Genomic DNA, 70,457 nt, shown 5'->3' on the forward strand with positions numbered 1-70,457 from the left:
GTATAGACTGAACAGGCTGTATCCCACTATGGGACTATAGTGTAATAATTGTACTGTGAAATATTGTCCATAACCATATTGTATTTTTAGCTGTTTGAAGCTGGTGTACAAAAGTAAAAGACACAAAAATCAAATTCAAGACCGGGTAGCATAGAAAATAACAGATCTATAACTTATAATTCTATGTGTATTTGGTCAGGTCGCCCAAAAAGTTACATATTGCAGCTTAAAGCACTCAATGGATGATGTAGTGCACAAGAAGCAGAATGGATGACGTAGTGCACCAAAAAAACAGAATGGATGACGTAGTGCACAAAAAAAAACAGAATGGATGACGTAGTGCACCAAAAAACAGAATGGATGACGTAGTGCACAAAAAACAGAATGGATGACGTGAGTGCACAAAAAAACAGAATGGATGACGTAGTGCACAAAAAAACAGAATGGATGACGTAGTGCACCAAAAAACAGAATGGATGACGTAGTGCACCAAAAAAACAGAATGGATGACGTAGTGCACCAAAAAAACAGAATGGATGACGTAGTGCACAAAAAACAGAATGGATGACGTAGTGCACAAAAAACAGAATGGATGACGTAGTGCACAAAAAACAGAATGGATGACGTAGTGCACAAAAAACAGAATGGATGACGTAGTGCACAAAAAAACAGAATGGATGACGTAGTGCACAAAAAACAGAATGGATGACGTAGTGCACAAAAAAACAGAATGGATGACGTAGTGCACCAAAAAACAGAATGGATGACGTAGTGCACCAAAAAAACAGAATGGATGACGTAGTGCACCAAAAAAACAGAATGGATGACGTAGTGCACAAAAAAACAGAATGGATGACGTAGTGCACAAAAAAACAGAATGGATGACGTAGTGCACAAAAAAACAGAATGGATGACGTAGTGCACAAAAAACAAAATGGATGACATGGTGCACAAGAAACAGAATGGATGACGTAGTGCACAGAAACAGGGACCTGTTTCAGCCTTTTCAAAACTTCAGGCTAAAATGTTACAAATGTTTGCGAGGGCATCTTTTAAACGACTGAACTAGTTGTATTATGTCATTCTACGCTGCAGCGGCGACCACTAGAGTTATCCAGGCAGCACCAACAGGTTCGGGACCAGGCTTTTAAAGTCTATCCGGTCATTTTTAAAGTCCGTGGTTTAGCTGAAATGAAAACAGAAGTGGCTGTGTAAAAATTCCCCCGCACATTTACACTGTCTCATTGGTTCCCATCTTCTGGTCCCCAGCCAACTATATGGACAACTGGAAGTGTACAGGCATCCTGAAGGGAGACGGAAGTCCGGTTAACGGGTCGTCAGGACAACCCGGTGCCATGAATAACATGGTGGGGTCGACTGTCCAGACCTCCCAGAATGCACTGAACGGCTCTGCCGCAGGAAGGTAGGAGGCCGCGCTCGCTGTCGGCCCGGGCCAGAGCTGGCGACTGACTGCTTTGCTCTCTCTGGGCCTGACTGACCCTGCAACGCTGACCCACCCCTCCCCCCTTCCCTCCCTGGGTCAACTGATCACATCTGGCCCCTGTGTGTTGCACTCATGCAAAGAGCTTGGCTTGTGGCCCAGACCCGGCAGGCCAGACCCGGCAGGCCAGACCCGGCAGGCCAGACCCCAGCAGGCCAGACCCCAGCACGTAGGCCTGTTGCTCCCTGTGGTAGACCTGTGTGCTTCGTCATAAAAGGAGTGTTTGGGAGGAGGGTTTTTTTTTGCTACCGTTTTTTAATGTTAGTTCAACAGCAGACTGATGGTTTGGTTTGTACGATAATTGTTAGTGATTTTATTTGTTGACACAATTTTATGTTGATGGAACATTGAATGTTATTTTGAAGAATATAGTTTTTTTTTTTTACATTTTAGATGAGTTTAAAATTACAGATGAATCTGTCGTCCTCACATAATGCCACAGAATATGTCATATTTTCAATACATTTACACACCAGGGCCAAACCTACAGGCTTACTAAATTGAATAATTTACTCTTTTGATTTCATTTTATAATAGCATGTATAGAATGTGTGGAGGACATATTGATAAATAATAAATTTCATCTTTTCAATAGGTTTTTATTTATTTTTTATTTTAGCAAAAAAGTTGCCAAAATCTTTGCATGGTGGAGGAATGTCTGGAATATAATCTGGTAATAATCCCTATTAACCTGCTGGTAATCTGCAATTAATCTGAATGAAATAATGACTGAAGGCTGGTATACATGCTACAGCTTTATTAACACACACGGTTAATATTACTGAGTTTATATTCAATATTCCACCTGGTACTGTACACCAATATTCAGTTACATTATACTCTCCTGGTACTGTACACCAATATTCAGTTACATTATACTCTCCTAGTACTGTACATCAATATTCAGTTACATTATACTCTCTCTCCTAGTACTGTACTTCAATATTCAGTTATATTATACTCTCTCCTAGTACTGTACTTCAATATTCAGTTACATTATACTCTCTCTCCTAGTACTGTACTTCAATATTCAGTTACATTATACTCTCCTGGTACTGTACACCAATATTCAGTTACATTATACTCTCTCTCCTAGTACTGTACTTCAATATTCAGTTACATTATACTCTCCTGGTACTGTACACCAATATTCAGTTATATTATACTCTCTCTCCTAGTACTGTACATCAATATTCAGTTATATTATACTCTCCTGGTACTGTACACCAAATATTCAGTTACATTATACTCTCTCTCCTAGTACTGTACACCAAATATTCAGTTACATTATACTCTCCTGGTACTGTACACCAATATTCAGTTACATTATACTCTCTCACCTAGTACTGTACATCAATATTCAGTTACATTATACTCTCTCTCCTAGTACTGTACATCAATATTCAGTTACATTATACTCTCTCACCTAGTACTGTACATCAATATTCAGTTACATTATACTCTCTCTCCTAGTACTGTACTTCAATATTCAGTTACATTATACTCTCCTGGTACTGTACACCAAATATTCAGTTACATTATACTCTCTCTCCTAGTACTGTACACCAAATATTCAGTTACATTATACTCTCCTGGTACTGTACACCAAATATTCAGTTACATTATACTCTCCTGGTACTGTACACCAAATATTCAGTTACATTATACTCTCCTGGTACTGTACACCAATATTCAGTTACATTATACTCTCCTGGTTCTGTACACCAATATTCAGTTACATTATACTCTCCTGGTACTGTACACCAATATTCAGTTACATTATACTCTCCTGGTACTGTACACCAAATATTCAGTTATATTATACTCTCTCTCCTAGTACTGTACACCAAATATTCAGTTATATTATACTCTCTCTCCTAGTACTGTACACCAATATTCAGTTATATTATACTCTCTCTCCTAGTACTGTACTTCAATATTCAGTTACATTATACTCTCTCTCCTAGTACTGTACACCAAATATTCAGTTACATTATACTCTCCTAGTACTGTACTTCAATATTCAGTTACATTATACTCTCTCTCCTAGTACTGTACATCAATATTCAGTTACATTATACTCTCCTGGTACTGTACATCAATATTCAGTTATATTATACTCTCTCTCCTAGTACTGTACTTCAATATTCAGTTACATTATACTCTCCTAGTACTGTACACCAATATTCAGTTACATTATACTCTCCCACCTAGTACTGTACTTCAATATTCAGTTACATTATACTCTCTCTCCTAGTACTGTACTTCAATATTCAGTTACATTATACTCTCCTGGTACTGTACACCAATATTCAGTTACATTATACTCTCTCTCCTAGTACTGTACACCAATATTCAGTTACATTATACTCTCCTGGTACTGTACACCAATATTCAGTTACATTATACTCTCTCTCCTAGTACTGTACATCAATATTCAGTTACATTATACTCTCCTAGTACTGTACACCAATATTCAGTTACATTATACTCTCTCTCCTAGTACTGTACATCAATATTCAGTTACATTATACTCTCTCTCCTAGTACTGTACACCAATATTCAGTTACATTATACTCTCTCTCCTAGTACTGTACACCAATATTCAGTTACATTATACTCTCTCTCCTAGTACTGTATATTGGTTCATAAGAAAAGCCAAATGATCCCTCCCTTGAGGTGACTATTCTGCGTTAATTAAAATCCCCTCCGTTCTGAAAAGCCTCTGCTAACCTGTTGCATTGTATGGCGTTATGTTTCTCTGGTTTTTAATGGCAAACGTTTTTTCTGTACTCTTGTCAATCTTGATAAAATGCATCGGAATTGTGATTTTGTTCATGACTGTGTGTATGTACAATTTCATTCAGAAAATCTAATTTTTTAAATTAAATAGTTTGCTTGCATATTATTATTGTCCCATTTCAATAAGGACTCATCCCTGTGTGGTCTATTGGACGTGAAGGATGCTGCTTGTTGCACACAGGAACGGCCAGAGGATCCCCTTTAGCCCTCGCCTGCGGAGTCCGACTGGCCCCAGAAGACACTCCACCAGCCTGCATGCTGTTAATCTAGAGCCCGTTTGACTGGCGAGCAGCCTGGTGACCCTGAACGGACCAGGAGGCCACTGCTTCAGAAATACTGGCTTTATTTTTTAGATCAAATTTAAATTGTATTAGTCTTCTGTCTGTTCTGCTGAATACAGCAGGTGTAGTAGACCTTCAGTTGAGAACAAGTCCTTTATTTAACCAGGTAGGCTAGTTGAGAACAAGTTCTCATTTACAACTGCGACCTGGCCAAGATAAAGCAAAGCAGTTCGACACATACAACAACACAGAGTTACACATGGAATAAAACAAACATACAGTCAATAATACAGTAGAAAAATAAGTCTATATACAATGTGAGCAAATGGCATCATGAGGAGGTAAGGCAATAAATAGGCCATAGTAGCAATGTGATTACAATTTAGCAGATTAACACTGGAGTGATAGATGAGCAGATGATGATGTGCAAGTAGAGATACCGGGGTGCAACGGAGCAGAAATAAAAACAATATGGGGATGAGGTAGTTGGATGGGCTGTTTACAGATGGACTATGTACAGCTGCAGCGATCGGTTAGCTGCTCAGATAGCTGATGTTTAAAGTTAGTGAGGGAAATGTAACGTGTCTGTTAGTTCTGCTGAATACAGTGTCTTCTGCACTTCCTCTTTCCCTTCCCGTTTCCTGTTCACGTCCCCCCCTCTTCCTGTTCTTTACAGCTGCCGTAGCCTGTTCACGTCCCCCCTCTTCCTGTTCTTTACAGCTGCCGTAGCCTGTTCACGTCCCCCCCTCTTCCTGTTCTTTACAGCTGCCGTAGCCTGTTCACGTCCCCCCTCTTCCTGTTCTTTACAGCTGCCGTTTCCTGTTCACGTCCCCCCTCTTCCTGTTCTTTACAGCTGCCGTAGCCTGTTCACGTCCCCCCTCTTCCTGTTCTTTACAGCTGCCGTAGCCTGTTCACGTCCCCCCTCTTCCTGTTCTTTACAGCTGCCGTAGCCTGTTCACGTCCCCCCCTCTTCCTGTTCTTGCTACAGCTGCCGTAGCCTGTTCACGTCCCCCCCTCTTCCTGTTCTTTACAGCTGCCGTAGCCTGTTTCGTCCCCCCTCTTCCTGTTCTTTACAGCTGCGTAGCCTGTTCACGTCCCCCCCCTCTTCCTGTTCTTTACAGCTGCCGTAGCCTGTTCACGTCCCCCCCTCTTCCTGTTTCTTTTACAGCTGCCGTAGCCTGTTCACGTCCCCCCTCTTCCTGTTCTTTACAGCTGCCGTAGCCTGTTCACGTCCCCCCCTCTTCCTGTTCTTTACAGCTGCCGTAGCCTGTTCACGTCCCCCCCTCTTCCTGTTCTTTACAGCTGCCGTAGCCTGTTCACGTCCCCCCTCTTCCTGTTCTTTACAGCTGCCGTAGCCTGTTCACGTCCCCCCCTCTTCCTATTTTAATTCACTTCTCATTTCTCTGTTTTTGTTTGTTTCTTTGTATCCCATTGTTGTCTTGTTTCCTGTCTGTTTCTGTTCCTGTCTGTGATTTCAGGTATTTCTTCCCCCCCTCTGGATGCCCCCAGGGCAGGGTCCAGTACGCCACCTGCTGCCCCCTCCTTCTCTGATAGAGCACTCTGATGCCCAGTCCAGCGCCCCTGGTTCCCCCACAGCCAGCTGCCCCAGTCCCCCTGGCCATCCATGGCCAGCCCCCCAATCCCCTCTGTCCCTGCACAGACTGTACTCACACTCTAGAGCCCTCAACACCCTGCCTGAACACGACTGACCCTCTAGAGCCCTCAACACCCTGCCTGAACACCCTGCCTGAACACTGCTGATCCTCCAGAGCCCTCAACACCCTGCCTGAACACGGCTGACCCTCTAAAGCCCTCAACACCCTGCCTGAACACGGCTGACCCTCTAAAGCCCTCAACACCCCTGCCTGAACACGGCTGATCCTCTAGAGCCCTCAACACCCCTGCCTGAACACGGCTGATCCTCTAGAGCCCTCAACACCCTGCCTGAACACCCTGCCTGAACACTGCTGATCCTCTAAAGCCCTCAACACCCTGCCTGAACACGGCTGACCCTCTAGAGCCCTCAACACCCCTGCCTGAACATGGCTGATCCTCTAGAGCCCTCAACACCCTGCCTCAACGCCCTGCCTGAACACGGCTGACCCTCCAGAGCCCTCAACACCCTGCCTGAACACGGCTGATCCTCCAGAGCCCTCAACACCCCTGCCTGAACACGGCTGACCCTCTAGAGCCCCTCAACACTGACCTGCCTGAACACCCTGCCTGAACACGGCTGACCCTCCAGAGCCCTCAACACCCTGCCTGAACACGGCTGATCCTCCAGAGCCCTCAACACCCCTGCCTCAACGCCCTGCCTGAACACCGGCTGACCCTCTAGAGCCCTCAACACTGACCCTGCCTGAACACGGCTGATCCTCAGAGCCCTCAACACCCTGCCTGAACACCCCTGCCTGAACACGGCTGACCCTCCAGAGCCCTCAACACCCTGCCTGAACACGGCTGACCCTCTAGAGCCCTCAACACCCTGCCTCAACACCCTGCCTGAACACGGCTGACTGGGATGGTACTCTGCTTCTTAGTGACTAATCAAAAGAAGACCATCCCCTCTCCCAGAACAGTTTGGTTGGTGCATAAAACCAGGTGAATCTTGATAAGCAAAAATGTAATGATTTCTTAGACATTTTGTTTACGATAGTGCCTCCATAATATAAACAGCCCTAGTGCTGACTGACAATTCTCCTCCCCGGCAGTCTGCCTCCCCGGCAGTCTGCCCCCCCTGGCAGTCTATCTCCCTGGCAGTCTACCCCCTGGCAGTCTGCCCCCCGGCAGTCTACCCCCTGGCAGTCTACCCCCTGGCAGTCTGCTCCCCCTGGCAGTCTGCTCCCCCTGGCAGTCTACCCCCTGGCAGTCTATCTCCCTGGCAGTCTACCCCCTGGCAGTCTGCCCCCCGGCAGTCTACCCCCTGGCAGTCTGCCCCCGGCAGTCTGCCCCCCGGCAGTCTACCCCCCTGGCAGTCTGCTCCCCCCGGCAGTCTGCCCCCCCTGGCAGTCTACCCCCTGGCAGTCTACCCCCCTGGCAGTCTACCCCCCTGGCAGTCTGCCCACCCTGGCAGTCTGCCCCCTGGCAGTCTGCCCCCCCGGCAGTCTGCCCCCTGGCAGTCTATCTCCCTGGCAGTCTGCCCCCTGGCAGTCTGCCTCCCTGGCAGTCTGCCCCCCTGGCAGTCTATCTCCCTGGCAGTCTGCCCCCCCGGCAGTCTGCCCCCTGGCAGTCTATCTCCCTGGCAGTCTGCCCCCCGGCAGTCTGCCCCCTGGCAGTCTGCCCCCTGGCAGATCTGCCCCCTGGCAGTCTGCCCCCTGGCAGTCTGCCCCCCTGGCAGTCTGCCCCCCCTGGCAGTCTGCCCCCCCGGCAGTCTGCCCCCCTGGCAGTCTGCCCCCCCTGGCAGTCTGCCCCCCTGGCAGTCTGCCCCCCTGGCAGTCTGCCCAGATGTAGTCACCCAGAGTTGTGAGTGATGATTCCCCAGATATATTTGATCTTTTTAATTCAGTTATTCCTGAGTGAGTTATTCCTGTGTGAGTTATTCTGTGTGAGTTATTCCTGTGTGTGTGTGTGTTATTCCTGTGTGTGTGTGTGTTATTCTGTGTGTGTGTGTGTGTTATTCTGTGTGTGTGTGTGTGTGTGTGTGTTATTCTGTGTGTGTGTGTGTGTTATTCTGTGTGTGTGTGTTATTCTGTGTGTGTGTGTTATTCTGTGTGTGTGTGTTATTCTGTGTGTGTGTGTTATTCTGTGTGTGTGTGTGTGTGTGTGTGTTATTCTGTGTGTGTGTGTTATTCTGTGTGTGTGTGTTATTCTGTGTGTGTGTGTGTGTTATTCTGTGTGTGTGTGTGTGTGTGTGTGTGTTATTCTGTGTGTGTGTGTGTGTTATTCTGTGTGTGTGTGTTATTCTGTGTGTGTGTGTGTGTGTGTGTGTTATTCCTGTGTGTGTTATTCCTGTGTGAGTGTTTAATTTCAAGCCTGATGTTGTTGCATTAATCAAATGGGGGCTAGTCGATGCATATGAGATGGGTTTTAAAGAATAAACGCTCATTTAAATGTCTGTACTGACTACAGCATCACCACAGTAACATTAAAACCCAACGCTGTTATACAATGTAGCTGTGTATCCTATGCATGTGTGCACTCACTATGTACCATCCATAACTGACTACCGTGTGAATCAGCCTTTACGCTCACTATGTACCATCCATAACTGACTACCATGTGAATCAGCCTTTACACTCACTACGTACCATCCATGACTACCGTGTGAATCAGCCTTTACACTCACTATGTACCATCCATGACTGACTACCATGTGAATCAGCCTTTACACTCACTATGTACCATCCATGACTACCATGTGAATCAGCCTTTACACTCACTACGTGCCATCCATGACTACCATGTGAATCAGCCTTTACACTCACTATGTACCATCCATGACTGACTACCATGTGAATCAGCCTTTACACTCACTACGTACCATCCATGACTGACTACCGTGTGAATCAGCCTTTACACTCACTACGTGCCATCCATGACTGACTACCATGTGAATCAGCCTTTACACTCACTATGTGCCATCCATAACTGACTACCATGTGAATCAGCCTGTACACTCACTATGTACCATCCATAACTGACTACCATGTGAATCAGCCTTTACACTCACTATGTACCAATCATGACTACCATGTGAATCAGCCTTTACACTCACTACGTGCCATCCATGACTGACTACCATGTGAATCAGCCTTTACACTCACTACGTGCCATCCATGACTGACTACCATGTGAATCAGCCTTTACACTCACTACGTGCCATCCATGACTGACTACCATGTGATCAGCCTTTACACTCACTATGTACCATCCATAACTGACTACCATGTGAATCAGCCTTTACACTCACTATGTACCATCCATAACTGACTACCATGTGAATCAGCCTTTACACTCACTATGTGCCATCCAAGACTGACTACCATGTGAATCAGCCTTTACACTCACTATGTACCATCCATGACTGACTACCATGTGATTCAGCCTTTACACTCACTATGTACCATCCATAACTGACTACCATGTGAATCAGCCTTTACACTCACTATAGTGCCATCCATGACTGACTACCATGTGAGTCAGCCGTGAATCAGCCGACTGAGGGCCCTGAGCACTTTACATTCTACTACTGGGTTTCTCTCATGAAACTACCAGACTGAGGGGCCCTGAGCACTTTACATTCTACCACTGGGTTTCTCTCATGAAACTACCAGACTGAGGGGCCCTGAGCACTTTACATTCTACCACTGGGTTTCTCTCATGAAACTACCAGACTGAGGGGCCCTGAGCACTTTACATTCTACCACTGGGTTTCTCTCATGAAACTACCAGACTGAGGGGCCCTGAGCTCTTTACATTCTACCACTGGGTTTCTCTCATGAAACTACCAGACTGAGGGGCCCTGAGCACTTTACATTCTACCACTGGGTTTCTCTCATGAAACTACCTGTCGTTCTCATACTGTACACAAATCACAGCGAGTATCTCTGAAGTCTATAGAAAGATGTCAGTCAGTCAGATATGGCGTGTTGTATTTACTGTGCAGCTGTCAGCTAGCCAAGTGATGGTTGCAGCTGCTGTGGGGAACATATGATACTCCTGCAAGTTCCCTGACCACTCCTTAGACTTAGGATTTATGATATGATATGGATGCTATTGAATCTGCAACAAGTGCTACACATTTTGAATATATGTATCACATACATTTCATGAGCAAAAAAAATTAAATACAATTTAACTATATATCACAACAATTAGTTGATGAGAAGCACTTCAATCCAATGCTATACTTTCAAAATGTAAGGACCATATCTGGTAAGGACATTGATCTGATATATATATATATACCTCTACAATTGAACTAATTCAAGTAAAATGACAGGATAACAATCCAATGGTGATACACCATTTCACATGGTCATAGAGGTTAGTCCAATCAAAACGTCTCTTTCTATCTACGTCCCGCCCATAGTGATGGTTGCTTAGCGCGGGCTTCCGGTGATTGATCCAACCGAATACCGTGTTTCTCCGAGGCTACTGGTCCGGTTTGTTACCACTTCTAACTTTAATAATACTTTATTGTGTGTTTTTTTTTAAAAAACTTTTCGTTAATTGTGTAGCGTAATAATTACTTAAACGTGTTGCTACTTTAGAAACAGTAACATTACTGTGAGGACTTCATGTCTTGCGGCCCCGTCTCGGTAAATTTATTGCGAGTCGGTTTTCACTCGGGAGACAAACTTCTTCATTTGTTGTGAAATTTGTAGCTCTGTTTACTTTCGGTATTTTTTTTTTGGGGGAAGTACTGGCCTTAAACTATTCAGTAAGTTAGGAAACGGTTTATTTGTGTGCTCATCCACTTTGGTTAAAGTGTTTGTAGCTAGCTAGCTAACTAACTAGCTTTGACAAACTTTCCTCTGTGTCAATACAAGTTTGTTTTGCCAGGCCACAACGACAAACTGACTGGCTGCATTGATGTATCTAGATATCATATCTGTCCCTCTGATATTCACCTGATATCCACCTAATATCCCTCTAATATCCCTCTAATATCCCTCTAATATTTAGCTAATATCCCTCTAATATCCCTCTGATACCCACCTAATATCCACCTAATATCCCTCTAGTTGGAACAATGTGTCAGTGTTTTGTTTTAGTTTTGGTTACCTTGTAGCTTTGAGTTTGGACTGGAGTCAACTGACTGGGTACTTTTTGGCATTGCCGTCATGTGAACATCACGAGGAGGAATTCTACATGACACTTTTAACTACAACACACTTTCCACTATGAACTTGAATTATTGCTCGTCTAACTGACATGTTTATCATGAATTGTGCTGAATGTTTTTTTCTCCACTCAGTTGATGGTCTGCAGTAGAACCTGAGGTAGCTGGGTCCTAACCGTAGCCCAGCATCATGACAGAGAGTTTCAGCAACATCGAGGATGAGGCGTTCCCCAGTTTCCTGTCTACCTCTGTGGGCAGCAGCCGTGCACCCTGGGAAACGTCACCCTGGCCTCCACCCTGGGGCTGCCCGTAGCTGCCTCCACCGTGGCTAAAATTAGAGCTGGGTCCGACAACAGGTGGGTCAGCAGCACCACTTACCCCCACCACCCGTCACGCCAACATCAATGTTACTGGAACACAAGGCCCTGCAGAACTATATGGGTTTTGGTTCTGGCTCGGTAACCTTCTAATACAGCGTTACCGTTATGTAGCTCTGATCAGTGTTCATAACTATCTGACTACTGCTAAAAAATGAATCTCAGTCCTTTTCTCTCCAGAGTAAATGCCGTCCAGGCGTCATATCTGGAGGACGGTCGGTTCTCTCTGGCTGACTCTCAGTCCAACAACAAGGAACAGGGGAAATTTGCCCTCAGCTTCAAAGATGAGCTGTGAGTATCAAAGAGTTTTTTTTTATATTAGCAGCAGTGAAAGTCATGTCATGCAGGGCTCTATGCTGACTTGTTTTCCAAGGAGCACATGTGCTCCGAAGTTGAAAAGCAGATAATGATATTCAGGAACACCGCAAATGCAGGGTTAAGGAGCCCCGTGGGGAAATGCAGGGTTAAGGAGCCCGTGGGGGAAATGCAGGTTAAGGAGCCCCGTGGGGGAAATGCAGGGTTAAGGAGCCCGTGGGGGAAATGCAGGGTTAAGGAGCCCGTGGGGGAAATGCAGGGTTAAGGGGAGCCCCGTGGGGGGGAAATGCAGGGTTAAGGAGCCCCCGTGGGGAAATGCAGGTTAAGGAGCCCCCGTGGGGGAAATGCAGGGTTAAGGAGCCCCGTGGGGGAAATGCAGGGTTAAGGAGCCCCGTGGGGAAATGCAGGGTTAAGGAGCCCGTGGGGGGAATGCAGGGTTAAGGAGCCCCGTGGGGGAAATGCAGGGTTAAGGAGCCCCGTGGGGGAAATGCAGGGTTAAGGAGCCCCGTGGGGGAAATGCAGGTTAAGGAGCCCCGTGGGGAAATGCAGGGTTAAGGAGCCCCGTGGGGAAATACAGGGTTAAGGAGCCCCGTGGGGGAAATGCAGGGTTAAGGAGCCCGTGGGGGAAATGCAGGGTTAAGGAGCCCGTGGGGGAAATGCAGGGTTAAGGAGCCCCGTGGGGGAAATGCAGGGTTAAGGAGCCCCGTGGGGGAAATGCAGGGTTAAGGAGCCCCAGTGCTCCTTCACCCTGCATGCGGTTAGGGATGTGAATATCCCCCATGTTTGCTTCAGTGAACGATGTTGCTCACATGGATCCCCTCTGTCTCTCTCTCTCCATCCTCTCAGAGATGCTGCAGATGACTTCATAGCAGCCCACCGGTTCTCAGACATGCTGGGTGAAGGTGAATCTGGACCAGACAGAGCCCAGGACTAGAGCCTCCTCCCTCGGCCCCAACACACAGACTGGACCTCTCCCTGGAAGACACTCTGAACATGGAGATGGTAAACACTGTACCAGTTACCTTGGTTTGTGGTTCCAGTGTGGCTCTGTAGAGCATGGTGGGTCCAACACCAGGGTCCAGTGTGGTTCTGTAGGCATGGTGCGTCCAACACCCAGGGTCCAGTGTGGTTCTGTAGAGCATGGTGCGTCCAACACCAGGGTCCTGGGGTCCAGTGTGGCTCTGTAGAGCATGGCGAGTCCAACACCAGGGTCCTGGGGTCCAGTGTGGTCTCTGTAGAGCATGGTGGGTCCAACACCAGGGTCCAGTGTGGTTCTGTAGAGCATGGTGCGTCCAACACCAGGGTTCTGGGGTCCAGTGTGGTTCTGTAGGGCATGGTGGGTCCTAACACCAGGGTCCTGGGGTCCAATGTGGTTCTGTAGAGCATGGTGCGTCCAACACCCAGGGTCCTGGGGTCCAGTGTGGTTCTGTAGAGCATGGTGCGTCCAACACCCAGGGTCCTGGGGTCCAGTGTGGTTCTGTAGAGCATGGTGCGTCCAACACCAGGGTCCTGGGGTCCAGTGTGGTTCTGTAGAGCATGGTGCGTCCAACACCAGGGTCCTGGGGTCCAGTGTGGTTCTGTAGAGCATGGTGGGTCCAACACCCAGGGTCCTGGGGTCCAGTGTGGTTCTGTAGAGCATGGTGGGTCCAACACCAGGGTCCTGAGGTCCAGTGTGGTTCTGTAGAGCATGGTGCGTCCAACACCAGGGTCCTGGGGTCCAGTGTGGTTCTGTAGAGCATGGTGGGTCCAACACCAGGGTCCTGGGGTTCAGTGTGGTTCTGTAGAGCATGGTGCGTCCAACACCAGGGTCCTGGGGTCCAGTGTGGTTCTGTAGAGCATGGTGCGTCCAACACCAGGGTCCAGTGTGGTTCTGTAGAGCATGGTGCGTCCAACACCAGGGTCCTGGGGTCCAGTGTGGTTCTGTAGAGCATGGTGGGTCCAACACCAGGGTCCTGGGGTCCATTCCACCCATAAGTCAAATGGTTTCCATGCGTCACAAAGAGGCTTTGGATAAAAGCATCTGCAAAATGGCATTTAGTAGTAGTAATATTATTAGTAGTAATATTATTATTAGTATTTATTATTAGTAGTATTTATTATTAGTAGTATTTATTATTAGTAGTAATATTATTAGTAGATCAGTGATGTCCATCAGGCTGGGCTCCTGTCCTTCACTAGTTGATAGATCAGGCTGGTCTCCTGTCCTTCACTAGTTGATAGATCAGGCTGGGCTCCTGTCCTTCACTAGTTGATAGATCAGTGATGTCCATCAGGCTGGTCTCCTGTCCTTCACTAGTTGATAGATCAGTGATGTCCATCAGGCTGGGCTCCTGTCCTTCACTAGTTGATAGATCAGTGATGTCCATCAGGCTGGGCTCCTGTCCTTCACTAGTTGATAGATCAGTGATGTCCATCAGGCTGGTCTCCTGTCCTTCACTAGTTGATAGATCAGTGATGTCCATCAGGCTGGTGTCCTGTCCTTCACTAGTTGATAGATCAGGCTGGGCTCCTGTCCTTCACTAGTTGATAGATCAGTGATGTCCATCAGGCTGGTCTCCTGTCCTTCACTAGTTGATAGATCAGTGATGTCCATCAGGCTGGTCTCCTGTCCTTCACTAGTTGATAGATCAGTGATGTCCATCAGGCTGGTGTGCTGTGTTAGCTAACAAACCAACTAACTGAGTTTCTCGTCTCCCTGTCAGATCTCTCTACGGGGCGGCTGGCCTTCACCAACCTGGTTAATATGGACTTTATGGATCTAAAGGTATCACACACTCTCAATGTCGTCTCATTAGCTTTTAGAGTGGTCTCCTTTCCCCCCGTCCAGTATGGGTGGTAGCCTCCCCCCTGTCCTTTAGGGTCCAGTATGGGTGGTAGCCTCCCCCCTGTCCTTTAGGGTCCAGTATGGGTGGTAGCCTCCCCCTTGTCCTTTAGGGTCCAGTATGGGTGGTAGCCTCCCCCTGTCCTTTAGGGTCCAGTATGGGTGGTAGCCTCCCCCTGTCCTTTAGGGTCCAGTATGGGTGGTAGCCTCCCCTGTCCTTTAGGGTCCAGTATGGGTGGTAGCCTCCCCCCTGTCCTTTAGGGTCCAGTATGGGTGGTAGCCTCCCCCTGTCCTTTAGGGTCCAGTATGGGTGGTAGCCTCCCCTGTCCTTTAGGGTCCAGTATGGGTGGTAGCCTCCCCCTGTCCTTTAGGGTCCAGTATGGGTGGTAGCCTCCCCCCTGTCCTTTAGGGTCCAGTATGGGTGGTAGCCTCCCCCTGTCCTTTAGGGTCCAGTATGGGTGGTAGCCTCCCCCTGTCCTTTAGGGTCCAGTATGGGTGGTAGCCTCCCCCCTGTCCTTTAGGGTCCAGTATGGGTGGTAGCCTCCCCCCTGTCCTTTAGGGTCCAGTATGGGTGGTAGCCTGTCCTTTAGGGTCCAGTATGGGTGGTAGCCTCCCCCTGTCCTTTAGGGTCCAGTATGGGTGGTAGCCTCCCCCCTGTCCTTTAGGGTCCAGTATGGGTGGTAGCCTCCCCCCTGTCCTTTAGGGTCCAGTATGGGTGGTAGCCTCCCCCTGTCCTTTAGGGTCCAGTATGGGTGGTAGCCTGTCCTTTAGGGTCCAGTATGGGTGGTAGCCTCCCCCCTGTCCTTTAGGGTCCAGTATGGGTGGTAGCCTCCCCCTGTCCTTTAGGGTCCAGTATGGGTGGTAGCCTCCCCCCTGTCCTTTAGGGTCCAGTATGGGTGGTAGCCTCCCCCTGTCCTTTAGGGTCCAGTATGGGTGGTAGCCTCCCCCTGTCCTTTAGGGTCCAGTATGGGTGGTAGCCTCCCCCTGTCCTTTAGGGTCCAGTATGGGTGGTAGCCTCCCCCTGTCCTTTAGGGTCCAGTATGGGTGGTAGCCTCCCCCTGTCCTTTAGGGTCCAGTATGGGTGGTAGCCTCCCCCTGTCCTTTAGGGTCCAGTATGGGTGGTAGCCTCCCCCTGTCCTTTAGGGTCCAGTATGGGTGGTAGCCTCCCCCTGTCCTTTAGGGTCCAGTATGGGTGGTAGCCTCCCCCTGTCCTTTAGGGTCCAGTATGGGTGGTAGCCTCCCCCTGTCCTTTAGGGTCCAGTATGGGTGGTAGCCTCCCCCTGTCCTTTAGGGTCCAGTATGGGTGGTAGCCTCCCCTGTCCTTTAGGGTCCAGTATGGGTGGTAGCCTCCCCCTGTCCTTTAGGGTCCAGTATGGGTGGTAGCCTCCCCCTGTCCTTTAGGGTCCAGTATGGGTGGTAGCCTCCCCTGTCCTTTAGGGTCCAGTATGGGTGGTAGCCTCCCCCTGTCCTTTAGGGTCCAGTATGGGTGGTAGCCTCCCCTGTCCTTTAGGGTCCAGTATGGGTGGTAGCCTCCCCCTGTCCTTTAGGGTCCAGTATGGGTGGTAGCCTCCCCCTGTCCTTTAGGGTCCAGTATGGGTGGTAGCCTCCCCCTGTCCTTTAGGGTCCAGTATGGGTGGTAGCCTCCCCCTGTCCTTTAGGGTCCAGTATGGGTGGTAGCCTCCCCCCTGTCCTTTAGGGTCCAGTATGGGTGGTAGCCTCCCCCTGTCCTTTAGGGTCCAGTATGGGTGGTAGCCTCCCCCTGTCCTTTAGGGTCCAGTATGGGTGGTAGCCTCCCCCCTGTCCTTTAGGGTCCAGTATGGGTGGTAGCCTCCCCTGTCCTTTAGGGTCCAGTATGGGTGGTAGCCTCCCCCTGTCCTTTAGGGTCCAGTATGGGTGGTAGCCTCCCCCTGTCCTTTAGGGTCCAGTATGGGTGGTAGCCTCCCCCTGTCCTTTAGGGTCCAGTATGGGTGGTAGCCTCCCCCTGTCCTTTAGGGTCCAGTATGGGTGGTAGCCTCCCCCTGTCCTTTAGGGTCCAGTATGGGTGGTAGCCTCCCCCTGTCCTTTAGGGTCCAGTATGGGTGGTAGCCTCCCCCTGTCCTTTAGGGTCCAGTATGGGTGGTAGCCTCCCCCTGTCCTTTAGGGTCCAGTATGGGTGGTAGCCTCCCCCTGTCCTTTAGGGTCCAGTATGGGTGGTAGCCTCCCCCTGTCCTTTAGGGTCCAGTATGGGTGGTAGCCTCCCCCTGTCCTTTAGGGTCCAGTATGGGTGGTAGCCTCCCCCTGTCCTTTAGGGTCCAGTATGGGTGGTAGCCTCCCCCCTGTCCTTTAGGGTCCAGTATGGGTGGTAGCCTCCCCCTGTCCTTTAGGGTCCAGTATGGGTGGTAGCCTCCCCCTGTCCTTTAGGGTCCAGTATGGGTGGTAGCCTCCCCCTGTCCTTTAGGGTCCAGTATGGGTGGTAGCCTCCCCCTGTCCTTTAGGGTCCAGTATGGGTGGTAGCCTCCCCCTGTCCTTTAGGGTCCAGTATGGGTGGTAGCCTCCCCTGTCCTTTAGGGTCCAGTATGGGTGGTAGCCTCCCCCTGTCCTTTAGGGTCCAGTATGGGTGGTAGCCTCCCCCTGTCCTTTAGGGTCCAGTATGGGTGGTAGCCTCCCCCTGTCCTTTAGGGTCCAGTATGGGTGGTAGCCTCCCCCTGTCCTTTAGGGTCCAGTATGGGTGGTAGCCTCCCCCTGTCCTTTAGGGTCCAGTATGGGTGGTAGCCTCCCCCCTGTCCTTTAGGGTCCAGTATGGGTGGTAGCCTCCCCCTGTCCTTTAGGGTCCAGTATGGGTGGTAGCCTCCCCCTGTCCTTTAGGGTCCAGTATGGGTGGTAGCCTCCCCCTGTCCTTTAGGGTCCAGTATGGGTGGTAGCCTCCCCCTGTCCTTTAGGGTCCAGTATGGGTGGTAGCCTCCCCCCTGTCCTTTAGGGTCCAGTATGGGTGGTAGCCTCCCCCTGTCCTTTAGGGTCCAGTATGGGTGGTAGCCTCCCCTGTCCTTTAGGGTCCAGTATGGGTGGTAGCCTCCCCCCTGTCCTTTAGGGTCCAGTATGGGTGGTAGCCTCCCCCTGTCCTTTAGGGTCCAGTATGGGTGGTAGCCTCCCCCTGTCCTTTAGGGTCCAGTATGGGTGGTAGCCTCCCCCTGTCCTTTAGGGTCCAGTATGGGTGGTAGCCTCCCCCTGTCCTTTAGGGTCCAGTATGGGTGGTAGCCTCCCCCTGTCCTTTAGGGTCCAGTATGGGTGGTAGCCTCCCCCTGTCCTTTAGGGTCCAGTATGGGTGGTAGCCTCCCCCCTGTCCTTTAGGGTCCAGTATGGGTGGTAGCCTCCCCCTGTCCTTTAGGGTCCAGTATGGGTGGTAGCCTCCCCCTGTCCTTTAGGGTCCAGTATGGGTGGTAGCCTCCCCCTGTCCTTTAGGGTCCAGTATGGGTGGTAGCCTCCCCCTGTCCTTTAGGGTCCAGTATGGGTGGTAGCCTCCCCCTGTCCTTTAGGGTCCAGTATGGGTGGTAGCCTCCCCTGTCCTTTAGGGTCCAGTATGGGTGGTAGCCTCCCCCTGTCCTTTAGGGTCCAGTATGGGTGGTAGCCTCCCCCTGTCCTTTAGGGTCCAGTATGGGTGGTAGCCTCCCCCTGTCCTTTAGGGTCCAGTATGGGTGGTAGCCTCCCCCTGTCCTTTAGGGTCCAGTATGGGTGGTAGCCTCCCCCTGTCCTTTAGGGTCCAGTATGGGTGGTAGCCTCCCCCTGTCCTTTAGGGTCCAGTATGGGTGGTAGCCTCCCCTGTCCTTTAGGGTCCAGTATGGGTGGTAGCCTCCCCCTGTCCTTTAGGGTCCAGTATGGGTGGTAGCCTAGCCCCCCTGTCCTTTAGGGTCCAGTATGGGTGGTAGCCTCCCCCTGTCCTTTAGGGTCCAGTATGGGTGGTAGCCTCCCCTGTCCTTTAGGGTCCAGTATGGGTGGTAGCCTCCCCCTGTCCTTTAGGGTCCAGTATGGGTGGTAGCCTCCCCCCTGTCCTTTAGGGTCCAGTATGGGTGGTAGCCTCCCCCTGTCCTTTAGGGTCCAGTATGGGTGGTAGCCTCCCCCTGTCCTTTAGGGTCCAGTATGGGTGGTAGCCTCCCCCTGTCCTTTAGGGTCCAGTATGGGTGGTAGCCTCCCCCTGTCCTTTAGGGTCCAGTATGGGTGGTAGCCTCCCCCTGTCCTTTAGGGTCCAGTATGGGTGGTAGCCTCCCCTGTCCTTTAGGGTCCAGTATGGGTGGTAGCCTCCCCCCTGTCCTTTAGGGTCCAGTATGGGTGGTAGCCTCCCCCTGTCCTTTAGGGTCCAGTATGGGTGGTAGCCTCCCCCTGTCCTTTAGGGTCCAGTATGGGTGGTAGCCTCCCCCTGTCCTTTAGGGTCCAGTATGGGTGGTAGCCTCCCCCCTGTCTTTAGGGTCAGTATGGGTGGTAGCCTCCCCCTGTCCTTTAGGGTCCAGTATGGGTGGTAGCCTCCCCCTGTCCTTTAGGGTCCAGTATGGGTGGTAGCCTCCCCCTGTCCTTTAGGGTCCAGTATGGGTGGTAGCCTCCCCTGTCCTTTAGGGTCCAGTATGGGTGGTAGCCTCCCCCTGTCCTTTAGGGTCCAGTATGGGTGGTAGCCTCCCCTGTCCTTTAGGGTCCAGTATGGGTGGTAGCCTCCCCTGTCCTTTAGGGTCCAGTATGGGTGGTAGCCTCCCCTGTCCTTTAGGGTCCAGTATGGGTGGTAGCCTCCCCCTGTCCTTTAGGGTCCAGTATGGGTGGTAGCCTCCCCCTGTCCTTTAGGGTCCAGTATGGGTGGTAGCCTCCCCCTGTCCTTTAGGGTCCAGTATGGGTGGTAGCCTCCCCCTGTCCTTTAGGGTCCAGTATGGGTGGTAGCCTCCCCCTGTCCTTTAGGGTCCAGTATGGGTGGTAGCCTCCCCCTGTCCTTTAGGGTCCAGTATGGGTGGTAGCCTCCCCCCTGTCCTTTAGGGTCCAGTATGGGTGGTAGCCTCCCCTGTCCTTTAGGGTCCAGTATGGGTGGTAGCCTCCCCCTGTCCTTTAGGGTCCAGTATGGGTGGTAGCCTCCCCCTGTCCTTTAGGGTCCAGTATGGGTGGTAGCCTCCCCTGTCCTTTAGGGTCCAGTATGGGTGGTAGCCTCCCCCTGTCCTTTAGGGTCCAGTATGGGTGGTAGCCTCCCCCCTGTCCTTTAGGGTCCAGTATGGGTGGTAGCCTCCCCTGTCCTTTAGGGTCCAGTATGGGTGGTAGCCTCCCCCTGTCCTTTAGGGTCCAGTATGGGTGGTAGCCTCCCCCTGTCCTTTAGGGTCCAGTATGGGTGGTAGCCTCCCCCTGTCCTTTAGGGTCCAGTATGGGTGGTAGCCTCCCCCTGTCCTTTAGGGTCCAGTATGGGTGGTAGCCTCCCCCCTGTCCTTTAGGGTCCAGTATGGGTGGTAGCCTCCCCTGTCCTTTAGGGTCCAGTATGGGTGGTAGCCTCCCCCTGTCCTTTAGGGTCCAGTATGGGTGGTAGCCTCCCCCTGTCCTTTAGGGTCCAGTATGGGTGGTAGCCTCCCCTGTCCTTTAGGGTCCAGTATGGGTGGTAGCCTCCCCCTGTCCTTTAGGGTCCAGTATGGGTGGTAGCCTCCCCCCTGTCCTTTAGGGTCCAGTATGGGTGGTAGCCTCCCCCCTGTCCTTTAGGGTCCAGTATGGGTGGTAGCCTCCCCCTGTCCTTTAGGGTCCAGTATGGGTGGTAGCCTCCCCCTGTCCTTTAGGGTCCAGTATGGGTGGTAGCCTCCCCTGTCCTTTAGGGTCCAGTATGGGTGGTAGCCTCCCCCTGTCCTTTAGGGTCCAGTATGGGTGGTAGCCTCCCCTGTCCTTTAGGGTCCAGTATGGGTGGTAGCCTCCCCCTGTCCTTTAGGGTCCAGTATGGGTGGTAGCCTCCCCCTGTCCTTTAGGGTCCAGTATGGGTGGTAGCCTCCCCCTGTCCTTTAGGGTCCAGTATGGGTGGTAGCCTCCCCCTGTCCTTTAGGGTCCAGTATGGGTGGTAGCCTCCCCCTGTCCTTTAGGGTCCAGTATGGGTGGTAGCCTCCCCCCTGTCCTTTAGGGTCCAGTATGGGTGGTAGCCTCCCCCTGTCCTTTAGGGTCCAGTATGGGTGGTAGCCTCCCCCTGTCCTTTAGGGTCCAGTATGGGTGGTAGCCTCCCCCTGTCCTTTAGGGTCCAGTATGGGTGGTAGCCTCCCCCTGTCCTTTAGGGTCCAGTATGGGTGGTAGCCTCCCCCCTGTCCTTTAGGGTCCAGTATGGGTGGTAGCCTCCCCCTGTCCTTTAGGGTCCAGTATGGGTGGTAGCCTCCCCCTGTCCTTTAGGGTCCAGTATGGGTGGTAGCCTCCCCCTGTCCTTTAGGGTCCAGTATGGGTGGTAGCCTCCCCCTGTCCTTTAGGGTCCAGTATGGGTGGTAGCCTCCCCTGTCCTTTAGGGTCCAGTATGGGTGGTAGCCTCCCCCTGTCCTTTAGGGTCCAGTATGGGTGGTAGCCTCCCCCCTGTCCTTTAGGGTCCAGTATGGGTGGTAGCCTCCCCCCCTGTCCTTTAGGGTCCAGTATGGGTGGTAGCCTCCCCCTGTCCTTTAGGGTCCAGTATGGGTGGTAGCCTCCCCCTGTCCTTTAGGGTCCAGTATGGGTGGTAGCCTCCCCCCTGTCCTTTAGGGTCCAGTATGGGTGGTAGCCTCCCCCTGTCCTTTAGGGTCCAGTATGGGTGGTAGCCTCCCCCTGTCCTTTAGGGGTCCAGTATGGGTGGTAGCCTCCCCCTGTCCTTTAGGGTCCAGTATGGGTGGTAGCCTCCCCCTGTCCTTTAGGGTCCAGTATGGGTGGTAGCCTCCCCCTGTCCTTTAGGGTCCAGTATGGGTGGTAGCCTCCCCCTGTCCTTTAGGGTCCAGTATGGGTGGTAGCCTCCCCTGTCCTTTAGGGTCCAGTATGGGTGGTAGCCTCCCCCTGTCCTTTAGGGTCCAGTATGGGTGGTAGCCTCCCCCTGTCCTTTAGGGTCCAGTATGGGTGGTAGCCTCCCCCTGTCCTTTAGGGTCCAGTATGGGTGGTAGCCTCCCCCTGTCCTTTAGGGTCCAGTATGGGTGGTAGCCTCCCCCTGTCCTTTAGGGTCCAGTATGGGTGGTAGCCTCCCCCCTGTCCTTTAGGGTCCAGTATGGGTGGTAGCCTCCCCCCTGTCCTTTAGGGTCCAGTATGGGTGGTAGCCTCCCCTGTCCTTTAGGGTCCAGTATGGGTGGTAGCCTCCCCCTGTCCTTTAGGGTCCAGTATGGGTGGTAGCCTCCCCCTGTCCTTTAGGGTCCAGTATGGGTGGTAGCCTCCCCCTGTCCTTTAGGGTCCAGTATGGGTGGTAGCCTCCCCCTGTCCTTTAGGGTCCAGTATGGGTGGTAGCCTCCCCCCTGTCCTTTAGGGTCCAGTATGGGTGGTAGCCTCCCCCTGTCCTTTAGGGTCCAGTATGGGTGGTAGCCTCCCCCCTGTCCTTTAGGGTCCAGTATGGGTGGTAGCCTCCCCCTGTCCTTTAGGGTCCAGTATGGGTGGTAGCCTCCCCCTGTCCTTTAGGGTCCAGTATGGGTGGTAGCCTCCCCCTGTCCTTTAGGGTCCAGTATGGGTGGTAGCCTCCCCCTGTCCTTTAGGGTCCAGTATGGGTGGTAGCCTCCCCCTGTCCTTTAGGGTCCAGTATGGGTGGTAGCCTCCCCCTGTCCTTTAGGGTCCAGTATGGGTGGTAGCCTCCCCCTGTCCTTTAGGGTCCAGTATGGGTGGTAGCCTCCCCCTGTCCTTTAGGGTCCAGTATGGGTGGTAGCCTCCCCCTGTCCTTTAGGGTCCAGTATGGGTGGTAGCCTCCCCCTGTCCTTTAGGGTCCAGTATGGGTGGTAGCCTCCCCCTGTCCTTTAGGGTCCAGTATGGGTGGTAGCCTCCCCCTGTCCTTTAGGGTCCAGTATGGGTGGTAGCCTCCCCCTGTCCTTTAGGGTCCAGTATGGGTGGTAGCCTCCCCCCTGTCCTTTAGGGTCCAGTATGGGTGGTAGCCTCCCCCTGTCCTTTAGGGTCCAGTATGGGTGGTAGCCTCCCCCTGTCCTTTAGGGTCCAGTATGGGTGGTAGCCTCCCCTGTCCTTTAGGGTCCAGTATGGGTGGTAGCCTCCCCTGTCCTTTAGGGTCCAGTATGGGTGGTAGCCTCCCCCTGTCCTTTAGGGTCCAGTATGGGTGGTAGCCTCCCCCTGTCCTTTAGGGTCCAGTATGGGTGGTAGCCTCCCCCTGTCCTTTAGGGTCCAGTATGGGTGGTAGCCTCCCCCCTGTCCTTTAGGGTCCAGTATGGGTGGTAGCCTCCCCTGTCCTTTAGGGTCCAGTATGGGTGGTAGCCTCCCCCTGTCCTTTAGGGTCCAGTATGGGTGGTAGCCTCCCCCTGTCCTTTAGGGTCCAGTATGGGTGGTAGCCTCCCCCTGTCCTTTAGGGTCCAGTATGGGTGGTAGCCTCCCCCTGTCCTTTAGGGTCCAGTATGGGTGGTAGCCTCCCCCTGTCCTTTAGGGTCCAGTATGGGTGGTAGCCTCCCCCTGTCCTTTAGGGTCCAGTATGGGTGGTAGCCTCCCCCCTGTCCTTTAGGGTCCAGTATGGGTGGTAGCCTCCCCCTGTCCTTTAGGGTCCAGTATGGGTGGTAGCCTCCCCCTGTCCTTTAGGGTCCAGTATGGGTGGTAGCCTCCCCCTGTCCTTTAGGGTCCAGTATGGGTGGTAGCCTCCCCCTGTCCTTTAGGGTCCAGTATGGGTGGTAGCCTCCCCTGTCCTTTAGGGTCCAGTATGGGTGGTAGCCTCCCCCTGTCCTTTAGGGTCCAGTATGGGTGGTAGCCTCCCCCTGTCCTTTAGGGTCCAGTATGGGTGGTAGCCTCCCCCCTGTCCTTTAGGGTCCAGTATGGGTGGTAGCCTCCCCCTGTCCTTTAGGGTCCAGTATGGGTGGTAGCCTCCCCCTGTCCTTTAGGGTCCAGTATGGGTGGTAGCCTCCCCCTGTCCTTTAGGGTCCAGTATGGGTGGTAGCCTCCCCCCTGTCCTTTAGGGTCCAGTATGGGTGGTAGCCTCCCCCTGTCCTTTAGGGTCCAGTATGGGTGGTAGCCTCCCCCTGTCCTTTAGGGTCCAGTATGGGTGGTAGCCTCCCCCTGTCCTTTAGGGTCCAGTATGGGTGGTAGCCTCCCCCTGTCCTTTAGGGTCCAGTATGGGTGGTAGCCTCCCCCTGTCCTTTAGGGTCCAGTATGGGTGGTAGCCTCCCCCTGTCCTTTAGGGTCCAGTATGGGTGGTAGCCTCCCCCTGTCCTTTAGGGTCCAGTATGGGTGGTAGCCTCCCCCCTGTCCTTTAGGGTCCAGTATGGGTGGTAGCCTCCCCCTGTCCTTTAGGGTCCAGTATGGGTGGTAGCCTCCCCCTGTCCTTTAGGGTCCAGTATGGGTGGTAGCCTCCCCCTGTCCTTTAGGGTCCAGTATGGGTGGTAGCCTCCCCCTGTCCTTTAGGGTCCAGTATGGGTGGTAGCCTCCCCCTGTCCTTTAGGGTCCAGTATGGGTGGTAGCCTCCCCCTGTCCTTTAGGGTCCAGTATGGGTGGTAGCCTCCCCCTGTCCTTTAGGGTCCAGTATGGGTGGTAGCCTCCCCCTGTCCTTTAGGGTCCAGTATGGGTGGTAGCCTCCCCCCTGTCCTTTAGGGTCCAGTATGGGTGGTAGCCTCCCCTGTCCTTTAGGGTCCAGTATGGGTGGTAGCCTCCCCCTGTCCTTTAGGGTCCAGTATGGGTGGTAGCCTCCCCCTGTCCTTTAGGGTCCAGTATGGGTGGTAGCCTCCCCCTGTCCTTTAGGGTCCAGTATGGGTGGTAGCCTCCCCCTGTCCTTTAGGGTCCAGTATGGGTGGTAGCCTCCCCCTGTCCTTTAGGGTCCAGTATGGGTGGTAGCCTCCCCCTGTCCTTTAGGGTCCAGTATGGGTGGTAGCCTCCCCCTGTCCTTTAGGGTCCAGTATGGGTGGTAGCCTCCCCCTGTCCTTTAGGGTCCAGTATGGGTGGTAGCCTCCCCCCTGTCCTTTAGGGTCCAGTATGGGTGGTAGCCTCCCCCTGTCCTTTAGGGTCCAGTATGGGTGGTAGCCTCCCCCCTGTCCTTTAGGGTCCAGTATGGGTGGTAGCCTCCCCCTGTCCTTTAGGGTCCAGTATGGGTGGTAGCCTCCCCTGTCCTTTAGGGTCCAGTATGGGTGGTAGCCTCCCCCTGTCCTTTAGGGTCCAGTATGGGTGGTAGCCTCCCCCTGTCCTTTAGGGTCCAGTATGGGTGGTAGCCTCCCCCTGTCCTTTAGGGTCCAGTATGGGTGGTAGCCTCCCCCTGTCCTTTAGGGTCCAGTATGGGTGGTAGCCTCCCCCTGTCCTTTAGGGTCCAGTATGGGTGGTAGCCTCCCCCCTGTCCTTTAGGGTCCAGTATGGGTGGTAGCCTCCCCCTGTCCTTTAGGGTCCAGTATGGGTGGTAGCCTCCCCCTGTCCTTTAGGGTCCAGTATGGGTGGTAGCCTCCCCCTGTCCTTTAGGGTCCAGTATGGGTGGTAGCCTCCCCCTGTCCTTTAGGGTCCAGTATGGGTGGTAGCCTCCCCCTGTCCTTTAGGGTCCAGTATGGGTGGTAGCCTCCCCCTGTCCTTTAGGGTCCAGTATGGGTGGTAGCCTCCCCCTGTCCTTTAGGGTCCAGTATGGGTGGTAGCCTCCCCCTGTCCTTTAGGGTCCAGTATGGGTGGTAGCCTCCCCTGTCCTTTAGGGTCCAGTATGGGTGGTAGCCTCCCCCTGTCCTTTAGGGTCCAGTATGGGTGGTAGCCTCCCCCTGTCCTTTAGGGTCCAGTATGGGTGGTAGCCTCCCCCTGTCCTTTAGGGTCCAGTATGGGTGGTAGCCTCCCCCTGTCCTTTAGGGTCCAGTATGGGTGGTAGCCTCCCCCTGTCCTTTAGGGTCCAGTATGGGTGGTAGCCTCCCCCTGTCCTTTAGGGTCCAGTATGGGTGGTAGCCTCCCCCTGTCCTTTAGGGTCCAGTATGGGTGGTAGCCTCCCCCCTGTCCTTTAGGGTCCAGTATGGGTGGTAGCCTCCCCCCTGTCCTTTAGGGTCCAGTATGGGTGGTAGCCTCCCCCTGTCCTTTAGGGTCCAGTATGGGTGGTAGCCTCCCCCTGTCCTTTAGGGTCCAGTATGGGTGGTAGCCTCCCCCCTGTCCTTTAGGGTCCAGTATGGGTGGTAGCCTCCCCCTGTCCTTTAGGGTCCAGTATGGGTGGTAGCCTCCCCCTGTCCTTTAGGGTCCAGTATGGGTGGTAGCCTCCCCCTGTCCTTTAGGGTCCAGTATGGGTGGTAGCCTGTCCTTTAGGGTCCAGTATGGGTGGTAGCCTCCCCCCTGTCCTTTAGGGTCCAGTATGGGTGGTAGCCTCCCCCCTGTCCTTTAGGGTCCAGTATGGGTGGTAGCCTCCCCCTGTCCTTTAGGGTCCAGTATGGGTGGTAGCCTCCCCCTGTCCTTTAGGGTCCAGTATGGGTGGTAGCCTCCCCCTGTCCTTTAGGGTCCAGTATGGGTGGTAGCCTCCCCCCTGTCCTTTAGGGTCCAGTATGGGTGGTAGCCTCCCCTGTCCTTTAGGGTCCAGTATGGGTGGTAGCCTCCCCCCTGTCCTTTAGGGTCCAGTATGGGTGGTAGCCTCCCCCTGTCCTTTAGGGTCCAGTATGGGTGGTAGCCTCCCCTGTCCTTTAGGGTCCAGTATGGGTGGTAGCCTCCCCCTGTCCTTTAGGGTCCAGTATGGGTGGTAGCCTCCCCCTGTCCTTTAGGGTCCAGTATGGGTGGTAGCCTCCCCCTGTCCTTTAGGGTCCAGTATGGGTGGTAGCCTCCCCCCTGTCCTTTAGGGTCCAGTATGGGTGGTAGCCTCCCCCCTGTCCTTTAGGGTCCAGTATGGGTGGTAGCCTCCCCCTGTCCTTTAGGGTCCAGTATGGGTGGTAGCCTCCCCCTGTCCTTTAGGGTCCAGTATGGGTGGTAGCCTCCCCCTGTCCTTTAGGGTCCAGTATGGGTGGTAGCCTCCCCCTGTCCTTTAGGGTCCAGTATGGGTGGTAGCCTCCCCCTGTCCTTTAGGGTCCAGTATGGGTGGTAGCCTCCCCCTGTCCTTTAGGGTCCAGTATGGGTGGTAGCCTCCCCCTGTCCTTTAGGGTCCAGTATGGGTGGTAGCCTCCCCCTGTCCTTTAGGGTCCAGTATGGGTGGTAGCCTCCCCCTGTCCTTTAGGGTCCAGTATGGGTGGTAGCCTCCCCCTGTCCTTTAGGGTCCAGTATGGGTGGTAGCCTCCCCCTGTCCTTTAGGGTCCAGTATGGGTGGTAGCCTCCCCCCTGTCCTTTAGGGTCCAGTATGGGTGGTAGCCTCCCCCCTGTCCTTTAGGGTCCAGTATGGGTGGTAGCCTCCCCCCTGTCCTTTAGGGTCCAGTATGGGTGGTAGCCTCCCCCCTGTCCTTTAGGGTCCAGTATGGGTGGTAGCCTCCCCCTGTCCTTTAGGGTCCAGTATGGGTGGTAGCCGTATCCCCTGTCCTTTAGGGTCCAGTATGGGTGGTAGCCTCCCCCTGTCCTTTAGGGTCCAGTATGGGTGGTAGCCTCCCCCCTGTCCTTTAGGGTCCAGTATGGGTGGTAGCCTCCCCCTGTCCTTTAGGGTCCAGTATGGGTGGTAGCCTCCCCCCTGTCCTTTAGGGTCCAGTATGGGTGGTAGCCTCCCCCCTGTCCTTTAGGGTCCAGTATGGGTGGTAGCCTCCCCCTGTCCTTTAGGGTCCAGTATGGGTGGTAGCCTCCCCCTGTCCTTTAGGGTCCAGTATGGGTGGTAGCCTCCCCCTGTCCTTTAGGGTCCAGTATGGGTGGTAGCCTCCCCCTGTCCTTTAGGGTCCAGTATGGGTGGTAGCCTCCCCCTGTCCTTTAGGGTCCAGTATGGGTGGTAGCCTCCCCCTGTCCTTTAGGGTCCAGTATGGGTGGTAGCCTCCCCCTGTCCTTTAGGGTCCAGTATGGGTGGTAGCCTCCCCCTGTCCTTTAGGGTCCAGTATGGGTGGTAGCCTCCCCCTGTCCTTTAGGGTCCAGTATGGGTGGTAGCCTCCCCCCTGTCCTTTAGGGTCCAGTATGGGTGGTAGCCTCCCCTGTCCTTTAGGGTCCAGTATGGGTGGTAGCCTCCCCCTGTCCTTTAGGGTCCAGTATGGGTGGTAGCCTCCCCCTGTCCTTTAGGGTCCAGTATGGGTGGTAGCCTCCCCCTGTCCTTTAGGGTCCAGTATGGGTGGTAGCCTCCCCCTGTCCTTTAGGGTCCAGTATGGGTGGTAGCCTCCCCCCTGTCCTTTAGGGTCCAGTATGGGTGGTAGCCTCCCCCTGTCCTTTAGGGTCCAGTATGGGTGGTAGCCTCCCCCCTGTCCTTTAGGGTCCAGTATGGGTGGTAGCCTCCCCCTGTCCTTTAGGGTCCAGTATGGGTGGTAGCCTCCCCCCTGTCCTTTAGGGTCCAGTATGGGTGGTAGCCTCCCCCTGTCCTTTAGGGGTCCAGTATGGGTGGTAGCCTCCCCCTGTCCTTTAGGGTCCAGTATGGGTGGTAGCCTCCCCCTGTCCTTTAGGGTCCAGTATGGGTGGTAGCCTCCCCTGTCCTTTAGGGTCCAGTATGGGTGGTAGCCTCCCCCTGTCCTTTAGGGTCCAGTATGGGTGGTAGCCTCCCCCTGTCCTTTAGGGTCCAGTATGGGTGGTAGCCTCCCCCTGTCCTTTAGGGTCCAGTATGGGTGGTAGCCTCCCCCTGTCCTTTAGGGTCCAGTATGGGTGGTAGCCTCCCCCCTGTCCTTTAGGGTCCAGTATGGGTGGTAGCCTCCCCCCTGTCCTTTAGGGTCCAGTATGGGTGGTAGCCTCCCCCTGTCCTTTAGGGTCCAGTATGGGTGGTAGCCTCCCCCTGTCCTTTAGGGTCCAGTATGGGTGGTAGCCTCCCCCTGTCCTTTAGGGTCCAGTATGGGTGGTAGCCTCCCCCCTGTCCTTTAGGGTCCAGTATGGGTGGTAGCCTCCCCCTGTCCTTTAGGGTCCAGTATGGGTGGTAGCCTCCCCCTGTCCTTTAGGGTCCAGTATGGGTGGTAGCCTCCCCCTGTCCTTTAGGGTCCAGTATGGGTGGTAGCCTCCCCCCTGTCCTTTAGGGTCCAGTATGGGTGGTAGCCTCCCCCCTGTCCTTTAGGGTCCAGTATGGGTGGTAGCCTCCCCCTGTCCTTTAGGGTCCAGTATGGGTGGTAGCCTCCCCCTGTCCTTTAGGGTCCAGTATGGGTGGTAGCCTCCCCCTGTCCTTTAGGGTCCAGTATGGGTGGTAGCCTCCCCCTGTCCTTTAGGGTCCAGTATGGGTGGTAGCCTCCCCCTGTCCTTTAGGGTCCAGTATGGGTGGTAGCCTCCCCCCTGTCCTTTAGGGTCCAGTATGGGTGGTAGCCTCCCCCTGTCCTTTAGGGTCCAGTATGGGTGGTAGCCTCCCCCCTGTCCTTTAGGGTCCAGTATGGGTGGTAGCCTCCCCTGTCCTTTAGGGTCCAGTATGGGTGGTAGCCTCCCCCTGTCCTTTAGGGTCCAGTATGGGTGGTAGCCTCCCCCTGTCCTTTAGGGTCCAGTATGGGTGGTAGCCTCCCCCTGTCCTTTAGGGTCCAGTATGGGTGGTAGCCTCCCCCTGTCCTTTAGGGTCCAGTATGGGTGGTAGCCTCCCCCTGTCCTTTAGGGTCCAGTATGGGTGGTAGCCTCCCCCTGTCCTTTAGGGTCCAGTATGGGTGGTAGCCTCCCCCCTGTCCTTTAGGGTCCAGTATGGGTGGTAGCCTCCCCCTGTCCTTTAGCCGTCCAGTATGGGTGGTAGCCTCCCCCTGTCCTTTAGGGTCCAGTATGGGTGGTAGCCTCCCCCTGTCCTTTAGGGTCCAGTATGGGTGGTAGCCTCCCCCTGTCCTTTAGGGTCCAGTATGGGTGGTAGCCTCCCCTGTCCTTTAGGGTCCAGTATGGGTGGTAGCCTCCCCCTGTCCTTTAGGGTCCAGTATGGGTGGTAGCCTCCCCCTGTCCTTTAGGGTCCAGTATGGGTGGTAGCCTCCCCCTGTCCTTTAGGGTCCAGTATGGGTGGTAGCCTCCCCCTGTCCTTTAGGGTCCAGTATGGGTGGTAGCCTCCCCCTGTCCTTTAGGGTCCAGTATGGGTGGTAGCCTCCCCCTGTCCTTTAGGGTCCAGTATGGGTGGTAGCCTCCCCCTGTCCTTTAGGGTCCAGTATGGGTGGTAGCCTCCCCCTGTCCTTTAGGGTCCAGTATGGGTGGTAGCCTCCCCCTGTCCTTTAGGGTCCAGTATGGGTGGTAGCCTCCCCCCTGTCCTTTAGGGTCCAGTATGGGTGGTAGCCTCCCCCCTGTCCTTTAGGGTCCAGTATGGGTGGTAGCCTCCCCCCTGTCCTTTAGGGTCCAGTATGGGTGGTAGCCTCCCCCTGTCCTTTAGGGTCCAGTATGGGTGGTAGCCTCCCCCTGTCCTTTAGGGTCCAGTATGGGTGGTAGCCTCCCCCTGTCCTTTAGGGTCCAGTATGGGTGGTAGCCTCCCCCTGTCCTTTAGGGTCCAGTATGGGTGGTAGCCTCCCCCTGTCCTTTAGGGTCCAGTATGGGTGGTAGCCTCCCCCTGTCCTTTAGGGTCCAGTATGGGTGGTAGCCTCCCCCTGTCCTTTAGGGTCCAGTATGGGTGGTAGCCTCCCCCTGTCCTTTAGGGTCCAGTATGGGTGGTAGCTTCCCCCTGTCCTTTAGGGTCCAGTATGGGTGGTAGCCTCCCCCTGTCCTTTAGGGTCCAGTATGGGTGGTAGCCTCCCCCCTGTCCTTTAGGGTCCAGTATGGGTGGTAGCCTCCCCCTGTCCTTTAGGGTCCAGTATGGGTGGTAGCCTCCCCTGTCCTTTAGGGTCCAGTATGGGTGGTAGCCTCCCCCTGTCCTTTAGGGTCCAGTATGGGTGGTAGCCTCCCCCTGTCCTTTAGGGTCCAGTATGGGTGGTAGCCTCCCCTGTCCTTTAGGGTCCAGTATGGGTGGTAGCCTCCCCCTGTCCTTTAGGGTCCAGTATGGGTGGTAGCCTCCCCCTGTCCTTTAGGGTCCAGTATGGGTGGTAGCCTCCCCCTGTCCTTTAGGGTCCAGTATGGGTGGTAGCCTCCCCCTGTCCTTTAGGGTCCAGTATGGGTGGTAGCCTCCCCCTGTCCTTTAGGGTCCAGTATGGGTGGTAGCCTCCCCCTGTCCTTTAGGGTCCAGTATGGGTGGTAGCCTCCCCCTGTCTCTTTAGGGTCCAGTATGGGTGGTAGCCTCCCCCTGTCCTTTAGGGTCCAGTATGGGTGGTAGCCTCCCCCTGTCCTTTAGGGTCCAGTATGGGTGGTAGCCTCCCCCTGTCCTTTAGGGTCCAGTATGGGTGGTAGCCTCCCCCTGTCCTTTAGGGTCCAGTATGGGTGGTAGCCTCCCCCCTGTCCTTTAGGGTCCAGTATGGGTGGTAGCCTCCCCCTGTCCTTTAGGGTCCAGTATGGGTGGTAGCCTCCCCCCTGTCCTTTAGGGTCCAGTATGGGTGGTAGCCTCCCCCTGTCCTTTAGGGTCCAGTATGGGTGGTAGCCTCCCCCTGTCCTTTAGGGTTCCAGTATGGGTGGTAGCCTCCCCCTGTCCTTTAGGGTCCAGTATGGGTGGTAGCCTCCCCCTGTCCTTTAGGGTCCAGTATGGGTGGTAGCCTCCCCCTGTCCTTTAGGGTCCAGTATGGGTGGTAGCCTCCCCCTGTCCTTTAGGGTCCAGTATGGGTGGTAGCCTCCCCCCTGTCCTTTAGGGTCCAGTATGGGTGGTAGCCTCCCCCTGTCCTTTAGGGTCCAGTATGGGTGGTAGCCTCCCCCTGTCCTTTAGGGTCCAGTATGGGTGGTAGCCTCCCCCTGTCCTTTAGGGTCCAGTATGGGTGGTAGCCTCCCCCTGTCCTTTAGGGTCCAGTATGGGTGGTAGCCTCCCCCTGTCCTTTAGGGTCCAGTATGGGTGGTAGCCTCCCCCTGTCCTTTAGGGTCCAGTATGGGTGGTAGCCTCCCCCTGTCCTTTAGGGTCCAGTATGGGTGGTAGCCTCCCCCTGTCCTTTAGGGTCCAGTATGGGTGGTAGCCTCCCCCTGTCCTTTAGGGTCCAGTATGGGTGGTAGCCTCCCCCTGTCCTTTAGGGTCCAGTATGGGTGGTAGCCTCCCCCTGTCCTTTAGGGTCCAGTATGGGTGGTAGCCTCCCCCTGTCCTTTAGGGTCCAGTATGGGTGGTAGCCTCCCCCCTGTCCTTTAGGGTCCAGTATGGGTGGTAGCCTCCCCCCTGTCCTTTAGGGTCCAGTATGGGTGGTAGCCTCCCCCTGTCCTTTAGGGTCCAGTATGGGTGGTAGCCTCCCCCTGTCCTTTAGGGTCCAGTATGGGTGGTAGCCTCCCCCCTGTCCTTTAGGGTCCAGTATGGGTGGTAGCCTCCCCCCTGTCCTTTAGGGTCCAGTATGGGTGGTAGCCTCCCCCTGTCCTTTAGGGTCCAGTATGGGTGGTAGCCTCCCCCTGTCCTTTAGGGTCCAGTATGGGTGGTAGCCTCCCCCTGTCCTTTAGGGTCCAGTATGGGTGGTAGCCTCCCCCTGTCCTTTAGGGTCCAGTATGGGTGGTAGCCTCCCCCCTGTCCTTTAGGGTCCAGTATGGGTGGTAGCCTCCCCCCTGTCCTTTAGGGTCCAGTATGGGTGGTAGCCTCCCCCTGTCCTTTAGGGTCCAGTATGGGTGGTAGCCTCCCCCTGTCCTTTAGGGTCCAGTATGGGTGGTAGCCTCCCCTGTCCTTTAGGGTCCAGTATGGGTGGTAGCCTCCCCCTGTCCTTTAGGGTCCAGTATGGGTGGTAGCCTCCCCTGTCCTTTAGGGTCCAGTATGGGTGGTAGCCTCCCCCTGTCCTTTAGGGTCCAGTATGGGTGGTAGCCTCCCCCTGTCCTTTAGGGTCCAGTATGGGTGGTAGCCTCCCCCCTGTCCTTTAGGGTCCAGTATGGGTGGTAGCCTCCCCCTGTCCTTTAGGGTCCAGTATGGGTGGTAGCCTCCCCCCTGTCCTTTAGGGTCCAGTATGGGTGGTAGCCTCCCCCTGTCCTTTAGGGTCCAGTATGGGTGGTAGCCTCCCCTGTCCTTTAGGGTCCAGTATGGGTGGTAGCCTCCCCCTGTCCTTTAGGGTCCAGTATGGGTGGTAGCCTCCCCCTGTCCTTTAGGGTCCAGTATGGGTGGTAGCCTCCCCCCTGTCCTTTAGGGTCCAGTATGGGTGGTAGCCTCCCCCTGTCCTTTAGGGTCCAGTATGGGTGGTAGCCTCCCCCTGTCCTTTAGGGTCCAGTATGGGTGGTAGCCTCCCCCGTCCTAGCCAGTGGGTGGTAGCCTCCCTGTCCTTTAGGGTCCAGTATGGGTGGTAGCCTCCCCTGTCCTTTAGGGTCCAGTATGGGTGGTAGCCTCCCCCTGTCCTTTAGGGTCCAGTATGGGTGGTAGCCTCCCCCTGTCCTTTAGGGTCCAGTATGGGTGGTAGCCTCCCCCTGTCCTTTAGGGTCCAGTATGGGTGGTAGCCTCCCCCTGTCCTTTAGGGTCCAGTATGGGTGGTAGCCTCCCCCTGTCCTTTAGGGTCCAGTATGGGTGGTAGCCTCCCCCTGTCCTTTAGGGTCCAGTATGGGTGGTAGCCTCCCCCTGTCCTTTAGGGTCCAGTATGGGTGGTAGCCTCCCCTGTCCTTTAGGGTCCAGTATGGGTGGTAGCCTCCCCCTGTCCTTTAGGGTCCAGTATGGGTGGTAGCCTCCCCCTGTCCTTTAGGGTCCAGTATGGGTGGTAGCCTCCCTGTCCTTTAGGGTCCAGTATGGTGGTAGCCCCCTGTCCTTTAGGGTCCAGTATGGGTGGTAGCCCCCTGTCCTTTAGGGTCCAGTATGGGTGGTAGCTCCCCCTGTCCTTTAGGGTCCAGTATGGGTGGTAGCCTCCCCTGTCCTTTAGGGTCCAGTATGGGTGGTAGCCTCCCCTGTCCTTTAGGGTCCAGTATGGGTGGTAGCCTCCCCCTGTCCTTTAGGGTCCAGTATGGGTGGTAGCCTCCCCCTGTCCTTTAGGGTCCAGTATGGGTGGTAGCCTCCCCCTGTCCTTTAGGGTCCAGTATGGGTGGTAGCCTCCCCCCTGTCCTTTAGGGTCCAGTATGGGTGGTAGCCTCCCCCTGTCCTTTAGGGTCCAGTATGGGTGGTAGCCTCCCCCTGTCCTTTAGGGTCCAGTATGGGTGGTAGCCTCCCCCCTGTCCTTTAGGGTCCAGTATGGGTGGTAGCCTCCCCCCTGTCCTTTAGGGTCCAGTATGGGTGGTAGCCTCCCCCCTGTCCTTTAGGGTCCAGTATGGGTGGTAGCCTCCCCCTGTCCTTTAGGGTCCAGTATGGGTGGTAGCCTCCCCCTGTCCTTTAGGGTCCAGTATGGGTGGTAGCCTCCCCCTGTCCTTTAGGGTCCAGTATGGGTGGTAGCCTCCCCCTGTCCTTTAGGGTCCAGTATGGGTGGTAGCCTCCCCCTGTCCTTTAGGGTCCAGTATGGGTGGTAGCCTCCCCCTGTCCTTTAGGGTCCAGTATGGGTGGTAGCCTCCCCCTGTCCTTTAGGGTCCAGTATGGGTGGTAGCCTCCCCCTGTCCTTTAGGGTCCAGTATGGGTGGTAGCCTCCCCCTGTCCTTTAGGGTCCAGTATGGGTGGTAGCCTCCCCCCTGTCCTTTAGGGTCCAGTATGGGTGGTAGCCTCCCCCCTGTCCTTTAGGGTCCAGTATGGGTGGTAGCCTCCCCCCTGTCCTTTAGGGTCCAGTATGGGTGGTAGCCTCCCCCTGTCCTTTAGGGTCCAGTATGGGTGGTAGCCTCCCCCTGTCCTTTAGGGTCCAGTATGGGTGGTTGTAATTCTGTCTCTGTGATCCAGGTCCGATTCCCCCCCGGCACCGTAGACGATCAGACTCTGGCCAGTGACGGCGCAGACAGCGACCGCTTCAGTGGGAGTGTCTCCAGCTTCCTGGCCAATGAGAAGCTCATGTCTGTGGACAGCATGAACAGTGATGTCACAGGTGAGGCTGTGAGACTTTTCTGAACTATATATATATATATATATATATATATATATATACACAGCTTATAACCACCACCAGCTATATATATAGCTGTGTATTGTGGTGATGGTGGTTATAAGCTGTGTATTGTGTCTGAACTCCTCTCCTCTCTGGTGGTGGTTATAAGCTGTGTATTGTGTCTGAACTCCTCTCCTCTCTGATGGTGGTTATAAGCTGTGTATTGTGTCTGAACTCCTCTCCTCTCTGGTGGTGGTTATAAGCTGTGTATTGTGTCTGAACTCCTCTCCTCTCTGGTGGTGGTTATAAGCTGTGTATTGTGTCTGAACTCCTCTCCTCTCTGATGGTGGTTATAAGCTGTGTATTGTGTCTGAACTCCTCTCCTCTCTGATGGTGGTTATAAGCTGTGTATTGTGTCTGAACTCCTCTCCTCTCTGATGGTGGTTATAAGCTGTGTATTGTGTCTGAACTCCTCTCCTCTCTGATGGTGGTTATAAGCTGTGTATTGTGTCTGAACTCCTCTCCTCTCTGGTGGTGGTTATAAGCTGTGTATTGTGTCTGAACTCCTCTCCTCTCTGATGGTGGTTATAAGCTGTGTATTGTGTCTGAACTCCTCTCCTCTCTGATGGTGGTTATAAGCTGTGTATTGTGTCTGAACTCCTCTCCTCTCTGATGGTGGTTATAAGCTGTGTATTGTGTCTGAACTCCTCTCCTCTCTGATGGTGGTTATAAGCTGTGTATTGTGTATGAACTCCTCTCTGGTGGTGGTTATAAGCTGTGTATTGTGTCTGAACTCCTCTCCTCTCTGGTGGTGGTTATAAGCTGTGTATTGTGTCTGAACTCCTCTCCTCTCTGGTGGTGGTTATAAGCTGTGTATTGTGTCTGAACTCCTCTCCTCTCTGGTGGTGGTTATAAGCTGTGTATTGTGTCTGAACTCCTCTCCTCTCTGATGGTGGTTATAAGCTGTGTATTGTGGTGATGGTGGTTATAAGCTGTGTATTGTGTCTGAACTCCTCTCCTCTCTGATGGTGGTTATAAGCTGTGTATTGTGTCTGAACTCCTCTCCTCTCTGGTGGTGGTTATAAGCTGTGTATTGTGTCTGAACTCCTCTCCTCTCTGATGGTGGTTATAAGCTGTGTATTGTGTCTGAACTCCTCTCCTCTCTGATGGTGGTTATAAGCTGTGTATTGTGATGATGGTGGTTATAAGCTGTGTATTGTGTCTGAACTCCTCTCCTCTCTGGTGGTGGTTATAAGCTGTGTATTGTGTCTGAACTCCTCTCCTCTCTGATGGTGGTTATAAGCTGTGTATTGTGTCTGAACTCCTCTCCTCTCTGATGGTGGTTATAAGCTGTGTATTGTGTCTGAACTCCTCTCCTCTCTGGTGGTGGTTATAAGCTGTGTATTGTGTCTGAACTCCTCTCCTCTCTGGTGGTGGTTATAAGCTGTGTATTGTGTCTGAACTCCTCTCCTCTCTGATGGTGGTTATAAGCTGTGTATTGTGTCTGAACTCTCCTCTCTGGTGGTGGTTATAAGCTGTGTATTGTGTCTGAACTCCTCTCCTCTCTGGTGGTGGTTATAAGCTGTGTATTGTGTCTGTTTGATCCCCAGATGACGACGTCGACGTGAAACGACCTGCAGGATGAAGAACTGGACCTGTACTTAAACCAGCTGGTTGGCCCTGCCATGCAGAGAGGACGGGTGGAGGGCCAGGAGATACCTGTTGCTGTAAGATGACCTCTCCTCCTGCTTTCTCCTCTCTCTCCCCTCTCTCTCCCCCCTGCTTTCTCCTCTCTCTCTCTCCCCTGCTTCCTCCCCGTCTCCTCTCCCCTCTTTCTCCCCGTCTCCCTCTCTCTCTCCCCTGCTTTCTCCCCGTCTCCCTCTCTCTCTCCCTCTCTCTCCCTCTCTCTCTCCCCTGCTTTCTCCCCTGCTTTCTCCCCGTCTCCCTCTCTCTCCCCTGCTGTCTCCCCGTCTCCTCTCCCTCTCTCTCTCCCCTGCTTTCTCCCCGTCTCCCTCTCTCTCTCCCCTGCTGTCTCCCCGTCTCCTCTCCTCTCTCTCTCTCCCCTGCTGTCTTCCCCTCTCCTCTCTCTCTCTCCCTGCTTTCTCCCCGTCTCCCTCTCTCTCTCCCCTGCTTTCTCCCCGTCTCCCTCTCTCTCTCCCCTCTCTCTCTCCCCTGCTTTCTCCCCGTCTCCCCTGCTTTCTCCCCCGTCTCCCCTCTCTCTCTCTCCCTGCTGTCTCCCCGTCTCCTCTCCTCTCTCCCCTGCTGTCTCCTCTCCTCTCTCTCTCTCCCCTGCTGTCTTCCCCTCTCCCCTCTCTCTCTCTCCCTGCTGTCTTCCCCTCTCCCCTCTCTCTCTCTCCCCTGCTGTCTTCCCCTCTCCCCTCTCTCTCTCCCCTGCTTTCTCCCCGTCTCTCTCTCTCTCTCCTCTGCTGTCTTCCCCTCTCAACACATGTCATTGTTATATCTGTCTGTTTGTGCTTCTACACCTGCATTGCTTGCTGTTTGGGGGGGTTTTAGGCTGGGTTTCTGTAGAGCACTTTGAGATATCAGCTGATGTAAGAAGGGCTTTATAAATGATTTGATTTGTTTCTTCGTTCATAATAATATTGTATTGATTTTCAGGACCAGCCAACCAACCAAGACTATTCATCTCAGCCCAGTTCCACAGAACCACAGAACCGATACCAGTTCCTGGATGACTATGATCAGGTGGATACCGCTCCTCCATGACTCTATTACTATGATCAGGTGGATACCGCTCCTCCACGACTCTATTACTATGATCAGGTGGATACCGCTCCTCCATGACTCTATTACTATGATCAGGTGGATACCGCTCCTCCATGACTCTATGATCAGGTGGATACCGCTCCTCCATGACTCTATTACTATGATCAGGTGGATACCGCTCCTCCATGACTCTATGATCAGGTGGATACCGCTCCTCCATGACTCTATTACTATGATCAGGTGGATACCGCTCCTCCATGACTCTATGATCAGGTGGATACCGCTCCTCCATGACTCTATTACTATGATCAGGTGGATACCGCTCCTCCATGACTCTATGATCAGGTGGATACCGCTCCTCCATGACTCTATTACTATGATCAGGTGGATACCGCTCCTCCATGACTCTATTACTATGATCAGGTGGATACCGCTCCTCCATGACTCTATTACTATGATCAGGTGGATACCGCTCCTCCATGACTCTATTACTATGATCAGGTGGATACCGCTCCTCCATGACTCTATTACTATGATCAGGTGGATACCGCTCCTCCATGACTCTATTACTATGATCAGGTGGATACCGCTCCTCCATGACTCTATGATCAGGTGGATACCGCTCCTCCATGACTCTATGATCAGGTGGATACCGCTCCTCCATGACTCTATGATCAGGTGGATACCGCTCCTCCATGACTCTATGATCAGGTGGATACCGCTCCTCCATGACTCTATGATCAGGTGGATACCGCTCCTCCATGACTCTATGATCAGGTGGATACCGCTCCTCCATGACTCTATGATCAGGTGGATACCGCTCCTCCATGACTCTATGATCAGGTGGATACCGCTCCTCCATGACTCTATTACTATGATCAGGTGGATACCGCTCCTCCATGACTCTATGATCAGGTGGATACCGCTCCTCCATGACTCTGTGATCAGGTGGATACCGCTCCTCCATGACTCTATGATCAGGTGGATACCGCTCCTCCATGACTCTATTACTATGATCAGGTGGATACCGCTCCTCCATGACTCTATTACTATGATCAGGTGGATACCGCTCCTCCACGACTCTATGATCAGGTGGATACCGCTCCTCCATGACTCTATGATCAGGTGGATACCGCTCCTCCATGACTCTATGATCAGATGGATACCGCTCCTCCATGACTCTATTACTATGATCAGGTGGATACCGCTCCTCCATGACTCTATTACTATGATCAGGTGGATACCGCTCCTCCATGACTCTATTACTATGATCAGGTGGATACCGCTCCTCCATGACTCTATTACTATGATCAGGTGGATACCGCTCCTCCATGACTCTATTACTATGATCAGGTGGATACCGCTCCTCCATGACTCTATTACTATGATCAGGTGGATACCGCTCCTCCATGACTCTATGATCAGGTGGATACCGCTCCTCCATGACTCTATGATCAGGTGGATACCGCTCCTCCATGACTCTATGATCAGGTGGATACCGCTCCTCCATGACTCTATGATCAGGTGGATACCGCTCCTCCATGACTGTATTACTATGATCAGGTGGAGACCGCTCCTCCATGACTCTATGATCAGGTGGATACCGCTCCTCCACGACTCTATGATCAGGTGGATACCGCTCCTCCATGACTCTATGATCAGGTGGATACCGCTCCTCCATGACTCTATGATCAGGTGGATACCGCTCCTCCATGACTCTATGATCAGGTGGATACCGCTCCTCCATGACTGTATGATCAGGTGGAGACCGCTCCTCCATGACTGTATGATCAGGTGGAGACCGCTCCTCCATGACTGTATGATCAGGTGGAGACCGCTCCTCCATGACTCTATGATCAGGTGGATACCGCTCCTCCATGACTCTATTACTATGATCAGGTGGATACCGCTCCTCCATGACTCTATGATCAGGTGGATACCGCTCCTCCATGACTCTGTGATCAGGTGGATACCGCTCCTCCATGACTCTATGATCAGGTGGATACCGCTCCTCCATGACTCTATTACTATGATCAGGTGGATACCGCTCCTCCATGACTCTATTACTATGATCAGGTGGATACCGCTCCTCCACGACTCTATGATCAGGTGGATACCGCTCCTCCATGACTCTATGATCAGGTGGATACCGCTCCTCCATGACTCTATGATCAGATGGATACCGCTCCTCCATGACTCTATTACTATGATCAGGTGGATACCGCTCCTCCATGACTCTATTACTATGATCAGGTGGATACCGCTCCTCCATGACTCTATTACTATGATCAGGTGGATACCGCTCCTCCATGACTCTATTACTATGATCAGGTGGATACCGCTCCTCCATGACTCTATTACTATGATCAGGTGGATACCGCTCCTCCATGACTCTATGATCAGGTGGATACCGCTCCTCCATGACTCTATGATCAGGTGGATACCGCTCCTCCATGACTCTATGATCAGGTGGATACCGCTCCTCCATGACTCTATGATCAGGTGGATACCGCTCCTCCATGACTGTATTACTATGATCAGGTGGAGACCGCTCCTCCATGACTCTATGATCAGGTGGATACCGCTCCTCCACGACTCTATGATCAGGTGGATACCGCTCCTCCATGACTCTATGATCAGGTGGATACCGCTCCTCCATGACTCTATGATCAGGTGGATACCGCTCCTCCATGACTCTATGATCAGGTGGATACCGCTCCTCCATGACTGTATGATCAGGTGGAGACCGCTCCTCCATGACTGTATGATCAGGTGGAGACCGCTCCTCCATGACTGTATGATCAGGTGGAGACCGCTCCTCCATGACTCTATGATCAGGTGGATACCGCTCCTCCATGACTCTATGATCAGGTGGATACCGCTCCTCCATGACTCTGTGATCAGGTGGATACCGCTCCTCCATGACTCTATGATCAGGTGGATACCGCTCCTCCATGACTCTATTACTATGATCAGATGGATACCGCTCCTCCATGACTCTATGATCAGGTGGATACCGCTCCTCCATGACTCTATGATCAGGTGGATACCGCTCCTCCATGACTCTATGATCAGGTGGATACCGCTCCTCCATGACTCTATGATCAGGTGGATACCGCTCCTCCATGACTGTATTACTATGATCAGGTGGAGACCGCTCCTCCACGACTCTATGATCAGGTGGATACCGCTCCTCCACGACTCTATGATCAGGTGGATACCGCTCCTCCATGACTCTATGATCAGGTGGATACCGCTCCTCCATGACTCTATGATCAGGTGGATACCGCTCCTCCATGACTCTATGATCAGGTGGATACCACTCCTCCATGACTGTATGATCAGGTGGAGACCGCTCCTCCATGACTCTATGATCAGGTGGATACCGCTCCTCCATGACTCTATGATCAGGTGGAGACCGCTCCTCCATGACTCTGTGATCAGGTGGATACCGCTCCTCCATGACTCTATGATCAGGTGGATACCGCTCCTCCATGACTCTATGATCAGGTGGATACCGCTCCTCCATGACTGTATTACTATGATCAGGTGGAGACCGCTCCTCCACGACTCTATGATCAGGTGGATACCGCTCCTCCACGACTCTATGATCAGGTGGATACCGCTCCTCCATGACTCTATGATCAGGTGGATACCGCTCCTCCATGACTCTATGATCAGGTGGATACCGCTCCTCCATGACTCTATGATCAGGTGGATACCGCTCCTCCATGACTGTATGATCAGGTGGAGACCGCTCCTCCATGACTCTATGATCAGGTGGATACCGCTCCTCCATGACTCTATGATCAGGTGGAGACCGCTCCTCCATGACTCTGTGATCAGGTGGATACCGCTCCTCCATGACTCTATGATCAGGTGGATACCGCTCCTCCATGACTCTATTACTATGATCAGGTGGATACCGCTCCTCCATGACTCTATTACTATGATCAGGTGGATACCGCTCCTCCATGACTCTATGATCAGGTGGATACCGCTCCTCCATGACTCTATGATCAGGTGGATACCGCTCCTCCATGACTCTATGATCAGGTGGATACCGCTCCTCCATGACTCTATGATCAGGTGGATACCGCTCCTCCATGACTCTATGATCAGGTGGATACCGCTCCTCCATGACTCTATGATCAGGTGGATACCGCTCCTCCATGACTCTATGATCAGGTGGATACCGCTCCTCCATGACTCTATGATCAGGTGGATACCGCTCCTCCATGACTCTATGATCAGGTGGATACCGCTCCTCCATGACTCTATGATCAGGTGGATACCGCTCCTCCATGACTCTATGATCAGGTGGATACCGCTCCTCCATGACTCTATGATCAGGTGGATACCGCTCCTCCACGACTCTATGATCAGGTGGATACCGCTCCTCCACGACTCTATGATCAGGTGGATACCGCTCCTCCATGACTCTATGATCAGGTGGATACCGCTCCTCCATGACTCTATGATCAGGTGGATACCGCTCCTCCATGACTCTATGATCAGGTGGATACCGCTCCTCCATGACTCTATGATCAGGTGGATACCGCTCCTCCATGACTCTATGATCAGGTGGATACCGCTCCTCCACGACTCTATGATCAGGTGGATACCGCTCCTCCATGACTCTATGATCAGGTGGATACCGCTCCTCCATGACTCTATGATCAGGTGGATACCGCTCCTCCATGACTCTATTACTTTCCGGACGGGCAGCCAGTGTTGACTCGGTGGGCTGTGATTGGCAGCCAGTGTTGACTCTGTGGGCTGTGATTGGCAGCCGAGCAGCCAGTGTTGACTCGGTGGGCTGTGATTGGCAGCCGAGCAGCCAGTGTTGACTAGGTGGGCTGTGATTGGCAGCCAGTGTTGACTAGGTGGGCTGTGATTGGCAGCCAGTGTTGACTAGGTGGGCTGTGATTGGCAGCCAGTGTTGACTAGGTGGGCTGTGATTGGCAGCCAGTGTTGACTCGGTGGGCTGTGATTGGCAGCCAGTGTTGACTCGGTGGGCTGTGATTGGCAGCCAGTGTTGACTAGGTGGGCTGTGATTGGCAGCTGAGCAGCCAGTGTTGACTCGGTGGGCTGTGATTGGCAGCCGGGCAGCCAGTGTTGACTAGGTGGGCTGTGATTGGCAGCCGAGCAGCCAGTGTTGACTCGGTGGGCTGTGATTGGCAGCCGGGCAGCCAGTGTTGACTAGGTGGGCTGTGATTGGCAGCTGAGCAGCCAGTGTTGACTAGGTGGGCTGTGATTGGCAGCCAGTGTTGACTATTCAGTCAGTTGGAAACCTTTTTATAACCTAAAGTCCATCTCCTGTATCTCGTTCATCAATCGTGAGGTTAAATGTTCACGGTGTCACATCTGGACCAGTAAACCAAAGGATTGTCTAGGTTTCTTTTCCTAGGACGTCGGTGTAACCGATGTGAAATGGCTAGTTAGTTAGCGGTGGTGCGCGGCTAATAGCGTTTCAATCGGCTTACGTCACTCGCTCTGAGACCTTGAAGTAGTTGTCCCCCTTTGCCCTGCAAAGGGCCGCGGCATTTTGTGGCGCGATGGGTAACGATGCTTCGTGGGGGTGGCAGTTGTTGATGTGTGCAGAGGGTCCCTGGTTCGAGCCCAGGTTGGGGCGATGAGAGGGACAGAAGCTATACTGGTACATCGGGGCTTGTCAGACAAGACCAAAGTCGCTCACTTTAGCGTCAGTGTAGCTTCCCTGAATCGCATCGCTGACAGAGCTGTTCATCTGGGTTTTTTTGTTGTACGATTTATCTGCAGATCAATGATAACATTTAGATGGTGAATCATCACTGCACGAACAACAGGAAGTGGAGAGCCTTATTCTGGTCCATATATGATCATTAGAGCCCTCACGGGACAACAGGAAGTGGTGAGCCTTATTCTGGTCCATATTTGATCATTAGAGCCCTCACGGAACAACAGGAAGTGGAGAGCCTTATTCTGGTCCATATATGATCATTAGAGCCCTCACGGAACAACAGGAAGTGGAGAGCCTTATTCTGGTCCATATATGATCATTAGAGCCCTCACGGAATCCAGGCATTAAAACAAAATTCAACAATGAGTTGAACTTAGTACATAATTAACTAAATGTATTAATTAGCCCGACTATCGTTTTTGATTGATTAGGATCCTGTATTTGCCCGACAAAGACACTAGCTGGTCTTACAGAGGTCCAACATAACGACAGACGTGACAGACAAAAGACTTTACAATTTACATATGTTAAAAACATTAACATGTAGCGTGTGCTCATCCATCAGTTACATGTCAGTAGATACAGTGGGGCAAAAAAGTATTTAGTCAGCCACCAATTGTGCAAGTTCTCCCACTTAAAAAGATGAGAGGCCTGTCATTTTCATCACAGGTACATGTCAACTATGACAGACAAAATGAGAAGAAAAAAAATCCAGAAAATCACATTGTAGGATTTTTTTATGAATTTATTTGCAAATTATGGTGGAAAATAAGTATTTGGTCACCTACAAACAAGCAAGATTTCTGGCTCTCACAGACCTGTAACTTCTTCTTTAAGAGGCTCCTCTGTCCTCCACTCGTTACCTGTATTAATGGCACCTGTTTGAACTTGTTATCAGTATAAAAGACACCTGTCCACAACCTCAAACAGTCACACTCCAAACTCCACTATGGCCAAGACCAAAGAGCTGTCAAAGAACACCAGAAACAAAATTGTAGACCTGCACCAGGCTGGGAAGACTGAATCTGCAATAGGTAAGCAGCTTGGTTTGAAGAAATCAACTGTGGGAGCAATTATTAGGAAATGGAAGACATACAAGACCACTGATAATCTCCCTCGATCTGGGGCTCCACGCAAGATCTCACCCCGTGGGGTCAAAATTATCACAAGAACGGTGAGCAAAAATCCCAGAAGCACACGGGGGGGACCTAGTGAATGACCTGCAGAGAGCTGGGACCAAAGTAACAAAGCCTACCATCAGTAACACACTACGCCGCCAGGGACTCAAATCCTGCAGTGCCAGACGTGTCCCCATGCTTAAGCCAGTACATGTCCAGGCCCGTCTGAAGTTTGCTAGAGAGCATTTGGATGATCCAGAAGAGGATTGGGAGAATGTCATATGGTCAGATGAAACCAAAATATAACTTTTTGGTAAAAACTCGTCGTGTTTCGTGGACAAAGAATGCTGAGTTGCATCCAAAGAACACCATACCTACTGTGAAGCATGGGGGTGGAAACATCATGCTTTAGGGCTGTTTTTCTGCACAGGGACCAGGACGACTGAAAGGAAAGAATGAATGGGGCCATGTATCGTGAGATTTTGAGTGAAAACCTCCTTCCATCAGCAAAGGCATTGAAGATGAAACGTGGCTGGGTCTTTCAGCATGACAATGATCCCAAACACACCACCCGGGCAACGAAGGAGTGGCTTCGCAAGAAGCATTTCAAGGTCCTGGAGTGGCCTAGCCAGTCTCCAGATCTCAACCCCATAGAAAATCTTTGGAGGGAGTTGAAAGTCCGTGTTGCCCAGCGACAGCCCCAAAACATCACTGCTCTAGAGGAGATCTGCATGGAGGAATGGGCCAAAATACCAGCAACAGTGTGTGAAAACCTTGTGAAGACTTACAGAAAACGTTTGACCTGTGTCATTGCCAACAAAGGGTGTATAACAAAGTATTGAGAAACTTTTTTGTTATTGACCAAATACTTATTTTCCACCATAATTTGCAAATAAATTCATAAAAAATCCTACAATGTGATTTTCTGGATTTCTTTTCTAATTTTGTCTGTCATAGTTGACGTGTACCTATGATGAAAATTACAGGCCTCTCTCATCGTTTTAAGTGGGAGAACTTGCACAATTGGTGACTGACTAAAAACTTTTTTGCCCCACTGTACACAACCAGTATGTCACGTGGAGGAGAGGTGTTGTCCCGTGAGGTGTTGCTTTATCTGTTTTTTGAAACCAGGTTCGCTGTTCACTTGCGCTATATAAGATGGGAGATCCATGCACTCATGGCTCTGTATAAAACTGTATGTTTCCTTGAATTTGTTCTGGTCCTGGGGACTGTGAAAAGACCCCTGGTGGCATGTCTGGTGGGGGTATGTGTGTTTGTCAGAGCTGTGTGTAAGTTTTACTATGCCAACAATTTGGAATTTCCCAACACATTAATGTTTATTATAAAAACAAGAAGTGACTGTCACTTTGCTCAAGTCTTAGCCAAGATTACCAGTTTATTACTGTCCACCCATTCCAAAACAGATTGCAGCTCTTTGTTAAGGGTTTCAGTGACTATATTAGCTGGGGTTGCTGACGCATATATATGGTTGAATCATCAGCGTGCTTTGTTTAATGCCAGTGGCAGGTCATTGGTAAAAAGAGTAGAGGTCCTAGAGAGCTGCCCTGTGGTACACCACACTGTTTGAAATTAGAGAAGCTTCCATTAAAGAAAACCCCCTGAGTTCTATTAGATTGCCATATTGTGGATTCAGAGCTGAGGTTGAAAAGCCATAACACAGGTTTCCCCCCACCGATAGGTTATGGTCAATATCAAAGAAGATTTGATTAAATATTAAAGTTTTTTAATGTTCTTAGTCCTGGTCATATATCCAAAACGACTGACAATACACTGAATTCATGTTCAGTAATTTAAATTGTAAAGTAATGTCTTTCTACACAATACCACAAATGTTTCCAATCTGGGAGGTAAACTCGATAAAGTATTGAATAATTTAGTGTGTATTTCGGATCAAATCAAGGCAGTAGAATGTACCAGATTCCACAAATTTCAACCACCTCTGGCTCGGTTGGGCCTGGTTGGCTACGACTCTGGCTCGGTTGGGCCTGGTTGGCTACGACTCTGGCTCGGCGGGGGCCTGGTTGGCTACGACTCTGGCTCGGGGGGAGGGCCTGGTTGGCTGCGACTCTGGCTCGGGGGGGGGCCTGGTTGGCTACGACTCTGGCTCGGGGGAGGGCCTGGTTGGCTACGACTGGCTCGGCGGGGGCCTGGTTGGCTACGACTCTGGCTCGCCGGGGCCTGGTTGGCTACGACTCTGGCTCGCCGGGGCCTGGTTGGCTACGACTCTGGCTCGGCGGGGGCCTGGTTGGCTACGACTCTGGCTCGGGGGAGGGCCTGGTTGGCTACGACTCTGGCTCGGGGGAGGGCCTGGTTGGCTACGACTCTGGCTCGGGGAGGGCCTGGTTGGCTGCGACTCTGGCTCGGGGGAGGGCCTGGTTGGCTACGACTCTGGCTCGGCCGGGGCCTGGTTGGCTACGACTCTGGCTCGCCGGGGCCTGGTTGGCTACGACTCTGGCTCGCCGGGGCCTGGTTGGCTACGACTCTGGCTCGGGGGAGGGCCTGGTTGGCTACGACTCTGGCTAGGCGGGCGGGGCCTGGTTGGCTACGACTCTGGCTCGGCGGGCGGGGCCTGGTTGGCTACGACTCTGGCTCGGCGGGCGGGGCCTGGTTGGCTACGACTCTGGCTCGGCGGGCGGGGCCTGGTTGGCTACGACTCTGGCTCGGGGGGAGGCCTGGTTGGCTCCGACTCTGGCTCGGGGGAGGGCCTGGTTGGCTACGACTCTGGCTCGCCGGGGCCTGGTTGGCTACGACTCTGGCTCGGCGGGGGCCTGGTTGGCTACGACTCTGGCTCGGCGGGGGCCTGGTTGGCTACGACTCTGGCTCGGCGGGGCCTGGTTGGCTACGACTGTGGCTCGGGGGGAGGGCCTGGTTGGCTACGACTCTGGCTCGGCGGGGCCTGGTTGGCTACGACTCTGGCTCGGCGGGGGCCTGGTTGGCTATTCCTATGTACTAGCGGAAAACACTGGTATATTGAAACCTTTTTTTATGAAGACTAAGAGCAGCTCAGTCATACACTTGTCAGCCAATGGATCTTGTTCACAACTAGTATCCTTTATTCATCTTCCTGTACAAACTAAACAGTATATATTAGTGTTCTATTTCAGCCTGGTTTCACTAAGATTGGATTGTTTGTCCTGTCATGAGTGTTTCCAGATGCCTGACGTGCGGCTTGCTGCTACAGGGATGGACTCGTGTCCTGGTAGTGACGAGGAGGACACTGAGGACGAACTGGAGACGGCTAGGAGACACACTTCTACCAGACACAGACTGCTGCTGTCCAGCACCTCCCGACAGCTGGTATGATCACGTCTCTGTCCCCCGTCTGTCTGTCTCTCCATCTCACTGCTTCAGCTGGTATGATCACGTCTCTGTCCCCCCCGTCTGTCTGTCTCTCCATCTCACTGCTTCAGCTGGTATGATCACGTCTCTGTCCCCCCGTCTGTCTGTCTCTCCATCTCACTGCTTCAGCTGGTATGATCACGTCTCTGTCCCCCCGTCTGTCTGTCTCTCCATCTCACTGCTTCAGCTGGTATGATCACGTCTCTGTCCCCCGTCTGTCTGTCTCTCCATCTCACTGCTTCAGCTGGTATGATCACGTCTCTGTCCCCCCGTCTGTCTGTCTCTCCATCTCACTGCTTCAGCTGGTATGATCACGTCTCTGTCCCCCCGTCTGTCTGTCTCTCCATCTCACTGCTTCAGCTGGTATGATCACGTCTCTGTCCCCCGTCTGTCTGTCTCTCCATCTCACTGCTTCAGCTGGTATGATCACGTCTCTGTCCCCCCGTCTGTCTGTCTCTCCATCTCACTGCTTCAGCTGGTATGATCACGTCTCTGTCCCCCCGTCTGTCTGTCTCTCCATCTCACTGCTTCAGCTGGTATGATCACGTCTCTGTCCCCCCGTCTGTCTGTCTCTCCATCTCACTGCTTCAGCTGGTATGATCACGTCTCTGTCCCCCGTCTGTCTGTCTCTCCATCTCACTGCTTCAGCTGGTATGATCACGTCTCTGTCCCCCCGTCTGTCTGTCTCTCCATCTCACTGCTTCAGCTGGTATGATCACGTCTCTGTCCCCCCGTCTGTCTGTCTCTCCATCTCACTGCTTCAGCTGGTATGATCACGTCTCTGTCCCCCCGTCTGTCTGTCTCTCCATCTCACTGCTTCAGCTGGTATGATCACGTCTCTGTCCCCCCCGTCTGTCTGTCTCTCCATCTCACTGCTTCAGCTGGTATGATCACGTCTCTGTCCCCCGTCTGTCTGTCTCTCCATCTCACTGCTTCAGCTGGTATGATCACGTCTCTGTCCCCCCCGTCTGTCTGTCTCTCCATCTCACTGCTTCAGCTGGTATGATCACGTCTCTGTCCCCCCCGTCTGTCTGTCTCTCCATCTCACTGCTTCAGCTGGTATGATCACGTCTCTGTCCCCCGTCTGTCTGTCTCTCCATCTCACTGCTTCAGCTGGTATGATCACGTCTCTGTCCCCCGTCTGTCTGTCTCTCCATCTCACTGCTTCTGTTTGACCTTGGTTGGTTTTCAGTAGAAAACACAAAGCTGAACAACAGTTGCAAAACAGAATGTACCATTTAAAAAAATATAATTTCACCTTTATTTAACCAGGTAGGCTAGTTGAGAACAAGTCCTTTATTTAACCAGGTAGGCTAGTTGAGAACAAGTCCTTTATTTAACCAGGTAGGCTAGTTGAGAACAAGTCCTTTATTTAACCAGGTAGGCTAGTTGAGAACAAGTCCTTTATTTAACCAGGTAGGCCAGTTGAGAACAAGTCCTTTATTTAACCAGGTAGGCTAGTTGAGAACAAGTCCTTTATTTAACCAGGTAGGCTAGTTGAGAACAAGTCCTTTATTTAACCAGGTAGGCTAGTTGAGAACAAGTCCTTTATTTAACCAGGTAGGCCAGTTGAGAACCAGTCCTTTATTTAACCAGGTAGGCTAGTTGAGAACCAGTCCTTTATTTAACCAGGTAGGCCAGTTGAGAACAAGTCCTTTATTTAACCAGGTAGTCTAGTTGTGTGATGTGAGCAAATGAGGTGAGATAAGGGAGGTCAGTCCCAAACAATCAGTATTTGATAAGTTGATATAGCGTTTTGGTTTCTAAATGTTTTTGTCCTAAATAGTCCTACTGAACACAGCCCTGTTTTAGCCTGTCTGACCAGAGGTCATGGGTTATGTCTGTCTGGGTTTAGGTGGGCGAGAGCAACCGTCCCAGCTTCAGACCTGGGCTGGAGGGAGGCAGCTCCGACGAAGACTCTGGTCGTAACCCTTCTCTAACTGGGTTAGAACACAGATACTCTGCAGAGGGCCAAGTCATCAACACTGTAACAGGTAACAAACACCGAACAAAAAATAGGAAGTGTTGGTCTCGTGTTTCATGAGCTGAAATAAAAGATCCCAGAAATGTTAAATTTTGCACATAAAAGCATATTTTTCTCCAGTTTTGTGCACAAATTTGTTAACATCCCTGTTAGTGAGTATTTCTCCTTTGCCAAGATAATCCATCCACCTGACAGGTGTGGCATATCAACAAGCTGATTAAACATCATGATCGTTACACAGGTGCACCTTGTGCTGGGGACAATACAAGGTCACTCTAAAATGTGAATTTTTCTCACACAACACAATGCCACAGATGTCTCAAATTTTGAGGAAGTTTGCAATTGGCATGCTGTCTGCAGAAATCTCCACGAGCTGTTGCCGGATAATTGAATGTTCATTTCTCTATCATATGCCGCCTCCAACGTCATTTTAGAGAATTTGGCGGTATGTCCAACTTGCCTCATAACCGCAGACCACGTGTATGGTGTTGTGTGGGTGAGCGGGTTTGCTGATGTCAACATTGTGAACAGAGCTTCCCATGGTGGGGGTTATGGTACGGGCCCCATGGTGGGGTTATGGTACGGGCCCCATGGTGGGGTTATGGTACGGGCCCCATGGTGGGGTTATGGTACGGGCCCCATGGTGGGGTTATGGTACGGGCCCCATGGTGGGGTTATGGTACGGGCCCCATGGTGGGGTTATGGTACGGGCCCCATGGTGGGGTTATGGTACGGGCCCCATGGTGGGGTTATGGTACGGGCCCCATGGTGGGGTTATGGTACGGGCCCCATGGTGGGGTTATGGTACGGGCCCCATGGTGGAGGTGGGGTTATGGTATGGACCAGGCGTAAGCTACGGACAACGAACACTATGGCGTTTTATCGATGGCAATTTGAATGCACAGAAATACAGTGATGAGATCCTGAGGCCCCGTTGTCGTGCCGTTCATCCACCACCATCACCCCACACTTCAGCATGATAATCCACGGACCCCCCATGTCACAAGGATCTGAACACAATTCCTGGAAGCTGAAAATGTCCCAGTTCTTCCATGGCCTGCATACTCACCAGACATGTCACCCATTGAGCATGTTTGGAATGCTCTGGATCGACGTGTACGACAGCGTGTTCCAGTTCCCGCCAAAATATCCACCAACTTTGCTCAGCCAGTGAAGGAGGAGTGGGACAACATTCCACAGGCCACGACCAACAGCCTGACCAATCAGCAGCCGGACCAATCAGCAGCCGGACCAACTCTATGTGAAGGAGATATGTCTCGCTGCATGAGGTGGTCACACCAGATACTGACTGGTTTTCTGATCCACGCCCCCTACCTTTTATTTATTTTAAGGTTTTCTGACCAACATATTCATATCCTAGTGAAATCCCTAGATTAGGGCCTAAAGGAATTTATTTAAATTGACTGATTTCCTGATATGAACTCGCTAACCTCTGAGTGGATGTTGGTAACCGGTGGTAACCGGGGTAACCGGTCATCTGTTCTTCACCAGGAGGAGGAGGCGACGGGAGCAGTGGGAGTGAGGAGGGAGGGAACGGTGGAGTGTCCGCTCTACCCTTCTCCACCTCCTCCTCCTCGGCCCAGACTACCTACGATGTTCTGCGGGGGCTTGGGATCCTGGGGGGCAGCGTGCCGGGAGAGAATACCCAAGACCCTCGCTCTCTACTGGGGCTGAGCCGGGGCAGCCTGATGGGGGACCGTGTGGGGCCGGTGGGGACTGGAGAGACCAACTCTGGGCCCCAGAGGACGTCCCCTGTCAATTGGAGTATGACCTTAGACAGACAGGAAGCGCTGGTGAGTTTTCTGTCGGACATTTTTCCGTTACAACACCGTTTGTGTGGACTGAGACTTTGTACGTGGCAGGAGTTGTACCTAGAGGCCAGGAGTTCCTCCGGGTCAGGTCACGCTGTCAGGGGAAAAACTCCTGGCCGCCCACTACCTTATGTTCTGTGCTATTTACCGGACGTAATACGGTCACCTGCAGTGATACTGTTCACATACAACACAGACGCTTGTATAATCTCCCTCTGTGTGTGTGTGTGTGTGTGTGTGTGTGTGTGTGTGTGTGTGTGTGTGTGTGTGTGTGTGTGTGTGTGTGTGTGTGTGTGCAGGATGCCATGGACAGTACAGAGTCTGGGTTGGCAGAGGAGGGTCCAGATGTCTTGGATTCTATATACCTGAGGACTGGTGCTGGACACTGGAGACCCCAGGACATGACCTCTCACCTCCAGACCACACAGAACAGCTTCCACCTCTCTCAGGTACACTTACACAACCAATCATTTAGGATGACATGCTGCCCTTGGAGTTAAACAGTTTTGAAGAATCCCAACATCTCCTAGTTTTAAATGAAGGTAAAAACAATTCTACGGTGTTAGTAAGTTGCTGCCCTTCTATACCAGGTGCTTCTTTCGCATAGTGATGATGAGGAGGAGGAGGAGGGGGAGGGGGAGGCCTGCTGCCCTGGGGCCAAGAGGAGGTCCATGTGGGGACTCCTCTGCACCTCCTGGTCCTCCTGGCCTGTCAGACACGAGTCGGGGTGAGAAGGATCTTCTCTCCACCTCTCTGGAGGCTAAGTACCTCTCTCAGAGCTTCCACCCGGAGGAGGACTCTCACTCTGACAGCGACTGGAACCACTGTCCTGATAACCTGGACTTCCAACCGGGTAAGTCCCAAACGGCTCCCTATGTAGTGTCCTAGTACAAACGGCTCCCTATGTAGTGTCCTGGTACAAACGGCTCCCTATGTAGTGTCCTGGTACAAACAGCTCCCTATGTAGTGGCGGGTAGCCTGGTGGTTGGAGGCGGGTAGCCTGGTGGTTGGAGGCGGGTAGCCTGGTGGTTGGAGGCGGGTAGCCTGGTGGTTGGAGGCGGGTAGCGTAGCCTGGTGGTTGGAGGCGGGTAGCCTGGTGGTTGGAGGCGGGTAGCCTGGTGGTTGGAGGCGGGTAGCCTGGTGGTTGGAGGCGGGTAGCCTGGTGGTTGGGGGCGGGTAGCCTGGTGGTTGGGGCGGGTAGCCTGGTGGTTGGAGGCGGGCGGGTAGCCTGGTGGTTGGGGGCGGGCGGGTAGCCTGGTGGTTGGGGCGGGTAAGCCTGGTGGTTGGTTGGGCGGGCGGGTAAGCCTGGTGGTTGGTTGGGGCGGGGCGGGTAAGCCTGGTGGTTGGTTGGGGGCGGGCGGGTAAGCCTGGTGGTTGGTTGGGGGGGCGGGCGGGTAGCCTGGTGGTTGGTTGGGGCGGGCGGGCGGGTAGCCTGGTGGTTGGTTGGGGGCGGGCGGGCGGGTAGCCTGGTGGTTGGTTGGGGGCGGGCGGGCGGGTAGCCTGGTGGTTGGTTGGGGGCGGGCGGGCGGGTAGCCTGGTGGTTGGTTGGGGGCGGGCGGGCGGGTAGCCTGGTGGTTGGAGCGTTGGGCCTGTAACCGAAAGGTTGCTGGATCGAATCCTGATCTGACCAGGTAAAAATCTGTCGTTCTGCCACTGAACAAGGCAGTTAACCCACTGTTCCCCGGTAGGACGTCGTTGTAAATAAGAATTTGTTCTTAGCTAACACGGTTCATGTTTAATATCTAATCAACTAGATCCAGGATCCTTACAGGGTTCATGTTTAATATCTAATCAACTGGATCCAGGATCCTTACAGGGTTCATGTTTAATATCTGATGTAACAACTAGATCCAGGATCCTTACAGGGTTCATGTTTAATATCTAATCAACTGGATCCAGGATCCTTACAGGGTTCATGTTTAATATCTAATCAACTGGATCCAGGATCCTTACAGGGTTCATGTTTTAATATCTAATCAACTAGATCCAGGATCCTTACAGGGTTCATGTTTAATATCTGATATAACAACTAGATCCAGGATCCTAAAAGGGTTCATGTTTAATATCTAATCAACTAGATCCAGGATCCTTACAGGGTTCATGTTTAATATCTGATATAACAACTAGATCCAGGATCCTTACACGGTTCATGTTTAATATCTAATCAACTAGATCCAGGATCCTTACAGGGTTCATGTTTTAATATCTAATCAACTAGATCCAGGATCCTAACAGGGTTCATGTTTAATATCTGATATAACAACTAGATCCAGGATCCTTACAGGGTTCATGTTTAATATCTGATATAACAACTAGATCCAGGATCCTTACACGGTTCATGTTTAATATCTAATCAACTAGATCCAGGATCCTTACAGGGTTCATGTTTTAATATCTAATCAACTAGATCCAGGATCCTAACAGGGTTCATGTTTAATATCTGATATAACAACTAGATCCAGGATCCTTACAGGGTTCATGTATAATATCTGATATAACAACTGGATCCAGGATCCTTACAGGGTTCATGTTTAATATCTGATATAACAACTAGATCCAGGATCCTTACAGGGTTCATGTTTAATATCTGATATAACAACTAGATCCAGGATCCTTACACGGTTCATGTTTAATATCTAATCAACTAGATCCAGGATCCTTACAGGGTTCATGTTTAATATCTGATATAACAACTAGATCCAGGATCCTTACAGGGTTCATGTTTAATATCTGATATAACAACTAGATCCAGGATCCTAACAGGGTTCATGTTTAATATCTGATATAACAACTAGATCCAGGATCCTTACAGGGTTCATGTTTAATATCTAATCAACTAGATCCAGGATCCTTACAGGGTTCATGTTTTAATATCTAATCAACTAGATCCAGGATCCTAACAGGGTTCATGTTTAATATCTGATATAACAACTAGATCCAGGATCCTAACAGGGTTCATGTTTAATATCTGATATAACAACTAGATCCAGGATCCTAACAGGGTTCATGTTTAATATCTGATACAACTAGATCCAGGATCCTTACAGGGTTCATGTTTTAATATCTAATCAACTAGATCCAGGATCCTAACAGGGTTCATGTTTTAATATCTAATCAACTAGATCCAGGATCCTAACAGGGTTCATGTTTAATATCTGATATAACAACTAGATCCAGGATCCTAACAGGGTTCATGTTTAATATCTAATCAACTAGATCCAGGATCCTTACAGGGTTCATGTTTATCTAATCAACTAGATCCAGGATCCTTACAGGGTTCATGTATAATATCTGATATAACAACTAGATCCAGGATCCTTACAGGGTTCATGTTTAATATCTGATCTAATCAACTAGATCCAGGATCCTTACAGGGTTCATGTTTAATATCTGATATAACAACTAGATCCAGGATCCTTACAGGGTTCATGTTTAATATCTGATATAACAACTAGATCCAGGATCCTAACAGGGTTCATGTTTAATATCTAATCAACTAGATCCAGGATCCTTACAGGGTTCATGTTTATCTAATCAACTAGATCCAGGATCCTTACAGGGTTCATGTTTATCTAATCAACTAGATCCAGGATCCTTACAGGGTTCATGTATAATATCTGATATAACAACTAGATCCAGGATCCTAACAGGGTTCATGTTTAATATCTAATCAACTAGATCCAGGATCCTAACAGGGTTCATGTTTAATATCTAATCAACTAGATCCAGGATCCTTACAGGGTTCATGTTTAATATCTGATATAACAACTAGATCCAGGATCCTAACAGGGTTCATGTTTAATATCTGATATAACAACTAGATCCAGGATCCTAACAGGGTTCATGTTTTAATATCTAATCAACTAGATCCAGGATCCTAACAGGGTTCATGTTTAATATCTAATCAACTAGATCCAGGATCCTAACAGGGTTCGTATTTAATATCTGATATAACAACTAGATCCAGGATCCTAACAGGGTTCATGTTTAATATCTAATCAACTAGATCCAGGATCCTAACAGGGTTCATGTTTAATATCTAATCAACTAGATCCAGGATCCTTACACGGTTCATGTATAATATCTAATCAACTAGATCCAGGATCCTTACAGGGTTCATGTTTAATATCTGATATAACAACTAGATCCAGGATCCTTACAGGGTTCATGTTTAATATCTGATATAACAACTAGATCCAGGATCCTAACAGGGTTCATGTTTAATATCTAATCAACTAGATCCAGGATCCTTACAGGGTTCATGTTTATCTAATCAACTAGATCCAGGATCCTTACAGGGTTCATATTTATCTAATCAACTAGATCCAGGATCCTTACAGGGTTCATGTATAATATCTGATATAACAACTAGATCCAGGATCCTTACAGGGTTCATGTTTAATATCTGATATAACAAATAGATCCAGGATCCTTACAGGGTTCATGTTTATCTAATCAACTAGATCCAGGATCCTTACAGGGTTCATGTTTATCTAATCAACTAGATCCAGGATCCTTACAGGGTTCATGTTTATCTAATCAACTAGATCCAGGATCCTAACAGGGTTCATGTTTAATATCTGATATAACAACTAGATCCAGGATCCTTACAGGGTTCATGTTTAATATCTGATATAACAAATAGATCCAGGATCCTTACAGGGTTCATGTTTATCTAATCAACTAGATCCAGGATCCTTACAGGGTTCATGTTTATCTAATCAACTAGATCCAGGATCCTTACAGGGTTCATGTTTATCTAATCAACTAGATCCAGGATCCTTACAGGGTTCATGTTTTAATATCTAATCAACTAGATCCAGGATCCTTACAGGGTTCATGTTTAATATCTGATATAACAACTAGATCCAGGATCCTAACAGGGTTCATGTTTAATATCTAATCAACTAGATCCAGGATCCTAACAGGGTTCATGTTTATCTAATCAACTAGATCCAGGATCCTAACAGGGTTCATGTTTATCTAATCAACTAGATCCAGGATCCTTACAGGGTTCATGTTTAATATCTAATCAACTAGATCCAGGATCCTTACAGGGTTCATGTTTAATATCTGATATAACAACTAGATCCAGGATCCTAACAGGGTTCATGTTTAATATCTAATCAACTAGATCCAGGATCCTAACAGGGTTCATGTTTAATATCTAATCAACTAGATCCAGGATCCTAACAGGGTTCATGTTTAATATCTAATCAACTAGATCCAGGATCCTAACAGGGTTCATGTTTAATATCTGATATAACAACTAGATCCAGGATCCTAACAGGGTTCATGTTTAATATCTGATATAACAACTAGATCCAGGATCCTAACAGGGTTCATGTTTAATATCTAATCAACTAGATCCAGGATCCTAACAGGGTTCATGTTTAATATCTAATCAACTAGATCCAGGATCCTAACAGGGTTCATGTTTAATATCTAATCAACTGGATCCAGGATCCTTACAGGGTTCATGTTTAATATCTAATCAACTAGATCCAGGATCCTAACAGGGTTCATGTTTAATATCTAATCAACTAGATCCAGGATCCTTACACGGTTCATGTTTAATATCTAATCAACTAGATCCAGGATCCTAACAGGGTTCGTATTTTAATATCTAATTTAACTGATTAAAGCTTAATATATGATGTAACAACTTACACTGCTATAAATTCATGGACAGAAAATGAATGTTTTTTTGTGACTTGATTTTGGACCAATCCGTCAAGTTGTCCAGCTGTAGTAAATCCTCACCGGTACCCTGGTGTATAGAACAAGGTCTCCATCAGGTGTGTGTGTGTGTGTGTGTGTGTGTGTGTGTGTGTGTGTGTGTGTGTGTCCCAGCCTCTCCCAGTGTGGTCTACCAGAACGAGGAGGGGAAGTGGGTGACTGATCTGGCTTACTACTCGTCCTTTGAGAAGGAGGTGGATGGGAAGCAGCTTCCGGAGGCAGCAGACCAGTTCCAGGCTGAGGACTTCGTTCCAGGCAGTAAGTACAGGGGTTATTGTCAAACTGTTATTTTTAAGCTGTACTTGGAAATAGGGATTTGTGTTTTGTTCCTTTTGGTTGTGATAACTAGGTGTTCCCCACTGTAGCGTCGGTACGAAAGATCCACTATAAAACGGTTTGTCTGGATCCTGAATGCTGATTGAACGAACAGCGGTCCAAACCGTGCTCTATTGGCCGTCACACACCTATCTATGCCTGTCAACAGTTACATCTGAAAATGATCGCTGTGCCTCGTCAGAATGGTGCTGTGCCGAATGATCGCTGTGCCTCGTCAGAATGTCGCTGTGCCTCGTCAGAATGTCGCTGTGCCTCATCAGAATGGCGCTGTCCCAAATGATCGCTGTGCCTCATCAGAATGGCGCTGTCCCTAATGATCGCTGTGCCTCGTCAGAATGGCGCTGTCCCTAATGATCGCTGTGCCTCGTCAGAATGTCGCTGTCCCTAATGATCGCTGTGCCTCGTCAGAATGGCGCTGTGCCGAATGATCGCTGTGCCTCGTCAGAATGTCACTGTGCCTCGTCAGAATGTCGCTGTGCCAAATGATCGCTGTGCCTCGTCAGAATGTCGCTGTCCCGAATGATCGATGTGCCTCGTCAGATTGGTGCTGTCCCTAATGATCGCTGTGCCTCGTCAGAATGTTACTGTGCCTCGTCAATGTCGCTGTGCCTCGTCAGAATGGCGCTGTCCCTAATGATCGCTGTGCCTCGTCAGAATGGCGCTGTCCCTAATGATCGCTGTGCCTCGTCAGAATGGCGCTGTCCCGAATGATCGCTGTGCCTCGTCAGAATGGCGCTGTGCCTCGTCAGAAGGGCGCTGTCCCTCGTCAGAATGGCGCTGTCCCGAATGATCGCTGGGCCTCGTCAGAATGTCGCTGTCCCAAATGATCGCTGGGCCTCGTCAGAATGTCGCTGTCCCAAATGATCGCTGTGCCTCGTCAGAATGGCTCTGTCCCGAATGATCGCTGTGCCTCGTCAGAATGGCGCTGTGCCTCGTCAGAATGTCCAGGTAACGCCATAGACAGATCAGCAGTGTTGCTGGAGTCGTCCTGTTTTTATTGTGTTCCAGGTAACGCCATAGAGAAGATCATAGAGGACCAGAAGGTGTTTGAGAAGGAGAACCGGTTCATGCAGGAGGAGGTGATGACGTCGGACTCCACCAGTCCAGGTCTCCTATCCGACACGTCCTGGAGACTCCCGGCCAGCAGCCACATCCTGATGAGGGCCAGCCAGGTGTCCCAGGACCTGGACAGAGGGAACCAGAGTTATCTCCGTCTGTCTCTGGGGACCTTCTTCCAGCAGCGCTCTGAGGCCCTGGGCTGTCTAGGGGACGACAGGGAGGACGATACAGTCAAACGGGTATGGGGGCTCGTTCCATGTCTTGTCGACGTCGCTCTGCAGCACGTCGTTCTACTCTTTTCACTATTCACGTAGTCTCGTAGGGTCGGGTGTGCTTTTAGTTCAGGAATAGGAGCCTTCATCTCGGTCCGGGAAACCTGCCCGCGGTGTCGAAGGGACAGTAGGGACGCCGTGTTTCAGACTACCGCTGAGGGTTTAAGCCTGTGGTTTTTATTTTCCCTTCCCATCAGCCATCTGACTTGACCAGTTCGTTGTTGTGTCTTTCCTCTCCAGCCGTCGTTTGGTTACGTCATCACCTCTCCAGAGAAGAGGGAACCATTTCCTCTGATTCAACCATCAGACTTCCTGTCTCAGGACAGCTCGGTCCGCAGCGACACCGACCACGACCGCACCATGAACACAGGTAGGTACCGTCTGGACGTCCGCGACACTTATTCCTGGTTCTCACTGTGAGCCCAGCCAGTAAGACACTTATTCCTGGTTCCCACTGTGAGCCCAGCCAGTAAGACACTTATTCCTGGTTCCCACTGTGAGCCCAGCCAGTAAGACACTTATTCCTGGTTCCCACTGTGAGGCCAGCCAGTAAAACACTTATTCCTGGTTCCCACTGTGAGGCCGGACAGCCCAGCCAGCAAGACACTTATTCCTGGTTCCCACTGTGAGCCCAGCCAGCAAGACACTTATTCCTGGTTCCCACTGTGAGGCCAGCCAGTAAGACACTTATTCCTGGTTCCCACTGTGAGGCCAGTCAGTAAGACACTTATTCCTGGTTCCCACTGTGAGGCCAGCCAGTAAGACACTTATTCCTGATTCCCACTGTGAGGCCAGCCAGTAAAACACTTATTCCTGGTTCCCACTGTGAGGCCGGACAGCCCAGCCAGCAAGACACTTATTCCTGGTTCCCACTGTGAGCCCAGCCAGTAAGACACTTATTCCTGAATCCCACTGTGAGGCCGCCCAGCAAGACACTTATTCCTGATTCCCACTGTGAGGCGGCCAGGCCGGCCAGTACATCTTGACTTGGTTTGGCATCATTTTTCATACTTGATCACAGTCATCATATTTATTCCTCATTTTAAACCCAAATCAGTCATCAGAGTATCACACGTGGTGGTTGATACTTCCAATGTGTTGTTTTTGTAGAGGACTTGGACAAGACTGTGGAGGCAGCTCCAGACAGGGTGTCACCGACAGGAGATGAAGAGCCAGAGCCTTGTGAATCAGTCTCCCCCCTCCCTGAGGCCCTGCTCTCCCCCAGCCAGACCCTTCCCTCAGCCTCCCCTCTCCCTGAGGCCCTGCTCTCCCCCAGCCAGACCCTTCCCTCAGTCTCCCCCCTCCCTGAGGCCCTGCTCTCCCCCAGCCAGACCCTTCCCTCAGCCTCCCCTCTCCCTGAGGCCCTGCTCTCCCCCAGCCAGACCCTTCCCTCAGCCTCCCCCGGCAGCCTGGACCCCAGCCCCAGCAGCGGCACAGACCAGTCTAACCTCGTGTTGTCTATCAGCACCATTGCCTCGGCCATCGCAGATGCCTCCATCTCCTCGGAGCCCTCCCAGCTGGCGGCCATGATCATGGAGCTTTCAAAGAGGAGTCGGATCCAGAGGCAACGCCAGAAAGGTCTGCCGCGTCCAGCCCCAGGTATCCCATATTCATACTACAGCTGAAATTCTACTCTTTAATAACCTCTACGGGACTCCTTCCCGTTCTCATCCCGTTACCGGGATTGCTTGACAAGATAGCATGGCGCGAAATTCAAAAACGGCAAAAAATCGAATCATTTCAATTTCTCAAACAATCAACTATTTTACACCGTTTTAAAGATAAGACTCTCGTTAATCTAACCACGTTGTCCGATTTCAAAAAAGGCTTTACAGCGAAAGAAAAACATTAGATTATGTTAGGATACCACCACAGCAAAAGAACAACACAGCTATTTTCTTAGCATTTTCATAGCAACGGTAGCCGTCCAAAAGCACAAAACCAGCTAAAATTATGCACTAACCAAAAACAGCATTTTACATTGGCGCTTGATGTTCGGAAAATGTATTTTCCACCCCAAAATTCCGGTGAATTTACAAAAATATACCTCATAAACGTTGACAAAATACATAATTATTTTAAGAATTATAGAATTATATAGAATTATATAGAATTATATAGAATTATAGATGGGCTACTCCTTTATGCAACCGCATTGACAGATTTCAAAATAACTTTACGTGGAAAGCACACTTTGCAATAATCTGAGTACTGCGCTCATAAAAAACAGCAGGCAATTATAGATACCCGTCATTTTGGAGTCATCTAAATGCATAAATAGCATAAGAAATATTCACTTACCTTTTAATAATCTTCATCAGAAGGCACTTCCTGGAATCCCAGGTCCACAACAAATGTTGATTTGTTCGATAAAGTTCATAATTTATGTCCAAATAACTCCATGTTTGCGCGTTCAGTTAGCTACTCAAAATGTAGGATGCGCGAGGAAATTGTGACGACAAAAAAGTCCCCCCCCCAAAAAAATCTATTTACGTTCGTTCAAACATGTCAAACGTTGTATAGCATCAATCTTTAGGGACATTTTAACGTGAAACTTCAGTAATATTCCAACCGGACCATTCCAGTGTCTTGAAAAACGTTTTGGAACAGAGCTTCCTCTCGCGTGAATGCGCACCAATGAACTAACATCCTTCCCTGGGTTACCAACTTCCCTTCTCGTTCCGTCTCTGTTCATCATAGACGCTTCAAACAACTTTCTAAAGACTGTTGACATCTAGTGGAAGCCTTAGGACGTGCAAAATGAACCCTTACTCACTGTGTGTTCGATTGGCAATGACTTGGAAAAAAACTACAGGTACCAGATTTTTCATTTCCTGCTTGTATTTTTCTCAGGTTTTTGCCTGCCATATGAGTTCTGTTTTACTCACAGACACCATTCAAACAGTTTGAAACTTTAAAGTGTTTTCTATCCAAATCTACTAATAATATCCATATTCTAGTTTCTGGGCAAGAGTAGTAACCGGTTTAAATTGGGTATGTTTTTCATCCGGCCGTGAAAATACTGCCCCCTAGCCCAGACTGGTTAATTCTGTTGTGTTTGTTGGAAGGTGATGTCAGCACCACTTCACCAGGTCATGAAAAATCTGAAGGAGATTTTGATTCTGATTCCCAGCCTCTGTCCTGGAAGAACAAACTCCCAGCCCTAACCGGGTTGAACTGGACCAGCCCAGTCCTAACCGGGTTCAACTGGACCAACGGGGGGACCTGCTGGAGGCTCTACAGAGGAGCCAGTGTGCCGGGGACCTGCTGGAGGCTCTACAGAGGAGCCAGTGTGCCGGGGACCTGCTGGAGGCTCTACAGAGGAGCCAGTGTGCCGGGGACCTGCTGGAGGCTCTACAGAGGAGCCAGTGTGCCGGGGACCTGCTGGAGGCTCTACAGAGGAGCCAGTGTGCCGGGGGACCTGCTGGAGGCTCTACAGAGGAGCCAGTGTGCCGGGGACCTGCTGGAGGCTCTACAGAGGAGCCAGTGTGCCGGGGACCTGCTGGAGGCCTTCGACATTGAAAAGTACCTGAAACAGACGGAGGTATCCACCAGCAGCGACAGCGACCAGTCAGGCACCTCCCACTACACCTTTGACTTCCTCAGCTGGGCCGACAGCCTCAACTCCTCCCACAGGAAGTCCCAGGCAGCGTCACTTGTTGTTACTGTGGAGAACGAGAGCTCGGGTTATCAACACCAGGCTACCGAATACCAGGCTATCGCCAAGGGAGATATCTCCTCATCCTCTGGCGTGGAGGCTAAGGCGGGTTTGACACAAGGTTACCCTGCTGCTACGACCCGTCCGGTCTCTGCTGGGCTACATCCAGGTTCTGACCAGAGTGGACCAGGACCAGCTAACAAGACGGATGTGAGGAGGAGTTCCATCCCTCGTCCCAGATTCAGCTCCATCCCTACAGCCTCTGGTAACCCAGGGAGAAGGTCTGTGGGCTCTGGTCAGTTCTCCTCAACCACCTCCACAGCCAAACCAGCTGCTGACAGGAAGTCTGCAGGGAATAATAACAGTGAGCCCCAACCAGCTGGTGTACTGAGCAGGAGCAGCACAGAGAGTGGTGGGGCTGAACTAGGAGTAGTCCGTCCAACACCCAACAACACCCCAGCCCAGAAGATAGAGGACCGCTCCGCAGCTCCTGCCCCAGGTCCTAAGACCTCCCCTGGTCTGAGGAAGGGTCAGTCAGGGCCGCTGTCCCTCAGAGACATCACATCGCCCTCCCAGAGAGCCAGGAGGACCACGGTGAAGACCGGGAGCAGTACAGCCCAGCAGGAGAAACCCGGTGGCCTGGAGGAGAGTGGTGGAGAAGCTCCTCTCGGCGCTGCGACCAGACATGTTGGTTTTACTTCCTCCTGTCACAGCCCCCAGCCTGCTGCTGCACACAGGGTGGACGGTCAGTCTCTGGTCCAATCAACATCATTATTCAGCTATTCTTCAACTCATTTAAGAGAGAAATAAACATGTTTGTTTAAGCTTAGTTTAGTTTCAAATCCCGCTTTTTTTCCCTGGTCCTTCCGGCTGGATTGGGACATCTGGTTTTTCAATGTTGATTATAGTTTATTTGAGGTGATTTCCTGGTCTTGTGTTCTGCAGACAATGATAAAGAAGGATTTAGTTCATTGGTTAGATTGTATTAATGTGGTGGATAGTAATGATCTCTGGTCAGATTGTATTAATGTGGTGGATAGTAATGATCTCTGGTCAGATTGTATTAATGTGGTGGATAGTAATGATATCTGGTCAGATTGTATTAATGTGGTGGATAGTAATGATCTCTGGTCAGATTGTATTAATGTGGTGGATAGTAATGATCTCTGGTCAGATTGTATTAATGTGGTGGATAGTAATGTGATATCTGGTCAGATTGTATTAATGTGGTGGATAGTAATGATCTCTGGTCAGATTGTATTAATGTGGTGGATAGTAATGATCTCTGGTCAGATTGTATTAATGTGGTGGATAGTAATGATCTCTGGTTAGATTGTATTAATGTGGTGGATAGTAATGATCTCTGGTCAGATTGTATTAATGTGGTGGATAGTAATGATCTCTGGTTAGATTGTATTAATGTGGTGGATAGTAATGATCTCTGGTCAGATTGTATTAATGTGGTGGATAGTAATGTGATCTCTGGTCAGATTGTATTAATGTGGTGGATAGTAATGTGATATCTGGTCAGATTGTATTAATGTGGTGGATAGTAATGATCTCTGGTTAGATTGTATTAATGTGGTGGATAGTAATGATCTCTGGTCAGATTGTATTAATGTGGTTGATAGTAATGTGATCTCTGGTCAGATTGTATTAATGTGGTGGATAGTAATGATCTCTGGTCAGATTGTATTAATGTGGTGGATAGTAATGTGATCTCTGGTCAGATTGTATTAATGTGGTGGATAGTAATGATCTCTGGTCAGATTGTATTAATGTGGTGGATTGTAATGATCTCTGGTCAGATTGTATTAATGTGGTGGATAGTAATGTGATCTCTGGTCAGATTGTATTAATGTGGTGGATAGTAATGATCTCTGGTTAGATTGTATTAATGTGGTGGATAGTAATGTGATATCTGGTCAGATTGTATTAATGTGGTGGATAGTAATGTGATATCTGGTCAGATTGTATTAATGTGGTGGATAGTAATGATCTCTGGTCAGATTGTATTAATGTGGTGGATAGTAATGATCTCTGGTCAGATTGTATTAATGTGGTTGATAGTAATGATCTCTGGTCAGATTGTATTAATGTGGTGGATAGTAATGATCTCTGGTCAGATTGTATTAATGTGGTGGATAGTAATGATCTCTGGTCAGATTGTATTAATGTGGTGGATAGTAATGATCTCTGGTCAGATTGTATTAATGTGGTGGATAGTAATGATCTCTGGTCAGATTGTATTAATGTGGTGGATAGTAATGTGATATCTGGTCAGATTGTATTAATGTGGTGGATAGTAATGATCTCTGGTTAGATTGTATTAATGTGGTGGATAGTAATGTGATATCTGGTCAGATTGTATTAATGTGGTGGATAGTAATGATCTCTGGTCAGATTGTATTAATGTGGTGGATAGTAATGATCTCTGGTCAGATTGTATTAATGTGGTGGATAGTAATGATCTCTGGTCAGATTGTATTAATGTGGTGGATAGTAATGATCTCTGGTTAGATTGTATTAATGTGGTGGATAGTAATGATCTCTGGTCAGATTGTATTAATGTGGTGGATTGTAATGATCTCTGGTCAGATTGTATTAATGTGGTGGATAGTAATGATCTCTGGTCAGATTGTATTAATGTGGTGGATAGTAATGATCTCTGGTCAGATTGTATTAATGTGGTGGATAGTAATGATCTCTGGTCAGATTGTATTAATGTGGTGGATAGTAATGTGATATCTGGTTAGATTGTATTAATGTGGTGGATTGTAATGATCTCTGGTCAGATTGTATTAATGTGGTGGATAGTAATGTGATCTCTGGTCAGATTGTATTAATGTGGTGGATAGTAATGTATTAATATCCTGGTCAGGTTATGGATAGTAATGTGTTGTTCTCTGCAGGTGCATCTCCAGGTACTCCTCTGCATCATGCTGGAGGACCAGAGCAGAGCCAGTGTACCTTCAGACCCTCCACCTCTCCTCTCACCCACTCCTCCCCCTCACAGACCTCCTTCCCCAACCAAGAAGGGTAAATCAATCAATTATTCAATCAATCAAACCATCAATCAGTTATTAAATCAATCAGATGTCAGGTCGTGCCCTCTACTGTGTAACTCTACTTGCAGTTCTTCTTAAATCTTGTATTTCTCTCTGGTTGCCTGTACAGGCCTGTGTGTCCCCCTCCTCCAGTGTCGGGGACAGGAGACCCCCAGTGATCTCTCTCCTCCACAGTCCCAGTCCGAGTGGAGTTGTTCCAGTCCCAGTCTCAGCAGGCTGACGTACATCTCTCTGAATGACGGCACGGCTCTCGACAGCACCGGCATCCCAACTCCTGACAGACACAAGGTATAGTAGGCAGCCGATTGGGCCTTCGTATATATGGGCTTCTCTTTCGAATACTCCTTTTCCCGTGTCTCAGTGGGATTCCTGTCGGCTGTTTTACAAAACGACCAAGGGCTCAGTCGCACGTCGTCTGACCGAGGGCCAGCCCTTTTGGTCGTTCTCGGCCTCTCTTCTTCTTTGCGGAAGTGATCAGGACGGCTCCTGAAGCTCTCTCTCCTCTCTGTGTGACTTGAATTCCTGTCTTCCTGCTTTAACAGTTCACAGGTCAACCGTGAGGTCAATGGAGTCGATTTAGTGTTCGATACTTAACCAAATGGGGGGGAGAATAAAAAATTCTACTTCTGTCTCCGGGGGTAGCTTAACGTGACACGGCTAGCCATCGCGATTTGGTTAACCCCACGCCGTGAGGCGTAAGCTAACTTGGCTAGCCATCGCCACTTGGTTAACCCCATGCCGTGAGGCTTAAGCTAACTTGGCTAGCCATCGCCACTTGGTTAACCCCACGCCGTGAGGCTTAAGCTAACTTGGCTAGCCATCGCCACTTGGTTAACCCCATGCCGTGAGGCTTCAGCTAACTTGGCTAGCCATCGCCACTTGGTTAGCCCCACGCCGTGAGGCTTAAGCTAACTTGGCTAGCCATCGCCACTTGGTTAGCCCCACGCCGTGAGGCTTAAGCTAACTTGGCTAGCCATCGCCACTTGGTTAACCCCACGCCGTGAGCCTTAAGCTAACTTGGCTAGCTCGCTGGAAAGCTTACTCTGCTGACACGTAGTTCCCATTGGCTAGCTTTCCATACCTGGAGAGGTAGAATTGCTAGCGTTTCTTTTGTCGAAAGACACGGGGGGAAAGCACACACTTTCTCTGGTTCGCTGATAATGAGAGATCTCACCACATTTCCCGGCTGGCAAGAAGGAAAGGAGTGGAGGCGTGGAGGAGTGGGAGGAGTGGAGGAGTGGAGGAGTGGGAGGGGTGGAGGCGTGGGAGGGGTGGAGGCGTGGGAGGGGTGGAGGCGTGGGAGGCGTGGGCGGCGTGGGAGGAGTAAAAAATGGGTAAAAAAAAAAAACGTTCATTGAATATCCCTTTGAGCATGGTGAAGTCATTAATTACACTTTGGATGGTATATCAATACACCCAGTTACTATAAAGATAGAGGCGTCCTTCCTAACTCAGTTGCCGGAGAAGAAGGAAACCACTCAGGGATTTCACCATGAGGCCAATGGTGACTTTAAAACAGTTACAGAGTTTAATGGCTGTGATAGGAGATAACTGAGGATGGATCAACAACATTGTAGTTACTCAAGAATACAAACATAAATGACTGTGAAAAGGAAGCCTGTACAGAATAACAAATATTCCAAAACATGTATCCTGTTTGCAACGAGGCACTAAATTAATACTGCAAAAAAAATGTGGCAAAGCAATTAACACTTTGTATTCTGGACAAAAAGTTATGTTTGGTTCAAGTACAACACATTACTGAGTACCACTCTTTATATTTTCAAGCATCGTGGTGGCTGCATCATGTTATGGGTATGCTTGTCATAGTTGAGGACTGGGGAGTTTTTTAGGATAAAAAGAAATGGAATGGAGCTAAGCACAGGCAAAGTCCTAGAGGAAACCCTGGTTCAGTCTGCTTCCCACCAGACACTGGGAGATGAATTCACCTTTCAGCAGGACAATAACCTAAAACACAAGGCCAAATCTACACTGGAGTTGCTTACCAAGAAGACAGTGAATGTTCCTGAGGTGCCAAGTTTACAGTTTTGACCCAATTCTGCTTAAAAATCTTATGACAAGACCTGAAAATGGTTGTCTAGCAATGATCAACAACCAATTTGACAGAACACGAAGAAGAAGAACGGGGCAAATGTTGCACAATCCAGGTGTTGGAACGCTCTTAGATTTACCCAGAAACACTCACAGCAGTAATCGCTCTTAGATTTACCCAGAAACACTCACAGCAGTAATCGCTCTTAGATTTACCCAGAAACACTCCCAGCAGTAATCGCTCTTAGATTTACCCAGAAACACTCACAGCAGTAATCGCTCTTAGATTTACCCAGAAACACTCACAGCAGTAATCGCTCTTAGATTTACCCAGAAACACTCACAGCAGTAATCACTGGCAATATATTTACTCAGGGGGTTGAATACTTATCTAGGAAACATATATATTACTGTTTCATTTTTCAGAAATGTTTTACAAATGCTCACATTTTTCTTCCACTTCGACATTTACAAAGTATTTTGTGTTTTAAAAATTCTCAAAGGGTGTGAATACTTTTCTGAAGGCGCTGTATTATCATAGAACCGAGGTAAAGAAACCTTGGGTTTTGGGTGTTTTGTCTTGATTGTTGATGCACAATGTTAAGCTGAATGATGGTTATCTTCCTGGAAAAACTCAGCTAGCTATGTTATGTGCTGGAGTTTTACTACATGATGGAATAACCCATGGACTGCGTGATATCTTCTCTCTCCCTTCCCCCAGAGTAATGGCACCATGTCTCTGAGCACCACTATCATCAGGGCCAGTCCCACCCCTGCAGTAGAAGGGGCTGATACCCAGAATCCTTCAGGTCAGGATCTACCTCCTAACCGCTCTACAGACGTCCTCTGTCCTCCTAGACAGTCCAAGAGCCCAGAGTCTCCTCGCCGCTCTAACGGTCCTCGTAGTGGCTCGGTAGACTTGCGGAGTGGTTCAGGTCTGGGCTGTACACGCAGCCAGAGTGAGTGTAACTATCACTGTGGGAATAATAGAGACTACAACCAGCAGAAACGCCACTCCGAACCCAACTCACACCACCTCGCCAAGGTGGATTCTGGTTACTCCAGCAACCTGAACATCCAGCAGCCCAGCGGTATGGGGGGCCAGGGGAACCAGCAGTGGTCCGGGGTCTCAGCCCAGGGGAGTGAGGTCTATCCTGGGGCCAGGACGGGCTTCAGCCTGCCTTCCTCCGAGGACCTGTGCTACATGCCCATCTCCAGCTTCAAGCCCCAGGGCTCCATGGTGGACCTGCATCCAGGGGTCCCCAGCCTCCTGACGGGGCGCTCCCTCTTCAGCTCCCAGCTGGCACAGCAGAACCTGGGTTCAGATGGAGCTCTACACCCTGGTCTCTCTCTGCCTGCTCCCTACCACCACATGGCAGCAGCAGGGAACGGCCTGTACGGTCACGCTCTGTCCTCACGGTTAGGACCCAACGTTGATCCCTCAGTCAGACACCTCCACAGCTCTGGGGGTCTGGGTGTCTCTGGGCCTGGTGGACCAGGAGGTCCTGGGGGTCTGTACCACTGCTCTAACCCCCACCTCAAACCCTTGGACCCAGGACTGATGGAGGAGAACCCCTACAGCCAGCGCTGTGTAGCCTCGTGGTCTAACGGCAGCCTTCCCGAACTCGCAGGTTAGTCTCCCCGAACTCGCAGGTTAGTCTCCCCGAACCCGCAGGTTAGTCTTCCCGAACTCGCAGGTTAGTCTTCCCGAACTCGCAGGTTAGTCTTCCCGAACTCGCAGGTTAGTCTTCCCGAACTCGCAGGTTAGTCTTCCCGAACTCGCAGGTTAGTCTTCCCGAACTCGCAGGTTAGTCTTCCCGAACTTCGCAGGTTAGTCTTCCCGAACTCGCAGGTTAGTCTTCCCGAACTTCGCAGGTTAGTCTTCCCGAACTCGCAGGTTAGTCTTCCCGAACTCGCAGGTTAGTCTTCCCGAACTCGCAGGTTAGTCTTCCCGAACTCGCAGGTTAGTCTTCCCGAACTCGCAGGTTAGTCTTCCCGAACTCGCAGGTTAGTCTTCCCGAACTCGCAGGTTAGTCTTCCCGAACTCGCAGGTTAGTCTTCCCGAACTCGCAGGTTAGCCTTCCCGAACTCGCAGGTTAGTCTTCCCGAACTCGCAGGTTAGCCTTCCCGAACTCGCAGGTTAGTCTTCCCGAACTCGCAGGTTAGTCTTCCCGAACTCGCAGGTTAGTCTTCCCGAACTCGCAGGTTAGTCTTCCCGAACTCGCAGGTTAGTCTTCCCGAACTCGCAGGTTAGTCTTCCCGAACTCGCAGGTTAGTCTTCCCGAACTCGCAGGTTAGTCTTCCCGACCGAACTCGCAGGTTAGTCTTCCCGAACTCGCAGGTTAGTCTTCCCGAACTCGCAGGTTAGTCTTCCCGAACTCGCAGGTTAGTCTTCCCGAACTCGCAGGTTAGTCTTCCCGAACTCGCAGGTTAGTCTTCCCGAACTCGCAGGTTAGTCTTCCCGAACTCGCAGGTTAGCCTTCCCGAACCCGCAGGTTAGCCTTCAATCAGTTCTGGAATGGTATCTTGAATCACTCCAGATAAGAGGGTGTGTTGCAGTTGGAAGAGTTTGAAACGGTGTATCTCAATCTTGAGTGACAAATACGTGTAATTTTG

At 51.1% G+C, this 70,457-nt stretch overlaps 2 protein-coding genes and 2 long non-coding RNA genes across 4 annotated transcripts in view; all 4 read left to right on the plus strand.

Moving 5' to 3' along the window:
• Window positions 1–1,269: 1,269 nt before the first annotated feature.
• On the plus strand, window positions 1,270–4,409 carry LOC106594672 (nucleoporin SEH1; the record flags this gene model as incomplete). The annotated part of the gene is given in 1 exon segment (XM_014186068.2): window positions 1,270–4,409. A coding segment is annotated over 1 exon segment (158 nt), but the record flags the coding sequence as incomplete, so codon positions are not given.
• A 6,171-nt stretch (window positions 4,410–10,580) lies between these two features.
• LOC123738879 (uncharacterized) lies at window positions 10,581–12,956 on the plus strand. The gene is made up of 4 exons (XR_006767573.1): window positions 10,581–10,688; window positions 11,504–11,724; window positions 11,926–12,036; window positions 12,907–12,956. It is a non-coding gene; the product is annotated as an uncharacterized lncRNA (long non-coding RNA).
• LOC123738880 (uncharacterized) lies at window positions 12,956–36,554 on the plus strand. Its single transcript, XR_006767574.1, has 4 exons — window positions 12,956–13,062; window positions 14,763–14,824; window positions 34,773–34,914; window positions 36,525–36,554. It is a non-coding gene; the product is annotated as an uncharacterized lncRNA (long non-coding RNA).
• Window positions 36,555–51,956: 15,402 nt separating this feature from the next.
• The window catches only part of LOC106593711 (centrosomal protein of 192 kDa), a 72,560-nt gene continuing 54,059 nt past the window's right edge, over window positions 51,957–70,457 (plus strand). Inside the window, 10 exon segments of the mRNA XM_045713556.1 lie at window positions 51,957–52,106; window positions 52,248–52,510; window positions 57,511–57,654; window positions 58,741–59,030; window positions 59,304–59,433; window positions 60,174–60,662; window positions 62,197–62,584; window positions 62,670–63,466; window positions 65,899–66,077; window positions 68,563–69,472. Coding sequence (XP_045569512.1) covers window positions 52,267–52,510; window positions 57,511–57,654; window positions 58,741–59,030; window positions 59,304–59,433; window positions 60,174–60,662; window positions 62,197–62,584; window positions 62,670–63,466; window positions 65,899–66,077; window positions 68,563–69,472 — 3,571 coding nt within the window. The 5' untranslated portion in view covers window positions 51,957–52,106; window positions 52,248–52,266.

This window comes from Salmo salar, unplaced genomic scaffold (assembly GCF_905237065.1).
Source record: "Salmo salar unplaced genomic scaffold, Ssal_v3.1, whole genome shotgun sequence".
Classification (NCBI taxonomy): domain Eukaryota; kingdom Metazoa; phylum Chordata; class Actinopteri; order Salmoniformes; family Salmonidae; genus Salmo; species Salmo salar.